Source organism: Cannabis sativa, chromosome 2 (genome assembly GCF_029168945.1).
Source record: "Cannabis sativa cultivar Pink pepper isolate KNU-18-1 chromosome 2, ASM2916894v1, whole genome shotgun sequence".
Lineage (NCBI taxonomy): Eukaryota > Viridiplantae > Streptophyta > Magnoliopsida > Rosales > Cannabaceae > Cannabis > Cannabis sativa.
The window spans coordinates 57,177,472-57,249,560 of NC_083602.1; the positions used below are offsets into that span (position 1 = coordinate 57,177,472).

Genomic DNA, 72,089 nt, shown 5'->3' on the forward strand with positions numbered 1-72,089 from the left:
ACGTAGTGTCTTGTTTATATAATATATCATCCTTGAAAAGATATTCATGTGCTTCAGGAGATAAGTTGTCCGTATTTTTGAAAAAAAAAAACTTTTAAATTTCTTATTTTTGTTTAATTTTTCTTACCAAGCTAAAAATGTAAAATTTGGGCCTAAAATGCCTATTATAGAAAAAACCTCTATTTTAATTTGTCATGTCATTTAATTTTTTCTTTTTTCGACACATAAATGATAAAATATTTAATATTTATTAAAAAATAATTAATTTTTAAAGATTTTTCTTTTTATTTTATTTTTTAATTTAGAAAATAAACCATGTTTAAATCAGTATATATCAAATAACTTCATAAGTTACTAAAAAATATTTTTTTATATATATTTATTAGTATATAAATAAACAATACTTAAATTTAAATAAAATTTAATGTATCAAACAACTTAATAAATTACTAAATATATATATATATTTTTCTTATTTTTATATTTAGACATTACAAAATTAAATAAAAAAACTTATTTTTATAAAACTATTTTAATAAGTTTATAAAATAAGTTGTAAATAAATTAAATGGTATATGTAACATGAGTTACATTAAAAAAAAAAAAAGTAACCTCAAGGTATCTTAAATAATAAAATAACATAATATAACCTAAAAATATAAGAAAGAAACAAAAAAAATTTTATTAGTTGTCTTTTATTGGAGACAGAGAAATATATGTTTCTCATATATTTTATTTTATTATTTATATATGTATAAAATTCTGAAATAAATTTTGATTATTTTATTATTTTTATATGTATAAAATTCTGAAATAAATTTTTAATGGAAAAGTAACCAATTGATATCTTATTAACATCAAAAGCAACTAAATAATTACTTTTTTCAAAACTCCCAAAAAGCGAAAATGTTTGAAAACGAGATTTTTCCAATTTTTTCCATTTTCGGTAATGTTTTGAATTTTGGTATGTATGCTGACGTGGCACAACGGTATTTGTGCAAATAATTGTTCTAATGGTATTTTTATAAATAAAATCAATTTTAGGTATAATATTGAAAAAACCCTTATATTTGTTTATTTGTTTGGATTTAACTATTTTAGTTGTTTAAATGTGATGAAGCTGGAATTACAAAAGCTAATTCCTTCCTACAGAGCTTAAATTCCTACATTATCCTACAATTTAAAAGTTATTATAAAATGTCATCTAATATTATTGATAATATTTAGAGTAATTTGCGGCAAAACCCCCTCAACTATCAATTTACTTGCAAAAAACCATCCAACCTCATATTTTGGTGGGAAAACCCTCCAAAGTACTGTTTCGTTTACATTTTTAAGGTGCCGTCTATTCAAATTTCGTTAAGTCTTAATTTTGTCCACGTGGCAATAACAGGTCACTAAAAAATTATCCTACGTTGTCATATTTTACAAAATAAAATTTAAAATAAAAATAAAAAATTTAAGAGTAATTTGCGGCAAAACTCCTCCAACTATAAATTTACTTGCAAAAAATTATCCAACTTTAAAATTTTTTAAATGGTTTTTTGCAAGTAAATTGATAGTTAAGGGGTTTTGCCGAAAATTACAAAGTTTTTATTTTTATTTTGTAAAATATGACCACATAGCATAATTTTTTAGTACCTGTCATTGCCACTCAAAATTAGGAGAGCTGACAGACGGCATCTTAAAATGTAAACAGAATAGTACTTTGGAGGGTTTTCCCACCAAAATATGAGGTTGGATGGTTTTTTGCAAGTAAATTGATAGTTAAGGGGGTTTTGCCGCAAATTACTCTAATATTTATCAACTATCTTGAATCGAAACAGTCTTTCGTTGGGTGTAGGTGAGTGGTCTAAACTCTAGAGTCAACTCTATGTATATGTATGTCTATATATAATATAGATATATCTAAAAGGATATGTATACACTATCAAATTTTTTTAATAAAAGCGTAATGATTTGTTTGTAAACAAATATTTTTATACGTACCTAACGAAAAATATATATATTTCTTATACGTATAATTTATAGTACTTAGAAGGGGTTTCTATATTTTTTAATGAATGGACTTAAACATGGTCACATTCTATAGCACATATTAGGGCCAGAATAATGAAACAGCGAGGACAGCATAACAGATAGTTGTACAAGAATCAATATAAAATTTCCAAATCTCCAATCAACTAGACTATTACTATTTACTACTAATACTATTAACCCCATTACTCCTATCTCTTTAATTTCCTCTCATTCGAGTCAACAAGTAATATCACCATTAATTTTCACGGGACATGATCAACTATACGTACGCTCCTCACCCAGACCACAACGGTTTTGTTAACTGCTGAATAATAACTCTCATCATCAGATAGAGCTAGCTTCACTCACATTCTCACCACCAACTTCCTCAATAGGTTTCCCAAAACTAGTTCTGCCATGCACGATATCTTTGTTTTCACCCAAATGAAGAAGAGAAATTTTCTAAACATTAGTCTAATTAAATGACACTTCCCCTGCTCATCATCATCATCATTAACACTGTCATAATCTTCACTACCACCTTTGTACTCGTCGATGGCCTTGGCTCAGCATCGACAGCTGCGGTCGTGTACGGCACCAGCACCGTTTGTGGCATTGTAGCTGACCAACCAAATCAGAGCATACAATGTTATAATCCCAAAAACCAACTCCTTTTTGTTTCAGTCCTTCCCAATGTTTCCTTTCAAGAAATCTCCGGCGGCCGGAGCTTCTTCTGCGGCCTCAGATACGGTGGCTTCAGCCTCCACTGCTGGGATACATCTAACTGCACAGTCACTAATACCCTTCAACCTAAGCGCGTTTATCATAGCCGCACCGTTGCGTTGACCAATATAGCAGTTGGTGACTCTCAAGTTTGCGCTCTCGAACTGGCCACAGGTATAGCCAGGTGCTGGAGAGGAACAGGAGGGTCCTCAAACGACAATGAAAAAGTGTGGAACGACAATGGTGTTTTCCCCTCACCTGGGAAATCATTAAGGTTCCAAGCGATTACGTGTGGGAGCGGATTCACATGTGGGATATTGAGAAACGACAGCAGAGTTGTTTGTTGGGGTTTGGCTATTGCAGATGTAATTCAAATGGGGTTCGAGAATTTCTCAATGTCAAGTTTAGTAGCGGGAGAGTCACACGCTTGTGGATTGACTACAACCGGATTTTTGGTCTGCACGGGAGAGAACGGTTCAGGCCAATTGGACGTGCCTTCTTCAGTTTCTAATAACAATTCAGCTTATGAGTTTTCTGATCTAGCATTAGGGTCAACCTTCACATGTGGTATTAAAAGACAGAACGGACATGTCGCATGTTGGGGGAAACTAAGCCAATCCCTAATTAACAGCATGATTAAAAATATCTCATTCGAGCTGATCGTTTCTGGTTCTGATTTCGTATGCGGGTTAACGACGAGTAATCTATCGCTGATGTGCTGGTCTGATTCAGGACATTACGGTATTCTTCCGATGAGAATGATTATTCCAGGTCCGTGCGTGAAACCCGAACAATGCAGCAAGTGCGGCACTTATCCAAACTCAGATTTCCTCTGCCATTATACAGGGGATGTTATATGCAGAGTATGCCAGGTCGAAAATCTTCCACTAGCCGTGCCACTCCCGCCGATTCTACCTCCTTCATCACTGTCTGATAATGACCCTGATAATAATTACCAGCTTCGTGATTCATCTCTCTCATCAAAGGCTGACAAGAAGCTTTTGTTGGCGTTTTTGATCGTTGGTTCAATCGGTTCTTCAGTTGGTTTCAGCAGCATTGTTTATTGTTTATGGCGTAATAAGATTGTTCGTTCTTATCATCGCACCACTAGTAATTATGACGAGCCAAGAAATAGTACTATTACTACTCCTTCTACTGATCATAATGAGCCTACTACAGCTAATAATATTGTTACCGTACTCAACAGGGTAGGATCTTTAAATCCAGAGATTTTTTCACTTTCAGAGCTTGCAACAGCTACTCACAGCTTTTCATTAGAGAACAAAATCGGCGGTGGGAGTTTCGGCGTTGTCTATAAGGGAAAGCTATCGGACGGTCGAGATGTGGCCATTAAAAGGGGTCATATTTCGTCATCTCAAACCATTACTAGGATGATGATAAAGCAATTTCAAGAGAAGGAAAGCGCTTTCGATTCAGAACTAGTTTCTTTATCAAGGCTTAACCACAAGCACTTGGTGTCGTTAGTTGGATTCTGTCAAGAAAACGAAGAGAGGATTTTAGTTTACGATTACATGGAAAATGGCTCCCTTCACAATATCCTCCACGACAAGAGAAACGACAGCGTTTCCGTTATCAATTCATGGAGAGCGAGGATCAAAATTGCTTTGGACGCAGCCAAAGGAATCGAGTATCTCCACAACTACGCTGTCCCACCCGTTATTCATAGAGACATAAAATCCTCCAACATACTCTTGGATTCTGACTGGACCGCCAGGGTTTCCGATTTCGGGCTCTCTAAGCTGATGAAACGTGGCCATCGCGACGCCGTTTCGGCCAAGGCTGTCGGAACGGTTGGGTATATTGATCCGGAATATTACGTTCTGAATGTGTTGACTGCTAAGAGCGATGTGTACGGACTTGGAGTGGTGATGTTGGAGCTTTTGACGGGGAAGAAAGCTGTGTTCAAAGATGGTGAGGAAGGACTGACGAGCGTTGTGGACTATGCAAGGGAACGGCGGAGGTTGCTTGGGGAAGGGGTGTTGGATAATAGGGTGGGGTCGCCGGAGTGGATCAATGAGGCCGAGGCTGTTGAGATTTTGGCTGATACTGCTGTTCGTTGTGTGAAATTGGAAGGAAGGGATAGGCCTGAAATTTCTGAGGTTGTTTCTTGCCTCGACAGAGCATTTTTTCTTTGTAATTTTTAGAATTTGTAACTTATTCTCTTAATTAATTTTAGTCATCATTTTTTTTAATGTTAATTATGTAGTAATTTGTTTTCATTTGTGGAATGAGATCTAATAATATGGCATTTGGAAAACATTCATATGTGATGATCTGAAGAAACAAAGTTAATAAAAAACATTGTTGCTTAAAATTGGGGAGCACATGAAATGAAGATTTATATCATGTCCCATGTTAAGTAGTATTACGTAACGTTATCGATCATAATATGATTAATATCATTCCCGTGTTTAATAATAATAAGCGTAATGATTAACCGCGTTAATACAGTACTAACCATGATAAGCTAGCATAACAGGTGGAAACAACCTGTTTTGTGCTTGTATATATATAATATATATTTATATAAACTATTCTAAAAGGATCTTAGGCTGTTGCTTGGTTAATCATTGTTATTATCAAAATTATATTTTTATCAGATATTATGGTCATATGTCTTTGTCATTTCCCAATTGATTGCCAAAGCTACATATTTATTTATTGGTGCAGGTAATTGTCCTAAAGTTTAGTTAAATGACTTTATATATTAATTGACTGAGGAGCTATCTAGATAAACTATCTATACGGTATTGAACATTTGACTATTTTGAATTATTAATTAATATATAACATTACTCGTGAGTCGTTAAATGAATGAATAGATTCATAAGCTTAAATGCTGCGGCCGTTCCTCCACCATCCGATTAATAATAGACTGTAAATTGGTATAAATGCCAACCAGGCAGTTATAAGGAAAAAAAACAGAAAAAAAGGTTGACCAACCTTTTCCTTTTTCATTTATAGTGGTTGACATGTGCAACTTGTTAATATTTTGGAAATAGAACTAATTCGGTTTGTGGTTTTCACAATGTGCGCGATTTTTAACAGTGTGAAAAATTTCTTTATATTGCTAAAATCTTTGTACCAAATTAATAATGTGTATTTCCATATGACATAATAACCTTATTTTCTAATAGTTACATATTCTAACGTAATGTTCATCTATTATGCTCTTTCAAGAGATCGTCATAAAACTTTTTGGAATCAAAATGTGACATTTAAAAATTCAGTTGTACCCAGCGACGGACACACTTTTATTAATGTGGGGCTATACTAATAAAAATATTGTTTTTTAAAAAATTAAATGCAATTTTTTTTAATTTAATAATTATAAATCAAAATGATTAAAAAAAATTCCCACAAAATTAAATAAATCTAGTTAGAATAATTATAATATAGGTATAAATATTATTTAATAATAAATGAGTCCCCACAAAGTAAAAATTCTAGATCCGTCACTAGTTGTACCTGTTTCAAAAAAAAAAAAAAATCAGTTGTACAAATTATTAAAAGATGAGTTAAATATAGAATTGATCAATTATACCTAAAAAAAATGAAAGAATAAGACCATCTCTAGGAGATGCAAAAATTCATCTATATTTAGTTTAAAAAATAGTTTTGTGATATTTTTGCATCAACTTTTATTATTATTCTCTAATACATAATTGTAAGTTTTGATACAAAATTTAATATGTTATTTAATGTTCATCTAATAATTGTTAAAAATATAAAATAATAATAATAATATAAAAATAAATATAAAATTTAATAATAAAATAATAATAATAATGAAAGTCATTTAATGTAAATGAGCATGCTAACTAAACTTTAATAATAAAATATTAAAAATTGCATAATGGTAAATATAAAATCATAACATTTATTGTAATATAAATTTTGCATTATGCTATATTGTGATCTAAGTTTGAATCACTTTATGTTATGTAAGATATAGTTGGGTTTTGTGTTCTAAAAAACCTATTTCAATATAATCAGATTTACTAATTAATAAAGATCAGAAATCGCATTTTATGTTGCATGGTTCACATGATTTATTTCATGATTGTTTAATGTATAAATTTGTTAAGTCCACAACATATGTATTTGTTCATGATTATAGTGTCGTCAGTACAGTGAAATATAATCATGATTATATGTTCAAAAGTTTAAGTCCCATGATTTGTCAGTTTACTGGATTTAGACTGGCATGATAATCTGCGATAGGTATACTTACACCTTGGATAAGTGTTATGTACTTTTTAAGGTATTGGCAAAGTTTATCAATATCGGATGTATGGAGTATACATTGAAAAGGACCGATATTGATCTTAGATAAGATATCATAAACTTACCGTTATATCTTTCTAAGTCAATATCAATGGTTGATCTTAGGTCTATAGATTTTAATCCTGACATGGTTAGGTTCGATCTCAAGAGTGTTATTTGTGTTCTTTGATTTGTTAGTTAAGTCTACCTTTTGGTCTGGGTGATACGTATATTTTGGGAACATGATAGTACAATTGAGTGGGAGCGCTAAACATAGATATGGAATCTATAGCTTTTATAAGTTTTTAGAAGTGAAATAATGATTTCCTTTGAGCTTGGCTGAATAGAAATAAATGATTGAGATCTCATTTCAATAATTATATTAGTTTACTGAAATATCATTTATAGGTAGCTAAGTTTTTTAAGGATAAAATTCATTGAAGGGTAGAATAGTAAATATGTCCATATTCAGTGTTAATCATCTATAAAGGATCCTTGACTATTAGGATTGTAACAATGAATAATCATAACGTATCTATATCATGGTACATATAGAGCGTTCTATATAACTGAGAGTGTATTCAATTCCAAGTTCTATAGTGGTTCAATGAGGAATTAATAAGTTGAGAATTTAGTTGGTTAATTCTATATCTACTTATTGAAAGCTTGGTTATATAGGCCCATGGTCCCCTCACTAGTTGAGATAATACTGCTTGCAGACTCAGTTAATTGATTTTAATTAATCAATTATAATTCTAAAATTAGTCTATGTCTTATTTAAGAATTTTCACTAAGTAAGGGCTTAATTGTGAAGAAAAGAGGTTTAGGGGTCAATTTGTTAATTAAGAGACTTTGTATGATCTAATTAATAAATTACATAAATAGAAATTTTATTTATTAATTAATTATAATTATTAAATAAATAGTTTTGGCATTTATAGGTTTGAATTAGAAAATATATTATTATTGAAAAGAAGAATAAGTGGCCGGAAAAAGTGGCAAAATTGTAACTAGAGATTGGCTTATTGTGTACGACCAAGTGTGTTTTATTGCCCAATATTTTATTCTTTTTTAATCCATATAATTCAACCCTAAGCCCTAGTTGAAACACTATAAAAGGAACATACTCTCACTCATCCAATTAATGTCAACTTGACTATTCAACCAAACCTAGATGAGAGAGTTCCTTCTATAGAGATTTCACCTCCTTCATTGTTCTTCCATATTCGAAACTCTTAGTGATGAGTGACGTGCCCACACATAGAAAGTCAAGTACTCAATCATAGTGAGTAAGACGGTGGTAACCAAACTCGAAGGAGAGAAAGAGATCTAGGTTCAGATCTTGATAATGCTCTCCTACAGAATGGAATCAAGGGCTAGAGATCTTGAACGGAAGGAGTCATTATATTCTGCTGCAACCAATGTAAGATTTTTTTTAAATCCTTATGTGTTTATTTTATTGTTTTAGAGAATTCATATTTAGGATGTTAATCAACATACTTGTTAGTAAATCTAGATCCTGGTAAAATATTCCCAACAGATATTTGCATCAAGATATGGCACACTATGTACCATTGGAGTAGACTTTCGACAAAATGAGTTATATTTTATATTTGCATCACTTACTTTCATATCTATTAAAGATGCTCTAAGATGATTAATTTGTCATGTTTTTTATTTTCATAAAAAGTGGTAGTTTGTAAAGTTGATTTTATGAGCAATACACATATCTCATTTATAAAAAAAATTGTTCATCTCTTATATTAATATGCATCATTCGTAGATATAATCAAGTCATTTGATATAAGTATATAACTAAACATAAAAGTTGAGATCTCGTCTTTAAAATTTACAATCGTATACAAAATGCATTTTATAAACTTGTCGCACCACGACTACAAAATAAAGGTCCAAGTCATCTCGAGATCGAACTCTCCACGTCTAATCATCTGGATATGTACAATCATCTCCAAGTCCTGAATTCACTCATGCTCAAATTTTATCTTTCCTTTACCTACACATGTAAATAATATATGTAAGTCAACAAACTAAGTAAGAAAAGCATATAACATATAACATAACATCGATTTGTATCTAGGCCCTCGTACACCCATTTACAAGGCCTAACAGATGATCAAGAACGTTCTTAACATAAGTACGATCTTTGTACTATATGCACCAAGTACTCGTCCTGTACTAGTGTTGGTACGGCTAAACCGTACCCCGAAGACCACTATCAAGTACTCGTCTTGTACTAGTGTTGGTACGGCTGAACCGTACCTCGAGTACCACTAAGTGTTGTACCACATGCACTATGTACTCGTCATGTACTAGTGTTGGTAACACTGGATCATACCCTTTGAACATCATATACTATACCAATACACTCCGTACCACTACCGTACTAGTGTTGATAGTATACGAATCACATAACTGAGCATGCAATTTACATACATACACATATACATATACATCTTTATACTAATCTTACATCGTTTCCAGATTCAAGTGTGTTGGTCAACTTGAATAGAAATTCACGTGCTGAACAAGAGCCTTATATCACAATCACGCAAATTGGGTAAACAACTTGCTAAAGCCTTTTTGGGGTTCTAAACTCAAAACTAGAAATTTTCCTATCGATAGATAGCATGACAATACCCTAAATATTGAGGAAACAAAAAACTAAGACTCTCAAAACTGCTAAAAATAGTAACCAAATTTCCAGTAAACCATTTTCTAGGGTCATGCTTGGAAAAATAATTAACTAATTTTCTGTAGAAAAACCCAAGAGCTTCGAAACTTGCTCAAAACTTCCCCAAACTTAGCCAAACTTTCCAAAATACCTAATTGAACATCCATATAATTTTTTCAAGCAATAGCAGCAGCAAAAACATACAGAAAAGAAATCGACTATTATTGGGCCAAGTTTGAGTTCTTGAACTCAAACTTGCTCAAAAACTCTACAAACTACCAAAACCAGCTCACTTAAACCTAAAACAACTTAAAACATCGCAAAACTTCTAGGGTTCAGACATAGCTAATTCACAACTATTACATTCTTAAAACTAAAGAAAAACCTTCAAAAGATTAGGGAGAAGAGGGGTCTAGGGTTGCCTTTGAACTACAACTTAAATTTCATTTGAATCTCCTTAAAATTTGATGAAGAAGCCCTTAGTTCTTCTGGTTTCTCTTGAGGCCGAATAAGGAGAAAGAAAAAAAAAAAGCAAAGATATAACTTTGTTTTTGATCTATTCTAACTTATCCTTATCCCATATATTAGTTTGACTCTAATTATTGAGCCAAATAACAAATAGCGCAGAATTAGGCACGCTACCCCAAAACTGTTTATGAACCCTAATCCCCTAGTCGGGATTACTAATTGAAATAGCGCAGAATTTAAACTTTTATATTAAACAGACTGAAAATAAAACTTGTAATATATTTAAACTTTTCAAAATAGTTGGGATCCCAAAAATATTTACAACTTATTACAAGTTCTTTCTTACTAGCCGACCTAAGCGGCAAAACAGAATACAAAAGTCAACACTGTTAGACCCATAACCCGCTTGGTCTGAAGTGGCGTGAACATGTACATTCTTCGTCTGCTCCTGAAACTCATGGCAGATCAGCTAATGCCTTACCCTTTCCTGCACAGTAGAGCACCCGTGAGCCAAGCCCAGCAAGACAGTATAAATCACAATAAATATAATATGCTCATTTACATATGTCTGTATAGCACAGACCTAATCACTATATCGACATGCCCATTTATGTCTACGTGGCGTAGACCTATGTGTTGCGCCCACACATCTAATTAAATCTACGTGACGTAGAACCACGTGTTGCTCTCACACGTCTAAATACATTAAGGCCTTAGAAGTGGTTCATCTCGGTTATGTGTACCGAGTCCAACCTGATTATGCCTTGAGTGCATAATCCTTAAATTTCATTTCAATTAACATGGCATGGCATTTATACACATATTTCACTAGGGTAATAACCCTAGGCTAACAAACCGTTCCTATTAGGGTAATAACCCTAATCTCGGTTACCATAACTCACATATATCATATTCAACATAAGCGCCACTGCGCATACTCTACGTGCAAACTACTGTCTTACCTGTTGTCCCGCAATAGTAGAGATTCCAAATCCCCGGGTGCTCCTGACCAGGTGCCGGTAATCCTAGTCACACACAATCCGGGATTTTCACAAATAGGGTTAACCCCTGATTTCACATTCATAAAATAAATTCATGGCATTTCAAATACAGATAATCACATAGAGCTCGAAAAGAGCTTTCCAACGGTATAAAGAACGTCCCAAACGGAGTCCCGAGTCAAAAGTTATGGCCAAAACAAATTCAGGAAAAAGATGGCTCTCTGCCAGGTTTTATGGCCGCGGCGACCATAGATCTGGCCGCGGCCACTGGGTTCGAAAAACCCAGAAAACCAGATTTTAAGATCTAAACATGCCCACTTTTCCATATAATCGAATCTCAACCAAAATAGAGGATAAAAACACAAAATTCATGCATTAATCCACAACCAAAATCAGATTTAACAATATACAACTCTCAAGCTCCAAACTTGACCTAAAAATTCCATACAACATTTATTCAAGCTCTTGAATCTCACAACCAAATTCTCAAGCTTGAAACTAACTTAAAACAGAACCAATAATCCAAAATCAAGCATACATACAACCTAAGAATCACATCCACAACATATTAAGAGAAATCTACACCATTTTACCACAAAATCAAGCATACACAATCACTAATCATCAACTCTTTACTAACATGCATCCAAAAGAAATTCCTCAACACATTATGCTTTTCCTTCAATTTCAAAATTAGTGAAATAACTTCAGCAAGAAAGTCTAGAAGCTTACCACAACTTCAAGCTTCTATCCACAAGAAATTCAACTTTACAAAACCTTCAATTCAAGAACAATCTACAAAAATCTAAACATTTAAGAAATAAGTGAAGAGGAGAGGAGGGGTACGGTTTTAGGGCTGAAGGAAAACTAGAAAAATAATTCTCTTTTCCTTAAAATCATTCTTTTATTAAACATAAATTAAGGGTCTAAAAAGACCATTTTGCCCCCTAGGGCCAAATAACATTCACTTAGGCATGCAAGGGCAAAATGACATTTACACACCAATTCAAACCCAATTAAATTTCAGATTTCTCATTATCAAATAAAATGCCAATTAATTCAATCTAATTTGCATTTCGGGCCCGAACCCGGTTCGGCCCAAAATACCCGGTTGTGACTATACCGCGCCAACCTGTCAGAACACACCTGAAAAGACAACACAGGCATACTATATACTCATATAGTTCTATTAAGCACATAATTAAATTAATTTCATCATTTTACTCTTCTCGGGTCATAATTACCAAAATGCCCCTGGCTCACCAACGGGGTCTTTAACATGTTAAATTCATATAATTTCACATATATTGAACTATATAATAATATAATTCCTCAATTAACTCATAATTATCTAGTTAAGGTTTTGCTAATCCTTTTCTTAATCCCCGGGTATTACAATTACCCCCTCCTTATAGAAATTTCGTCCCGAAATTTACCTGAACAACTCCGGATATTTCTGCTGCATATCCGTCTCGAGCTCCCAGGTTGCTTCTTCTACTTTACTGTTCCTCCATAGTACTTTCACCAGTGCCACTGTCTTGCTTCTCAAGACTTTTTCTCTTCTATCAAGTATTTGCACTGGTTGTTCCTCGTATGACAAGTCCGGCTGAAGTTCCAATGCTTCATAACTCAGAGCATGGGACGAGTCTGAGACATATTTCCGAAGCATTGAAACATGAAACACATTATGTACAGCTGCCAGCGCTGGGGGCATAGCCAACCTGTACGCTACTTGCCCTATCCTCTCAAGGATTTCAAAAGGTCCAATGAACCTCGGGCTAAGCTTTCCTTTCTTCCCAAAGCGTTTTATGCCTTTCATCGGAGATATTCGGAGAAATACCATGTCCCCTACTTGAAAATCAATATCTCGACGCTTTGGATCGGCATAACTCTTTTGCCTACTCTGAGCCGCGAGCATTCGCGCTCTAATCTTATCAACTGCCTCACTTGTTTTCTGAACAGCTTCGGGACCCAAGAAATTTCTTTCACCCACTTCATCCCAGTGAATGGGCGATCTACATTTTCTTCCATACAAAAGTTCATAAGGAGCCATCCCGATTGTTGCCTGATAGCTGTTATTATAAGAAAACTCGATCAGGGGAAGGTACTTTACCCATGATCCCTCAAAGTCAAGTACACATGCCCGTAGCATGTCCTCTAAAATCTGAATGGTCCTCTCGGATTGCCCATCCGTCTGAGGATGAAAAGCTGTGCTGAACTTTAACTGAGTTCCCATAGCTCGATGCAGACTTTCCCAGAATCTTGATGTAAACTTCGGATCTCTATCCGACACAATGGACTTTGGGACACCATGCAGACGAACAATTTCTCTAACATATAACTCAGCATACTGATCAATGGAGAAATTCGTCCGAGCAGGTAAAAAGTGAGCAGACTTTGTAAACCTGTCCACTATGACCCACACAGAGTCAAATTGTCCCGTGGTTCTAGGCATACCTACCACGAAGTCCATAGCTATATCTTCCCATTTCCATTCTGGTATTTTCAGTGGTTGCAGCAACCCTGCAGGTCGCTGGTGTTCAGCTTTCACTTGCTGACATGTAAGGCACTTTGCAACATACTCAGCGATGTCATTCTTCATGCCTGGCCACCAAAACATGGCTTTCACGTCTTGGTACATCTTTGTCGACCCTGGATGAACTGAATAAGGAGTCGTGTGAGACTCATCCATGATCTCTTTCTTGATGTTTTCATTCATAGGCACACAAACTCGACTTCCAAATCTCAACATTCCCGTTTCATCTACTGAGAAATCACTAGCCTTCCCAGCCAAAACCCTAGCTCGGGTTTTTATCAACTCTGAATCTTGCTTTTGTGCTTCATTAATTCTCTCTAAAAGAGTGGATTGTAGGGTAATATTAGCCAATTGCCCCACAACCAACTCAATCTGAGCTCGAGTCATTTCATTTGCTAACGGTCGGGAGATTTGCTTCATAGTACTCAACTGACTCTGACCTTTTCTACTCAAAGCGTCAGCAACCACATTGGCTTTACCAGGATGATAAAGGATCTCACAATCATAATCCTTCACCAATTCTAGCCAACGTCTTTGTCTCATATTCAAGTCCTTCTGGGTGAAGAAGTATTTCAGACTTTTATGATCAGTGTATATCTCACATTTCTCGCCATAAAGGTAATGCCGCCAAATCTTTAGCGCAAATACCACTGCTGCGAGTTCTAAATCGTGAGTAGGGTACCTCTGCTCGTACTCCTTTAACTGCCGAGAAGCATAAGCTATTACCCTCCCAGCCTGCATAAGCACACAGCCGAGACCCTGTCTCGAGGCATCACAATATACCACAAACTTTTCCTTATCTGAAGGAAGAGTTAGTACAGGAGCGGTAATCAAGCGTTGCTTTAACTCCAGGAAACTTTTCTCACACCGATCAGTCCAAAAAAATTTCTGATTCTTTCGGGTCAGCTCCGTTTAAGGGTACAGCAATTTTAGAAAAACCCTCAACGAACCGACGGTAATAACCAGCCAAACCCAGAAAACTTCTAACCTCTGTAGCTGATTTCGGTGTTGGCCAATCTCGAACAGCTTCAATCTTGGCCGGATCCACCATGATCCCATCTTTATCCACTATGTGCCCCAAGAATGAGACACGAGATAACCAGAACTCACACTTTTTAAATTTAGCATAAAGCTTGTGATCCCGTAACCTTTGTAAAACCGCTCTGAGATGCAATTCATGTTCTTCTTCCGTCTCAGAGTACACTAAAATGTCGTCAATAAACACAATCACGAACCTATCCAGATAATCCTTAAACACCCGATTCATCAAATCCATGAATGCCGCCGGGGCATTAGTGAGTCCAAAAGACATCACAAGAAATTCATAATGTCCATACCGAGTACGGAACGCAGTTTTTGGGATATCTTCCTCTCGAATTCTCAGCTGATGATAGCCTGAGCGAAGATCGATCTTGGAAAAGACCGTCTTCCCCTTCAGTTGATCAAACAGATCATCTATCCGAGGTAAAGGATACTTGTTCTTAATGGTAAGCTTGTTCAACTCCCGGTAGTCAATACACATTCGCAGGGTTCCGTCTTTCTTCTTTACAAACAAAACCGGAGCACCCCAAGGTGAGTAACTCGGTCTGATGAATCCCAGATTCAGTAACTCTTGCAATTGTATCTTCAATTCCTTCAACTCAGCTGGAGCCATTCGATACGGTGCCTTAGACACTGGATCCACTCCCGGAGCCAGTTCAATAACAAATTCAATCTCCCGAACAGGTGGCAATCCCGGCAAATCTTCTGGAAAGACATCAAGGAACTCACATACCAATTTCGTATTCTCAGGCCCTGATGTCACAGGTTGGCTAGTGTCCACTGTAGTAACTATGAACCCTAGACAACCTCTACCCATCAGGTCTTTAGCTTTCAACAGTGATATTCTCGGTATGCGTGCCCCTTGAATTTTACCCACGAACACCGCTGGGTTAGCACCGTCGGGCTCAAACACCACCATCTTCCGTTTGCAGTCAATCATCGCTCCATATTTAGACAGAAAATCCATTCCCAGGATTATGTCAAAATCAGATAATTGCAACTCAATTAGATTGGCGGTCAACTCACAACCGTCAATCCAAAAAGACAAGGACCGAATCCACCTTGTGGATATTATCAGGTCTCCCGAGGGTAACAAGGTTCCAAACCCCGAAGCATATATATCACATGGCTTATGTAAACTTTCTATCACCCTACTCGATACATATGAATGAGTAGCTCCCGAATCAAATAATATAGTATAAGCACAACCATTAATAGATAACTGACCTGTCACAACTGACGGACTAGCATCAGCATCTGCCTGAGTTATAGTGAAAAGTCGCCCCGGGTTCTGAGCAACATTCTTCTTAGGCTCTTCTTTCCTGGCTTGGGGACAATCTCTGATAAAGTGGCCCACCATGCCACACTGGAAACATGCCTTGGCTCGGCACTCACCAGGATGATGCTTCTTGCATTTAGAACATTCTGGATATGATCGGAATGAGGACCCGCGACCCTGACGGCCACCTCTGTTTCCCCGAAACTTTCTATTTCCCCCTGAAGCTCCGGAAGCCTCAGCCTTGCGTTTGTGCTCAGGGTTGCCACTGTCGGTCCCCTTACTGACATTACCACCAGCAGGATGGTTTGATGCCATGGCGGCATCCTTTGCAGCCTGCTCCTTCATTACTTGCTGCTCGGCCTCCTCAGCAATTAAGGCCAGGTCTACCACTCTCTTATACAGAGTGTCATGTGATGTGGTAATCTTCAAGTCCCGACTAATTGTAGCATTTAGTCCTCGAACATATTTCTGCTTTCTGGTAAAATCTGTAGGCACCAGATCACCAGCAAATTTAGATAACCGATCGAATTCCAGAGTATATTCGGCCACAGACATTTTCCCCTGAGTCAACTTCACAAAATCTTCTTGGTGTGAAGTCCTCACTGCAACGTTATAAAACTTTTCTTCAAAAAGTTTCTTGAACTCTTCCCATGTCATCACACTGACATCTCGAGTCTGATTCACTATATCCCACCATACGCGGGCATGATCTTGAAACATAAAGGCCGCACAATTCACCCTCTCAGTTCCCGTCACCCCCATGTTATCGAGGATACGGGTAACAGTGCTCATCCATTGATCGGCCTTAATAATATCAATGCCTCCCAGAAAAGCCGGAGGTTGCAGCTTCACAAACCGCTCGAACACAGAGTCCCGGTGCGGCATAATATACCCTTGGTTACCCACCACTGGCACAGGAGCTGGTGGTAACCCTTGATTCACTGGGGCAACCTGTTGCCTTAAACGTTGCAACTCTTCCTCTTGACGAAGTATGACACTTCGCATTTCATGAAACATCTGCTGCCAGTCAGCAGGAGGATTAGCATTAACGGCCCCCGCATTATCCCCCGGATTTTGCGGAGGTGGAGGCAGTGCTGGTGGATCGGTTCGGGTAGCCCCGGGCTCTACTTGCTCGCCCTGTGGTCTAGATGATTGCGGAGGGTCCATTACTAGTACCCCTGAAATCAACAACCCCAGCGAGTTAAGCACCGATACCACACTTACACACTTAATGCCTCAAACCCTAACTCATCTATTTACCTCATACATATTTACATAAACAAATAACATTTATAGCATGGCATCACATAACACATACATACTCTAGATGCTTGCATACTGCCTAAAATGGAAAGCGGTAAACATATGATCACACATACAGTCAAGTATTTACTCTCAATACTTACTGCACCATGAGTCGAGCTTATCTCTGACGACGAATGTACATGTTCGGCCGGTCTACAGGAAGTTTAAAAACCTTGGCGCTCTGATACCAAATTGAAACGCCCTAAATAATTAGGCACGCTACCCCAAAACTGTTTATGAACCCTAATCCCCTAGTCGGGATTACTAATTGAAATAGCGCAGAATTTAAACTTTTATATTAAACAGACTGAAAATAAAACTTGTAATATATTTAAACTTTTCAAAATAGTTGGGATCCCAAAAATATTTACAACTTATTACAAGTTCTTTCTTACTAGCCGACCTAAGCGGCAAAACAGAATACAAAAGTCAACACTGTTAGACCCATAACCCGCTTGGTCTGAAGTGGCGTGAACATGTACATTCTTCGTCTGCTCCTGAAACTCATGGCAGATCAGCTAATGCCTTACCCTTTCCTGCACAGTAGAGCACCCGTGAGCCAAGCCCAGCAAGACAGTATAAATCACAATAAATATAATATGCTCATTTACATATGTCTGTATAGCACAGACCTAATCACTATATCAACATGCCCATTTATGTCTACGTGGCGTAGACCTATGTGTTGCGCCCACACATCTAATTAAATCTACGTGACGTAGAACCACGTGTTGCTCTCACACGTCTAAATACATTAAGGCCTTAGAAGTGGTTCATCTCGGTTATGTGTACCGAGTCCAACCTGATTATGCCTTGAGTGCATAATCCTTAAATTTCATTTCAATTAACATGGCATGGCATTTATACACATATTTCACTAGGGTAATAACCCTAGGCTAACAAACCGTTCCTATTAGGGTAATAACCCTAATCTCGGTTACCATAACTCACATATATCATATTCAACATAAGCGCCACTGCGCATACTCTACGTGCAAACTACTGTCTTACCTGTTGTCCCGCAATAGTAGAGATTCCAAATCCCCGGGTGCTCCTGACCAGTGCCTAATCCTAGTCACACACAATCCGAGATTTTCACAAATAGGGTTAACCCCTGATTTCACATTCATAAAATAAATTCATGGCATTTCAAATACAGATAATCACATAGAGCTCGAAAAGAGCTTTCCAACGGTATAAAGAACGTCCCAAACGGAGTCCCGAGTCAAAAGTTATGGCCAAAACAAATTCAGGAAAAAGATGGCTCTCTGCCAGGTTTTATGGCCGCGGCGACCATAGATCTGGCCGCGGCCACTGGGTTCGAAAAACCCAGAAAACCAGATTTTAAGATCTAAACATGCCCACTTTTCCATATAATCGAATCTCAACCAAAATAGAGGATAAAAACACAAAATTCATGCATTAATCCACAACCAAAATCAGATTTAACAATATACAACTCTCAAGCTCCAAACTTGACCTAAAAATTCCATACAACATTTATTCAAGCTCTTGAATCTCACAACCAAATTCTCAAGCTTGAAACTAACTTAAAACAGAACCAATAATCCAAAATCAAGCATACATACAACCTAAGAATCACATCCACAACATATTAAGAGAAATCTACACCATTTTACCACAAAATCAAGCATACACAATCACTAATCATCAACTCTTTACTAACATGCATCCAAAAGAAATTCCTCAACACATTATGCTTTTCCTTCAATTTCAAAATTAGTGAAATAACTTCAGCAAGAAAGTCTAGAAGCTTACCACAACTTCAAGCTTCTATCCACAAGAAATTCAACTTTACAAAACCTTCAATTCAAGAACAATCTACAAAAATCTAAACATTTAAGAAATAAGTGAAGAGGAGAGGAGGGGTACGGTTTTAGGGCTGAAGGAAAACTAGAAAAATAATTCTCTTTTCCTTAAAATCATTCTTTTATTAAACATAAATTAAGGGTCTAAAAAGACCATTTTGCCCCTAGGGCCAAATAACATTCACTTAGGCATGTAAGGGCAAAAATGACAGTTACACACCAATTCAAACCCAATTAAATTTCAGATTTCTCATTATCAAATAAAATGCCAATTAATTCAATCTAATTTGCATTTCGGGCCCGAACCCGGTTCGGCCCAAAATACCCGGTTGTGACTATACCGCGCCAACCTGTCAGAACACACCTGAAAAGACAACACAGTCATACTATATAATAATATAGTTCTATTAAGCACATAATTAAATTAATTTCATCATTTTACTCTTCTCGGGTCATAATTACCAAAATGCCCCTGGCTCACCAACGGGGTCTTTAACATGTTAAATTCATATAATTTCACATATATTGAACTATATAATAATATAATTCCTCAATTAACTCATAATTATCTAGTTAAGGTTTTGCTAATCCTTTTCTTAATCCCCGGGTATTACAATTACCCCCTCCTTATAGAAATTTCGTCCCGAAATTTACCTGAACAACTCCGGATATTTCTGCTGCATATCCGTCTCGAGCTCCCAGGTTGCTTCTTCTACTTTACTGTTCCTCCATAGTACTTTCACCAGTGCCACTGTCTTGCTTCTCAAGACTTTTTCTCTTCTATCAAGTATTTGCACTGGTTGTTCCTCGTATGACAAGTCCGGCTGAAGTTCCAATGCTTCATAACTCAGAGCATGGGACGAGTCTGAGACATATTTCCGAAGCATTGAAACATGAAACACATTATGTACAAATGCCAGGGGCATAGCCAACCTGTACGCTACTTGCCCTATCCTCTCAAGGATTTCAAAAGGTCCAATGAACCTCGGGCTAAGCTTTCCTTTCTTCCCAAAGCGTTTTATGCCTTTCATCGGAGATATTCGGAGAAATACCATGTCCCCTACTTGAAAATCAATATCTCGACGCTTTGGATCGGCATAACTCTTTTGCCTACTCTGAGCCGCGAGCATTCGCGCTCTAATCTTATCAACTGCCTCACTTGTTTTCTGAACAGCTTCGGGACCCAAGAAATTTCTTTCACCCACTTCATCCCAGTGAATGGGCGATCTACATTTTCTTCCATACAAAAGTTCATAAGGAGCCATCCCGATTGTTGCCTGATAGCTGTTATTATAAGAAAACTCGATCAGGGGAAGGTACTTTACCCATGATCCCTCAAAGTCAAGTACACATGCCCGTAGCATGTCCTCTAAAATCTGAATGGTCCTCTCGGATTGCCCATCCGTCTGAGGATGAAAAGCCGTGCTGAACTTTAACTGAGTTCCCATAGCTCGATGCAGACTTTCCCAGAATCTTGATGTAAACTTCGGATCTCTATCCGACACAATGGACTTTGGGACACCATGCAGACGAACAATTTCTCTAACATATAACTCAGCATACTGATCAATGGAGAAATTCGTCCGAGCAGGTAAAAAGTGAGCAGACTTTGTAAACCTGTCCACTATGACCCACACAGAGTCAAATTGTCCCGTGGTTCTAGGCATACCTACCACGAAGTCCATAGCTATATCTTCCCATTTCCATTCTGGTATTTTCAGTGGTTGCAGCAACCCTGCAGGTCGCTGGTGTTCAGCTTTCACTTGCTGACATGTAAGGCACTTTGCAACATACTCAGCGATGTCATTCTTCATGCCTGGCCACCAAAACATGGCTTTCACGTCTTGGTACATCTTTGTCGACCCTGGATGAACTGAATAAGGAGTCGTGTGAGACTCATCCATGATCTCTTTCTTGATGTTTTCATTCATAGGCACACAAACTCGACTTCCAAATCTCAACATTCCCGTTTCATCTACTGAGAAATCACTAGCCTTCCCAGCCAAAACCCTAGCTCGGGTTTTTATCAACTCTGAATCTTGCTTTTGTGCTTCATTAATTCTCTCTAAAAGAGTGGATTGTAGGGTAATATTAGCCAATTGCCCCACAACCAACTCAATCTGAGCTCGAGTCATTTCATTTGCTAACGGTCGGGAGATTTGCTTCATAGTACTCAACTGACTCTGACCTTTTCTACTCAAAGCGTCAGCAACCACATTGGCTTTACCAGGATGATAAAGGATCTCACAATCATAATCCTTCACCAATTCTAGCCAACGTCTTTGTCTCATATTCAAGTCCTTCTGGGTGAAGAAGTATTTCAGACTTTTATGATCAGTATATATCTCACATTTCTCGCCATAAAGGTAATGCCGCCAAATCTTTAGCGCAAATACCACTGCTGCGAGTTCTAAATCGTGAGTAGGGTACCTCTGCTCGTACTCCTTTAACTGCCGAGAAGCATAAGCTATTACCCTCCCAGCCTGCATAAGCACACAGCCGAGACCCTGTCTCGAGGCATCACAATATACCACAAACTTTTCCTTATCTGAAGGAAGAGTTAGTACAGGAGCGGTAATCAAGCGTTGCTTTAACTCCAGAAACTTTTCTCACACCGATCAGTCCAAAAAAATTTCTGATTCTTTCGGGTCAGCTCCGTTAAGGGTACAGCAATTTTAGAAAAACCCTCAACGAACCGACGGTAATAACCAGCCAAACCCAGAAAACTTCTAACCTCTGTAGCTGATTTCGGTGTTGGCCAATCTCGAACAGCTTCAATCTTGGCCGGATCCACCATGATCCCATCTTTATCCACTATGTGCCCCAAGAATGAGACACGAGATAACCAGAACTCACACTTTTTAAATTTAGCATAAAGCTTGTGATCCCGTAACCTTTGTAAAACCGCTCTGAGATGCAATTCATGTTCTTCTTCCGTCTCAGAGTACACTAAAATGTCGTCAATAAACACAATCACGAACCTATCCAGATAATCCTTAAACACCCGATTCATCAAATCCATGAATGCCGCCGGGGCATTAGTGAGTCCAAAAGACATCACAAGAAATTCATAATGTCCATACCGAGTACGGAACGCAGTTTTTGGGATATCTTCCTCTCGAATTCTCAGCTGATGATAGCCTGAGCGAAGATCGATCTTGGAAAAGACCGTCTTCCCCTTCAGTTGATCAAACAGATCATCTATCCGAGGTAAAGGATACTTGTTCTTAATGGTAAGCTTGTTCAACTCCCGGTAGTCAATACACATTCGCAGGGTTCCGTCTTTCTTCTTTACAAACAAAACCGGAGCACCCCAAGGTGAGTAACTCGGTCTGATGAATCCCAGATTCAGTAACTCTTGCAATTGTATCTTCAATTCCTTCAACTCAGCTGGAGCCATTCGATACGGTGCCTTAGACACTGGATCCACTCCCGGAGCCAGTTCAATAACAAATTCAATCTCCCGAACAGGTGGCAATCCCGGCAAATCTTCTGGAAAGACATCAAGGAACTCACATACCAATTTCGTATTCTCAGGCCCTGATGTCACAGGTTGGCTAGTGTCCACTGTAGTAACTATGAACCCTAGACAACCTCTACCCATCATGTCTTTAGCTTTCAACAGTGATATTCTCGGTATGCGTGCCCCTTGAATTTTACCCACGAACACCGCTGGGTTAGCACCGTCGGGCTCAAACACCACCATCTTCCGTTTGCAGTCAATCATCGCTCCATATTTAGACAGAAAATCCATTCCCAGGATTATGTCAAAATCAGATAATTGCAACTCAATTAGATTGGCGGTCAACTCACAACCGTCAATCCAAAAAGACAAGGACCGAATCCACCTTGTGGATATTATCAGGTCTCCCGAGGGTAACAAGGTTCCAAACCCCGAAGCATATATATCACATGGCTTATGTAAACTTTCTATCACCCTACTCGATACATATGAATGAGTAGCTCCCGAATCAAATAATATAGTATAAGCACAACCATTAATAGATAACTGACCTGTCACAACTGACGGACTAGCATCAGCATCTGCCTGAGTTATAGTGAAAAGTCGCCCCGGGTTCTGAGCAACATTCTTCTTAGGCTCTTCTTTCCTGGCTTGGGGACAATCTCTGATAAAGTGGCCCACCATGCCACACTGGAAACATGCCTTGGCTCGGCACTCACCAGGATGATGCTTCTTGCATTTAGAACATTCTGGATATGATCGGAATGAGGACCCGCGACCCTGACGGCCACCTCTGTTTCCCCGAAACTTTCTATTTCCCCCTGAAGCTCCGGAAGCCTCAGCCTTCCGTTTGTGCTCAGGGTTGCCACTGTCGGTCCCCTTACTGACATTACCACCAGCAGGAGGGTTTGATGCCATGGCGGCATCCTTTGCAGCCTGCTCCTTCATTACTTGCTGCTCGGCCTCCTCAGCAATTAAGGCCAAGTCTACCACTCTCTTATACAGAGTGTCATGTGATGTGGTAATCTTCAAGTCCCGACTAATTGTAGCATTTAGTCCTCGAACATATTTCTGCTTTCTGGTAAAATCTGTAGGCACCAGATCACCAGCAAATTTAGATAACCGATCGAATTCCAGAGTATATTCGGCCACAGACATTTTCCCCTGAGTCAACTTCACAAAATCTTCTTGGTGTGAAGTCCTCACTGCAACGTTATAAAACTTTTCTTCAAAAAGTTTCTTGAACTCTTCCCATGTCATCACACTGACATCTCGAGTCTGATTCACTATATCCCACCATACGCGGGCATGATCTTGAAACATAAAGGCCGCACAATTCACCCTCTCAGTTCCCGTCACCCCCATGTTATCGAGGATACGGGTAACAGTGCTCATCCATTGATCGGCCTTAATAATATCAATGCCTCCCAGAAAAGCCGGAGGTTGCAGCTTCACAAACCGCTCGAACACAGAGTCCCGGTGCGGCATAATATACCCTTGGTTACCCACCACTGGCACAGGAGCTGGTGGTAACCCTTGATTCACTGGGGCAACCTGTTGCCTTAAACGTTGCAACTCTTCCTCTTGACGAAGTATGACACTTCGCATTTCATGAAACATCTGCTGCCAGTCAGCAGGAGGATTAGCATTAACGGCCCCCGCATTATCCCCCGGATTTTGCGGAGGTGGAGGCAGTGCTGGTGGATCGGTTCGGGTAGCCCCGGGCTCTACTTGCTCGCCCTGTGGTCTAGATGATTGCGGAGGGTCCATTACTAGTACCCCTGAAATCAACAACCCCAGCGAGTTAAGCACCGATACCACACTTACGCACTTAATGCCTCAAACCCTAACTCATCTATTTACCTCATACATATTTACATAAACAAATAACATTTATAGCATGGCATCACATAACACATACATACTCTAGATGCTTGCATACTGCCTAAAATGGAAAGCGGTAAACATATGATCACACATACAGTCAAGTATTTACTCTCAATACTTACTGCACCATGAGTCGAGCTTATCTCTGACGACGAATGTACATGTTCGGCCGGTCTACAGGAAGTTTAAAAACCTTGGCGCTCTGATACCAAATTGAAACGCCCTAAATAATTAGGCACGCTACCCCAAAACTGTTTATGAACCCTAATCCCCTAGTCGGGATTACTAATTGAAATAGCGCAGAATTTAAACTTTTATATTAAACAGACTGAAAATAAAACTTGTAATATATTTAAACTTTTCAAAATAGTTGGGATCCCAAAAATATTTACAACTTATTACAAGTTCTTTCTTACTAGCCGACCTAAGCGGCAAAACAGAATACAAAAGTCAACACTGTTAGACCCATAACCCGCTTGGTCTGAAGTGGCGTGAACATGTACATTCTTCGTCTGCTCCTGAAACTCATGGCAGATCAGCTAATGCCTTACCCTTTCCTGCACAGTAGAGCACCCGTGAGCCAAGCCCAGCAAGACAGTATAAATCACAATAAATATAATATGCTCATTTACATATGTCTGTATAGCACAGACCTAATCACTATATCAACATGCCCATTTATGTCTACGTGGCGTAGACCTATGTGTTGCGCCCACACATCTAATTAAATCTACGTGACGTAGAACCACGTGTTGCTCTCACACGTCTAAATACATTAAGGCCTTAGAAGTGGTTCATCTCGGTTATGTGTACCGAGTCCAACCTGATTATGCCTTGAGTGCATAATCCTTAAATTTCATTTCAATTAACATGGCATGGCATTTATACACATATTTCACTAGGGTAATAACCCTAGGCTAACAAACCGTTCCTATTAGGGTAATAACCCTAATCTCGGTTACCATAACTCACATATATCATATTCAACATAAGCGCCACTGCGCATACTCTACGTGCAAACTACTGTCTTACCTGTTGTCCCGCAATAGTAGAGATTCCAAATCCCCGGGTGCTCCTGACCAGGTGCCGGTAATCCTAGTCACACACAATCCGGGATTTTCACAAATAGGGTTAACCCCTGATTTCACATTCATAAAATAAATTCATGGCATTTCAAATACAGATAATCACATAGAGCTCGAAAAGAGCTTTCCAACGGTATAAAGAACGTCCCAAACGGAGTCCCGAGTCAAAAGTTATGGCCAAAACAAATTCAGGAAAAAGATGGCTCTCTGCCAGGTTTTATGGCCGCGGCGACCATAGATCTGGCCGCGGCCACTGGGTTCGAAAAACCCAGAAAACCAGATTTTAAGATCTAAACATGCCCACTTTTCCATATAATCGAATCTCAACCAAAATAGAGGATAAAAACACAAAATTCATGCATTAATCCACAACCAAAATCAGATTTAACAATATACAACTCTCAAGCTCCAAACTTGACCTAAAAATTCCATACAACATTTATTCAAGCTCTTGAATCTCACAACCAAATTCTCAAGCTTGAAACTAACTTAAAACAGAACCAATAATCCAAAATCAAGCATACATACAACCTAAGAATCACATCCACAACATATTAAGAGAAATCTACACCATTTTACCACAAAATCAAGCATACACAATCACTAATCATCAACTCTTTACTAACATGCATCCAAAAGAAATTCCTCAACACATTATGCTTTTCCTTCAATTTCAAAATTAGTGAAATAACTTCAGCAAGAAAGTTTAGAAGCTTACCACAACTTCAAGCTTCTATCCACAAGAAATTCAACTTTACAAAACCTTCAATTCAAGAACAATCTACAAAAATCTAAACATTTAAGAAATAAGTGAAGAGGAGAGGAGGGGTACGGTTTTAGGGCTGAAGGAAAACTAGAAAAATAATTCTCTTTTCCTTAAAATCATTCTTTTATTAAACATAAATTAAGGGTCTAAAAAGACCATTTTGCCCCCTAGGGCCAAATAACATTCACTTAGGCATGCAAGGGCAAAATGACATTTACACACCAATTCAAACCCAATTAAATTTCAGATTTCTCATTATCAAATAAAATGCCAATTAATTCAATCTAATTTGCATTTCGGGCCCGAACCCGGTTCGGCCCAAAATACCCGGTTGTGACTATACCGCGCCAACCTGTCAGAACACACCTGAAAAGACAACACAGGCATACTATATAATAATATAGTTCTATTAAGCACATAATTAAATTAATTTCATCATTTTACTCTTCTCGGGTCATAATTACCAAAATGCCCCTGGCTCACCAACGGGGTCTTTAACATGTTAAATTCATATAATTTCACATATATTGAACTATATAATAATATAATTCCTCAATTAACTCATAATTATCTAGTTAAGGTTTTGCTAATCCTTTTCTTAATCCCCGGGTATTACAGCCCACTTTTGAGGTTTCTCCATCCCCAGCAATACCCGTCCTGACGTATGTAGTAGGAGGCAGATCAACATCGTCCATGGTTGCGTCTCCACCACGAGCAGTAGGTTTAGTGACAGTGGTATTGGTGGCTACCATTGTTGTAATATACAATCGTATCAAATTTTCTTCAACTCTCAATAAAAGCACCAACATATTTACCGAGACTTTTAGAAACCGATATAAAATATAGTAATCCTAAGGAAAATAAATAAAATATAGAGATTTAGACGAGAATTTTTACGTGGTTCAAGTATTAACGAACTCTAGTACACGAGTCAATATTATTTGTCTAAAAAAGTCTTTGAATATTACCCAAGTGTTTGTAAACCCTATTTTCAACCTCTGCTTGTAAATAATGAATTACGAACCCTTTGCGTGAAGGATTATCATTATATTTATAGGCTAGGATTTTTATGTAAACATGATCATGATGGGGTAAATACAAATAATATATATATATTAATATTGGGCCAATTTGGTGAGACACAGTTCGTGAGGCTATTGTTATTAGCTTACATGGAATCTGCTTGATGATAGGTAGAATCTACGTGTAATAAATTTGATTCAATAACTATTTGACAAACACCATATTTCCTTAAATGGAATGCTTAATTTCTAAAGTTAATTTTGGAAAAAAAGTCTTAATGTGGTGGGATTCAGTATTGAATTAGCACTAAATAAATCTTGACATCTAGAGGCTAATTAATTACCTTTCCGGAAGCATCACTAATAGGTGTATCTGGATGATCTCTTCTCTGGATTCTTTTTATCTCCTGGGTAAGATGTCTTTCTGGAACCCTGATGAATCGAGTTAGTAAATTTGGTCCATTAACTTGATTGGACTTATAAACTGGGCCTTCATTAATTGAATTGAATCTTGGAAGTACATGTGTCCCTCTTTTTGGAAATACGGATAAAAAATACAATACTAAGTTTGTTTGAAGACATCAAAATGATGAGTTTCATTGTCAAAAGGGAGGTTAGCAAAAATTAAAGCATTTTGCTTCAGTGGAAACACTCACCAATTATTTACTGTCGGTTTCCAACTGAAGCAAAAGAAATTTAGCGACCATCCCAACCGAAGAAAAAAGTAAATAAATTTTCTAAAACTTTCACTTTTTTTTCCTCAGTTCTTCTTTTAGCATTGGAGATACAACTAGCAATAATTAGAACCTTTTTGCTTCAGTTACCCACTGATCAGTAAAAAACCTCTGCCTATTTATTGTGTCGGTCAACCATTTTACATAGACATGTTGAGCAGCGCTAATTAGGCTTTTTGTAGTAGTCATGGCTTGTATTAATAAGGTGCGTAAAACTATTCATACCATAAACCCAACCCAAACCCAACTCCCAAACCTCGACCCCAGACCCCAACCCAGCCCCAGACCCTAGTCCCCCGACCTATGACTATAGACCCCACCCTAGCTCCAGACCTAGACTCTAACCCAAGCCCTGGATTTAAGACCTTCCTAGACTTCGACTCAGAGCCTGGACCTCAGCCTTTATCTCAGACCTCACCCGGGCCTTGAACCCAAACCTCGTCCCTGGATCTCAGATTCGAACCGTGGCCCTGGATCCCAGTCTTGACCCTAGCCCCAATCCTAGCCACTTACCCCTATACCCAAACACCGGCCCCAATTCTAAACTCTGACCTCAGACCATATTTAAATATTAACTATAACATAAAATAATACGTATCATTTTTTGTCCATTAAATAATTTAATTGGTATTGTATTAAAATTTAGAGAAATTATCCTATATACTATTTTTATGATTTTTTTTTAAAATTTTACGGTTTGGGTTTCTAAAGTGGTTGCAGTGCTAGTTGCAATAGGGGTTTCTATATGATTTTTTGTTGCAAATTTAAGCTGCAGCACTAGTTGCAATAAGAATTTTTATGTAAAATTACGTAAAAATGCAAAAAAAAAAAAAAGTTTTAAAGTATAAATATGAAAAAACTCCTAAAATTTATGATGGTACCATTAAATACAATGCAAATTTTAATCAGAATATAGTGTTTCTTCTAATTTGTTAGGGTACGACGTCAAGCACTTATATGTTTAATTAATTAGAGGAGGTACAGTAGTGCATATTTATTATTTACACAATAAATATTATAGGTCACAGTCATACATCATGTACAAATAGTTATAAAAGGTATCTACATATATATAAGGTAGGTGGGCGCAGTACATTACTAGTTTAATAATATTGCTTCGAACTTGATAAGAAGTCTAACGTTTTTATACATGTCACCCTTTTTGTTGTACAAAGGAACAGCTCGAATCCCAGATTTGAGCTCTAGAACAGGAAAGGCTGCTTGACCTCCAAAGTCGTTGTTGCCTGAAGTGTCATATTCTTGGACTTCCACTCTAAGCACAGCTAATTCTGGAACACTCAGTGAGAATTCGAATTCGTGGTCCCAAACTGGAGCCCATTCATCCTCAACTGCTTTAGTTTGCATCATTTTTGACCGGTCAATTGGCACTCCAGCTATTCCCACCTGCCCATTTAATAAATTATATTTATATAATTCTTCCTTATACAAATAATGGAAAACAGAGAGAGAGAAGGCCATATATCATATGTATATATACCCTTGCAAAGAAGTCAGGTGGAGAATATTGATCGAAGTGAGTGTGTCGAAAATCTGAATGCCACCCTTCACCCATATAAACCTTTACCTGTTTATGTTAGGTAATATTAATGACAATGAAACTTTATTTGGTAAGATTGAGTAATAGTACTACTGTGAGATGTACGTACGGACATACCTTTAGAATCATCTTTACGGTTGGATTGTGAGGATCAATAATATGATGAGGAATAGTAGATGACAATAAGAAGTCTGGCTTTTTCACATAGCCACACCCTCCGTTGGAGTTGAACATTCCTTGCATCACCCATAAGTGCTTTCCGTACCCCTTTCATGGATTCAGTATTATGCACTCATCAAGTTATACATTAATGTCACAGTACCATCCATTAATTATGTATTAAAATTTAATAACCCACCGGAAATCACTTTGTAAGATTTTCCCAAAATTATAACTACACATGATATACTATTCTAAGTTAAATAAATCATTATAAGTGAATGATCATCATATAAGGTTCAAGCTGTACAATATGCTACACTACAGCACTTTATAGATTTCTAATATATTTCACTTTCTATAGCTATATAGTGCATTACACAAGTGCGTTGACTAAAATTGGTAAGGGGTGCTAATTAAATAAAGAGAAATGCTAGGTCCCATTGGTATTTAGCACTTTACTACATTTATTGGTTCAACTAAGTATCTGGTCTCATATAGTTTAATGTAATAATTGTTAGAGAATATCGCTAACCAATCACAATACGACTACGTCTAGAAAGTGCTAGGCACCAATAAAGGAATAATGTTCTTAAATAGAGTATATTTATTAATGAATTTTTACCTGCATGTTAAATGCAACCATTTGAGCTCCGTGCATCCATGCTAGCATAGGATTATAATTAGAAGAATCGAAACGCGTACCCTTTGGGTACACTCTCAAAAAATTCCTCTGAGTAAACCTAATTAATTAACCCATAATTAATTATACTCAATAAATATATACAAATATATTAAGTCAAATTTTTTTATAATTTTAATTACCTGACAATATCAGCTCCGTGATGCTTTATTGCATTCTCAAGCTCTTGCTCGCTCAAGCTAAGCCGTTTGATCTTAACAGAAGAGTTAAGATCAGCCAACCAAGTGTTTAGTTCACCTTTGGGTTTCCCTGCATGGATAGCAATTAGCTGCTTGTACTCAGGAACAACATTTTCTTCTTCATCGTAGTCTTGATCATCATCATATGTATCATCGTCCTCATCGTTCTGATTATGATCACCATTATTATTATTATTATAGTAACTGGTGTCATCTTCATCTTTTTCATTATCATCATCATCATATGATGGTTTGTAGTTTTTCTTTGATTTAGTACTACTACCACCACTATCCACTTGATGTTGATGATGATGAGATTCATGATACTCTGGTGGCTTAGTGGAAATCATAACCCTTTTCTTCAACGCTGCAGGCGACGGGAATTCCTCTATATAATCTGATGCTGGGCAATACAGCATGGCTCCGAACGTCGATGTCACCATCTAAAAAACATGATTGAATAATATTATAAGATATCATGCTAAAAACACAAATGATCATGTTATAAGATGAGGATATATTAAATGTATATAACAATGTCTCAATGTGTTTCATAAAAACATAGTCAAAACTTTTTTCTTTAACTAAACAAGTCGACTATCATTAATATATCATTTTTATACATTAATTATAATACTTAAGCCATGAATATATAAAGACCGCAGTTCATATTTCTATTCACACATATATAGGAACAAATTATTGTTATATGACCTTATTACATAATTTTGCATACGACTTGTTTATATAAATTATTGTTACGATCTTAATTTATTGACGTACATATAAATTAAAATATATAATTGACCACATCATAAAAAATATCACTAGCTAGCTCAGCACCATAGTATTAGTATATGTATATATGTATGTATATATATTTATACAATCACCTCTGCCACTTTGGCTTGAAGATGTGGAGGGAGGTGATCCTCAAACGTTATAATAACAGGAAACTCAGATACTTTGAAGGCATTGTCCTTAATAGCACGCAGACAATCCCTCAATGCCACTGGACTAGTCAGAGTCCTAATTCATTTTTAACCAAAAACAAATTAATTAATATCCCAATTAATTAAGTAAATTGTAATTATATATAATAAATGATGTAAATATGTATATACCCTCCATGACGAACTTCGACATCGTTTTTTGCAGAGTTAGGCCAGAGATCCAATTCGATAACTCTAACTCCTCGATGCAGTGCGTTGATGATGGGTTGAGTACTACTGTCGCTGCTTAGTTGATTTCCAGTTAAGTAGGAGTTGTGGCCAGTAAATAAGTAATAATGAGATAATGGAGCTGTCATGTCATGATGCACCTGAAATTATTTCAAACACAACAAATTAAATTGATATATTCATATATCATACATGCAATTCAGTAATATATAGTATGGTTAACTTTCAATGGGAAAAAATAATCATTGTATTTATTGGGTGATTACCCGTTTAGTTTTCTATATTTGATTATTTTACATATTCATCTCATATTTTATTTTGTTCGAAATACAATCAATAATTATAAAGGTATGACAAGGATTTATCAAAATAAATAAATAAAAGAAGAAGAAGAAGACAAAAACAATGCAAGCAAAGAATAGTGCTGCCTACTTGGCCCACAATAAAATTTTGTAAATTTTAACTCAAATTAGCCGATCAAAAATAAATAAATAAAACTGAGTTATGCAAGTTGCCCACTATTGTCTCTTTGGTATAAAATACTATTTTGTGACCCCGCCTAGCTATTTCTAAAGTGACCTATTTCAATAGCTATATTAAGAGTTACCTAAGATTAATTGTTTTGGGTTTTGGTGATACCAAGCTTTAAACAGAATTTGTTCATGACTTTCTTCAAAAAAAAAAAAAAAGAATTTGTTCATGACTCGTATAGACTTTTATTCTTTTAAACTTTTTTTTTTTTGCTGTGGCCAAAATAAAGAAAAAAAAAAGTCCATAATTCCAATTTTACTTTATTTTTCCAAACATGTTTTAGTGGGTAAAAAATATAGAAAAGTCGTGATAATTTTATATAAAAAGGATGAGTGTACACACATTTGGTACCCTGTACTTTATTTAAATACAAGTTATAAGATATACAAGTTGTAAGTATCTTGTATTTTCAATAATATTTATTTAGTATACTGCATTCTAATTAAATCATACATATTTGATAATGTCGAAAATTTTATGAATTTTCAATTCAAATTTAATTATTTGATTCTATATAACTAAGATCTGTTTGATTAAATTGATAAAATTGTATTCATTAAATTTACTTTAGAGTACTAAATTATGCATAATTTGAAAATATGAAATACCAATAAAGTATTATTGAAAACTCAAGGTATTAAATATGTTTTTCATGAAGAAAAAAACAAATTACTAAACGATGATATTCGTTCAAGGGACAGCAAATTGGACCCCAAAATACGACAGACAATAACTCTAGAAGGTCAATTCAATTTATTCAATACATATGAAGAAGGCTGCTAAAGGAGCAAAGACAGTATATATATATATATTTGAAATTATTTTGATAAAAATTAAATTCAATTCAAGGACTATATTTTGATTGTTATTTGCAAAATTCAGAACTTTATAATTTTACAAAATATATAGTCCAAATGGTTTTTTTGAGTCTTGTATAATGTAAATATGTAATTTCTATGCACTACACGCGAGAAGTCCATTAGTTCTACATATATTACCGAGACATGAAAAAAAGAAAAATTGAGACAAACAATTTCATTCTACTATTTAAGTGCTATCTTTAGTAATTTTTGTTCTTTCTTATTTTTGATGTATTATTTTATTTATTTCTATCATCATAAGGACATCGATTGGTTTGAGTAATAATACAGAAAAAAAAATATCATCATGCTTTTCAAAGGATAGTATCATGCATGGTGTGATTTTGTAATACCAAATTAACACACACAAAAAAAAAAACACTAGACGGTTATATATATATCCTAATTATTTGTTATATTATTAAGAAGGCATTAAAGTTTTTACTATAAAAGCAAGATATATACCGTAGACTTATGAGCATGATTGAGATCACCAAGGAGATATCTGAAAAAAGCATGCAAATGGAGGCCATTTCTGTGAAAGATTTTTAGATGTTTAACACTATTGAAAATGGCCTCAGCATCTTCTTTGGTAGGATTTTCTTCTTTTTGGACATGTTTGAGAAATTGAAGCAGGTGATCGACGGTCATATTCCCGTTCTCCGAGTACTCGTTAAAAATTCTTTTGATGTCTTCTGGTGGATCTAGTGCTCGAAGCTTAAATCTCCGTTTGAAACAGAAGCACACCTTGAATGACTGTTTGGTTTTTTGGTAAGGATTAGAAGTAGTGTTCATGATGAAGATGATAATTAATAATAATAATAATTACACAAAGCAATACTATTATAGTTGGTACTTTTAGTTTCTTAGATTTCTGATCTAAAACTTTTTATATATATATACATATATATACATAAATAATATATTGACATACATTGTTGTTAATTAATAATATAATCTTGGTTGGGTTGTTTTCTGATTCTTAGACATGGCGTTGGAGCAAAGTGAGAATCTATGCTCATGCGAAACCTATAAGGAACCTTTATGAAATATATATAATTAATTACTTAAGTAAAATTATGGTAGCACCTAGCAAAAGTTCTTTATTGGTAGAGAACTTTTTTGACCATTGATTATAGATCATGTGGTTATTATAATATAAACGTGTACTCTTACGATAAGACGGTTTATATACAATTAGAACTTTATACATATTATAATAATATTTAATGATATTTTATTTTTAAAAAAATTATATTAATAATTAAAAAATTTATTAATTTTTATTTTAAATTATTTTTATTTTTTTATAAAGTTAATTTGAATTTTTTTTATATAAGTATTTATTATTAAAAAATAATTTTACTTACAAACTTTTTATTAAATTTTTTTATACTAATAATTAATTATAACAAAATTAATTATTTAAATATTAATTTTCGCCACTGAATAATTTATTTGTACATATAGTTTTGCTATAATTATTTTTTAAATTTATTTAATTTAATAATTTTAAGCATATCAATGTAAAGCATATTTTATACATTGATTACAGTGAAATTTTATACTTGGTGGCGCATTGAAGTTCTACAAATAGTTTTATCAATTTCACAATAATAAGGTACTTAGTCTACTGGCTACTAAATGGACAAAAATGAAAGTAGAAATAGAGAGAAAACAAGAGAATTATAGTGGTTCAGTCAGTCAGGGACGTCTCTCTCTTTGAGTGTTTTGTCTGTTCTCTCTTTTTGAGAGTCTGTTAGTTTGGTTGTTTCTTTTGTCCTGTACTGTTTGATTGTTTTGCTTTTGTTGTCCCTCTTGGTACGTGTTTATTATGGCATCAACTAGTATCCCAGTGGAAGATCTTGAAGAGCGTTGGAAAGAGATTCAACTTGAAGAAGAGGAGGCAGAGGAGACATTCTATGAGGATAATGAAGCAGATGATGATTCGAACATTGACACCAGATGGTGTTTGGTTGGCCGACTACTCACAGGGAAGATATCTGACTTTCGTATCTTCCAAAATATCATGGCTGATCTCTGGAAACCCGGCAGAGGAATGTACGCAAAGCAGCTCGACCAAAACAGATTCTTGTTCCAGTTTTACCATGAGTACGACATCGAACGTGTTATCTCGGGCAGCCCATGGACCTATGACCGTAAACCATTAATCATTAACCGGCTGTATGAAGGTGACAACCCCCGAACTATTAGTCTCAATTCTCTTGATTTGTGGGTTCAAATCCATGATTTGCACAATGGTTTCATGACTAAGAAAGTGGCTACGGATGCGGGAAATTATGTGGGGTCTTTTATTGAATCGGATCCGAACAACTTCACTGGAGTTTGGCGGGAATATCTTCGAGTGCGTGTAAAGCTTTCTCTTGATTCTCCTTTAAAACGTAAAATGAAGTTCCGGAAACGTGACGGTGCCTCTTTCTATGCCACATTTCGTTATGAAAATGTTCCAACTTTCTGCTTCATATGTGGTCTGATGGGACACGCAGAGAGACTTTGTCACAGGAATTTCGACACACCAGCCCATCTTCTTGTAAAACCTTACGGTATGGGTATGAAAGCTCTCCCTCGGCGTCATCAAAACTTTGCTGTTTCCCCATACCTTCGGTCAGGCAAGGCGCCTGCAAATTCACAACCTGGTGTGAACACGGATGCTGCTGGAGCTAATCATGGGCAATCAACAGATCCTATTTTCATGGGAATATCTTCTCCTGATATTTCTCACTCTAAAACCAAGAATAAAGGGATTATGCTTTATGATAGTCAACAAGCTGATGTGGAATTGACCCAAGCTGAACTTAAAAGGAAACGATTTGCTGCAGAAAAAAACAATGGGCCTTCGGATGCTTCGGCTAATACTGAATCGGGCTCAAAAAACTTGAATATGGTGGGTGCTGGTATCCAGGCCCACCAATCGTTATGAGTACGTTAAGTTGGAATTGCCGTGGGCTTGGGAACCCACGGGCCCGACAATTCCTTGAGAACATTGTTGTTCAAAAGAAACCCAATTATGTCTTCCTATGTGAAACTTTGTGTAAAAGTGATATTATTGAAAGACTTAGAGTACGGTTGGGCTTTGAAGGAGCCCATTGTGTTGATGTCCAAGGTCATAAGGGTGGGCTTGCTCTGTTGTGGAAATGCAGTAGTGATGTGCGACTTCTTGGTTTTTCAAATAACCATATCGACATTGAGATAAACTCTCCCAATCTCCCTGTATGGCGTTTAACTGGTCTCTATGGAGAACCAAATCGCAGCCTTCGTTTCAAGACTTGGCAGCTTATTACCACTCTTTCCTCTGAATCCCAGCTTCCATGGTGCATAATCGGCGACATTAATAACATAGGCAATCAAAATGAGAAAAGAGGAGGCCGGTTGTACCCGAATTCGCTGATCGAAGGCTTCCAAAATGTCCTGAGTAATTGTAGTTTGATCGATATGGACCTTCGTGGCCATCCTTACACCTGGGAACGTGGCAAAGGAACAAGTAACTGGGTTGAGATACGCCTCGATAAAGCTCTTGTCTCTTCTCTCTGGCTTCAATCTTTCCCGTCGGCAACCCTCTCAAATGGAGAAGTTTCTTCGTCCGATCACCTGCCCATCTTTCTTGAGCCTTCCCCTGCGATTGTCACTGGTCCAGTGCATCAATTCAGGTTCGAAAATGCATGGACCAGGGAGCCTCTTTGTGCAGAAATTATCAAATCCTGCTGGGAAAATAATTCTCAATTGAGTTTTCAAGGTAAAATAACAATCTGCAGCAAAGCTTTATCTGAATGGGGAAAGAACATAACCTGCAATTTCAAAAAAAGAATTCGTGACAGTAAAGCAAAACTTGCTTCTCTTCAAGGTAACTCTGATCCTTCCTCTATTGTCAATTTCGGCCATGAACAAAATAACTATTTTGAAATTCTAGCACAACAAGAATTATACTGGAAGCAGTGGTCGAAGCAGTTTTGGTTACACAGTGGGGACAAAAATTCTAAATTTTTTCATGCTATGGCTAGCACCCGAAAACGCAGCAACAACATACAATACCTTCAAAATAATTCTGGTGTGTGGACAGCCTGGAATAGTGGTCTTGAAGAGGTAATTGTCAATTATTTTACCAACATTTACACCGCTGGGAATGTCAATTATAACCAGGTTGTAAGTGGCATTAATAGTTCAATCTCCACTGCCCAAAATCTTTGAGTTACTCAATGAGTTACTAGTGATGAAGTGCGCTTGGCTCTTTTTCAAATGCACCACGATAAGGCACCGGGGCCTGACGGTATGGGTCCTGGTTTTTTTCAGAAACATTGGAATATTGTTGGTTCAGACTTGATCTCTACTGCTTGTGATTTCTTTGAATCATGTACTTTTCCCTGTAATTTCAATGACACCAATTTGGTGTTGGTTCCCAAGAAGAAGTCTCCAACTACTATGAGTGATCTCCGCCCTATTGCTCTGTGTAATGTCTCTTATAAAGTGATCGCGAAGGTCCTTGCTAACCGCATGAAGCTTATTATTGAGCAAATTATCTCTCCCACTCAGAGTGCATTCATCCCGGGGCGCTTAATTTCAGACAACATCATGATTGCTTTTGAGGTAATGCACTATCTGAAAAGGAAGGTTCATGGTAAGAAAGGTTATATGGCGTTAAAGCTTGATATGAGCAAAGCCTATGATCGAGTTGAATGGGGATACTTAAGAGCTGTTATGCTTCAAATGGGTTTTGACCAACGGTGGGTCGACTTGATTATGACCTGTGTTTCTAGTGTGTGGTACTCTATCTTTCATAACGGTCATGTTATGGGGCCAATCACTCCAACCCGGGGAATCCGCCAAGGGGATCCGCTTTCCACCTACTTGTTCATAATCTGCGCGAAAGGTTTCTCGGCTCTTATCTCTCGGTTTGAAAGAGAGCGGTTGTTACAAGGGTGTCGTGTTGCTCAAGGTGCGCCCGTTATTTCTCATATGCTGTTTGCTGATGATAGCTATGTTTTTTGTCAAGCTAATAATGGTGCTGCTGGTAGCATCCTATCCCTTCTTCGGCAATTTGAATCTGCGTCTGGTCAGCAAATAAATTTGGGTAAGTCATCTGTTTTCTTCAGTCCAAATGTTCATGGTCATCTTCGCAATAGCATCTGCTCTATGCTCCATATGCCTGAAGCTTCTGAAAACAGCCTTTATCTGGGTCTCCCCAACATAATTGGGAGAAACAAAAATGCTATTCTTGGTTTTCTGAAGAATAAGGTTCTGAACAGAATTAATAGGCATTTGGTAAGTTTGCTATCTAGTGCGGGGAAGGAGATTCTCTTAAAAACAGTGGTTCAATCTCTTCCCACTTATGCTATGAGCGTCTTCCTTATTCCCCTTGGTACTTGTGCTGAGATTGAGAAACTAATGGCTCGTTTTTGGTGGAAAACTACAAGCAGTAAAGGCAATGGTATTATTTGGATGAATTGGGATCGTCTTTCTCGTCCAAAAGAAGCTGGCGGTTTAGGCTTCCGTCTTCTCCATGATTTTAATCTGGCTATGCTAGCTAGCGAGTGGCGGTTCTGTGTCACACGAGCTCCCTTGCCTCCAAGATCTTCAAAGCATGGCTATTTTCCTATGATGATTTTCTTTCAGTGACTTGGGCCGAAATCCTAGTTATGTTTGGCGCGGCATTTGGAGTTCCAAAGACTTGGTCAGACAGGGGTGTTAGACGCCTTATAGGTGCGGTTCCTCAACGAGTATTTTGCACCATCCTTGGCTCCCTGATGCTAGTAATCCTTACATCACCTCTTCCCATGTTGGCCTTATTGGACATAAGGTCAGTTCTCTTTTTTCGATGGATGACAGAAGTTGGGACGTAGAGTTAGTCCGTGACATGTTCAATGATAGGGATGCTAATTTAATTCTAAGTATTCCTCTAAGCTTCTCGGCTTCTTCTGACTTCTGGTCTTGGTCGATGAAACGCGGGTCAATTCTCGGTAAAAATGCTTATGGTATTCTTCGGGCTTCAAAAGATCCAAGAACTGGTAATAACAACTCAGGATTTTGGCAAAAATTATAGCAATTAAAGATCCCATGAGAAGGTCGGGAATTTCTTATGGCGTCTTGTTAGCTGGGACTTTGCCGACTTGTGTCAATCTCAGAACTAAACATGTTGATGTTCCCTCACTTTGCCCGAGTCACGTCGTCTTTGTACCTGAAACTATCTCTCATATTCTCCTCTCTTGCTCCTTTGCTACTTCCTGTTGGAATCATATGGGTCTTCCTGTTGGGCTCTCTCTTGACCTCTCCTTTGTTAGTTGGTTGGATGGGCTCTTCCACTCTCTTGATGCTGATCGGGTCTGCTCACTTGTTATGGTTGGGTGGTCCTTATGGAAAGCACGAAATTCAATAGTTTGGAAGGACAAGGTTCTCACTGTTGCGAATGTTCTTACTTCGGCTCGCATTGCTCTTGATCATTGGCGTAAAGCTCAGGATAACACCTCTCTATCTTCAATCTACTCTAGTAGCTTTGATGATGGAGCTGAGCTCTGGTCTAAACCTGTAACAAATACAATCAAGGTTAATGTTGATGCTGCGATCTTTGCAAGTGATAACCAATATGGCTATGGTATGGTTGCCAGGGATGATTCGGGTTCTCTCATTGAAGCAAAAGCTCACTGTTTTCATGGTGCTTTCGGACCTGCAGTGGTAGAAATAATGGGGATCAAAGAGGCGTTGAGCTGGATCAAGCGTCAAGGTTGGCAACATGTTGAGCTCGAATCTGGCAGTTTAGTCTCTATCCAGGCGATTCGCAATCATTCATCCCTCTGTTCCATCTTTGGGAATTTGGCTCAAGACTGTCATTCTCTTTTACTTTCTATGCCTTTAATAAAAATTCGTTTTGTGAAACGATCAGCAAACCGTCTAGCACATGTTGTTGCTAGGATGTCTCGGTCCTTATCTGGTCGTATTATTTCTGTGTCTAATGCTCCAGCTGCTGTTATGAATGTATTGTATTCAGAATGTTAATTTAATGAAGTTGAAATTTCATCAAAAAAAAAAAAAAAGGTACAAAGTATGCTTTAAAATGATAAGTTTAAAATTATTAAAGTAAATTAATTTAAAAGATAATTATGGTAGAATTATATATGTATAAATAAATTTGTAGTGAAAGTACTTAATAATCAATTTTGTTATAGTTAACTATTTGTATAAAAAAAAATTAATATAGCAAAGTTCGTAAGTAAAATTATTTTTTGAAAATAAATACTTATATAAAAACAATTCAAATTAACTTTATAAAATTAATAATAATTTTAAATAAAAATTAATAAATTTTCAATTATTATTATATTTTTTAAAAAGATAAATATTCATTAAATATTTTTATAATATGTATAAAGTTTTAATTGTATACAAGCAGTTTTATTGTAAGAGTATACACCTTACATCATAATAACCACATGATCTAAAATCAATAGTGAAAAAAGTTCCCTAGTAGTAGGAAACTTTTGCTAGGTCCTACCATAATCTTGCCCCCATATATATAAATATATATAAAAATTCCCTACCTCCATACTATTATAATACTTTATATGAATTTACATAATAGTGTTTTATGTGGATAACTATATGCCGATTATGCAATTAGGATTATAATGAGATAGTTGATTTTATTAATTGCATTTGAGGCACATGATACCACCTTAATGACTATAAATAGACTCATTAAATTATAGTCCATCACTACTAGCAAACTATGTCCACTTTACCTCTTATGCAATGTTTGGTAGAAAGGAGGGAGAGTATGATGGATGGAAAGTTTTGAAAGGATAGGGAGTAAGTGGAATAGAGAGGATATTTATTTATATTGTTTGGTATTCGAAGTAAAATTGAAAGAATAGAGAGTGAAATAAATATTAAAATTACTATTTTAACATTTTCTTTTTTTGATCAAGAAGAATACTTCATTAATCACCAACTAAGCAAAACTGTACAAAAACAAAGGGCAGCCCCTCAATCAAAATAATCTCTCTACAAAGCTTCTCTCATGCCCTCTCATACTTCTATTTTTAACCACCTGTAATCTATAGTATATGATTCTTTTTACATCATTAACAATGGAGTTGACAGAAAAAGAATGTCTATTGAAAATACAATTGTTCCTATTGTTCCAAATACTATACACTGTTGCAGCCAACACAGCAACAAGAAATATGTGTCTGAAGTTGGTGATTCTAACCTGAAGCCAGCTTTTCCAACCTGCAGCAGCAATCGGCCACGCCTGATATCCCAGCCAAGCGAAAACTCCCTGCAGCACTCTATTCGACAGCACACAGTCAAAAAATAAATGGTCATGATTCTCGGCTTCCATCTCACAAACAGGGCACTCCAAAGATTCAGAGATAATTCGAAACTGAGCCAGCTTATCTCGAGTTAGCAGATTATTATTGACCACTTGCCATATATGAATCTGTGTTTAGGAAGGTTTAGAGAACTCCAAACAGCTGTGTTGTAGGGGAAAGGATGTTGGACTAATTTGCTATTGCAAAGCCAATTAGTTTTAAATTTCTTACCTCTCCCAGCCGCTTGCACATCTTCTCTTGAGAACTTGTCTCTCACATGGCAAAGTTTACGCCAATACCAACTCGAATCTTGTTTAAGTTCATAGTCCCAAAAGTTTTTATTCTTCAAATAGATACTATTGACCCATTTGACCCAAAGCAAGTCTCTCTTAGAAGTGATAGCCCAAACATACTTAGCCAAAATAGCATGATTCCATCTAATCCCATCTTTGAGCCCAAGACCTCCATAATTCTTAGGAAGGCAAACTTTCTCCCAGGAAGCCAAGTGGATCTTACTTCTATTGCCATTCCATCCCCAAAGGAAACCTCTACAAATCTTCTCCACTTCCTTAGTGACACTGTGAGGTAACACAAAAATGCTCATCCAGTAGTTTCGAAGCCCAAGAAGCACTGAGTGAATCAACTGCACCCTTCCTGCATAAGACAGATGTCTACTAGCCCAAGTATGTAATCTTTGCCTCATTTTCTTAATAATGATACCACAGTCCTCTGCTTTCCATTTAGTTGGCCTTAAAGGAACTCCTAAGTATCGAAGCGGATAGCTCCCTTCCATCAGCCCAAAATCTCTCATTATACTCTGCTTTACATCTGAATCCACCCCTCCAAAGTAAATTTGAGATTTTGAAGTATTAATGGAGAGACCACTCACTGCACTAAACTCCTCAAGAGTATCCTTGAGAGCTTTAACAGATTGTTGAGTACCTTTGCTAAATAACATTAAGTCATCAGCAAAGCATAGACTCACAATTCTAAGCTCCTTGCACATGGGATGATACCTGTAATTTGCACAACTAGCAACTTTTTGAAGACAACGGGTTAGATATTCCATAACAAGCACAAATAAGAGAGGGGATAATGGGTCACCTTGCCTGAGCCCTTTTTTCCCTTTGAAGCTTCCTTGGATTCTCCCATTCATGATGATAGAGTAGCTAGTTGCTCTAACACAAGTCATGATCCACTATTTTAACATTTTTAATGTAATTATATATTATATTTTGAATGGTAGAAAGGTCATTTTAGATAGCTTTTTTGTCGTTTTCTTCAATTTTCCCATTTTTTGAGAGATTAGAAATTGTGTATTTGGAGGAAAAGTTCCTCCCTCCATCAATCATTTCCCTTCCCTTCTCCCTCTTGTCAAATAAGGGAATTCATAAATCCCTTTATTCCTCTCTTCTCTACGAAACATAGTGTTAGGGTAAATTAGCATATATATATATATATGGTTTTAGTGGAATATGATATATATATATATATATATATATTTGTATATATGGGTGACTATTCAATGGTTACATTTTTATTGTAACCATATGGTTATATTTTTCTTTAACCTATAATAGCACATTACTAATAGGTATACTTTCCTTTTTTAGATTTAATTAATTATAATTAACTATTTTTTTAAAATAATTAATTAAATAGACATTCCTTTTTTAGAATTATTTAATTATAATTAACTATTTTCTTAAATAATTAATTAAATATTTAACAAGACCTATTTTAGCAATTAATATTTATATTTAAATCCTTACTTGAATTATTTTAATAATTAAGCCATTTAATTATAATATTTACAATAAAATTTATTTTTTTACAAAAATTAAACTTCTTTTGACACAAATTAAAATTCTCTTCTTATAATAAATTTCCAAATAATTAATTATTTTTAAATGATATTTAATTATTTTGTTAGAATTATATGAACTAAGTATGAGGCCTCAAGCTAATCAATCGATAACAAGTGCAGCCATTTTTTTTTCTAAAAAATCCTTCAACTTATTTCATTTTTTACTTTTTAAATATTTAAATAAAAAAAATTAAATAATTAAGTGTAATAATTTAAAATTAAGATTACAAGAATAATAAAATTTAAATTATGAAATTATATGTGTATAATTTTAAATTATAAAAATTTTTGCTATAAAATTTTAAATAATTTAAGTATAAAAAAAATAAATTGCTAAAAGATCCTTATATAGTAATAAATTACAAAAAATTAATTAATAATTATAATTAATTTAATTTTAAAATATAATTAATCTTAATTAAAGTTTTATAAGGAAATAAATGATTAGGTTACTTTCAGGTTACAAGTTATTTATTATTTATTTTTATTTAATTTCTAAATTAATCACAACCATTTAATAGTAATCCAATGGCTTAAAAAAATGTAACCATGATGGTTACAATAAAAATGTAACCATTGAAACCTCTACCATATATATATATATATATAAGGGTGATAAGGTGATAAAGGGTTTTTGCTAGGGCATGCTTTTCATAAGTTCTCTACTTAGATGTATTTATGGTGAATCAAGGAGACTCACAAATAGAGAATGTCAATATTAAGGTATGTTTATTATTATTCAATGTCTTAAATAAAATGATTTGATTTTTAGTTGTTTGATGAGTATTATAATTGTTATTGTTGGGATGCATTATGATTATATAATACTCATTGGGTTTGAAAATTAACAAGTGGTATCAGAGCCTATTCATTTAATTTTAGGGCTTCCATTTCACAAAAATATTTGTTAAAAATCTTATTTTTTTTTTTTTGAATAATAATTTTCTACTGGTGGAAATCATATTTGATAGTGGGGATGAAGTATAATGATTATTGGGGCTATATTCACTATAAGAAAAAAATGCTTTTGCTGGCATAAATTTGCGCCGACAAAACTAGGCACAACGCGCCGGTAAACTTTTGTCGGCACCTAAATGCGTCACGAAAACTTGCCCGCAATACTCGGTCGGTAAAACAATCTTTACCGGCGCAATATCCAAATGCATCGGCAAAACTAGGTTTACTGGCGAGTTTATGTGCCAACAAAAATTCTAACGTCGGTGTTAATATCTGGTTAAATCGAGCCATTGGTCGGTAAGATGACTTTAACTGGTGTAGAAATTTGCGAGTTTTTTTATTTGGCAGGTAAAATCCTTACGCGCCAATTGGAATATGGTAGGAAATAGTTATACCCGTGCATTTATGCACCAAAAAGAAACTTACCTGACATATTTTATTGATGGTTTGGGTAAGTTTTGCTGAGGCAAAAGCTTGCTTTGTTATTTTTTTAAATTTGATAATTTATTATATTTTAATAATTTATAATAGTATTATAATTAATTTTGAATACTAAATTATATTTGAAAGAAATATAATCAAATAAAAAAAAATAGTATTCACATATATCATTAAATAGAATCCCGATCGAATTACTATAAAAATATGTTCGAGATGTAAAGTTAGTAACTAAATAAAAATGGTAAAGTAAAATATTAAAATAAGTTTGAGAAACAAGAGTCAAGTTCAAAAATTAATTATAAAATATCTATGGTCCTAAAGACAGGTAATTCTATTGTCGTCGTTATTCTGAGTCTAGGGACAACGTGATGAAGATCTAGCACCCACTACTACAAAGAGAGTTTTTTGCTTCGGTTATTAAGTGACATATAAAGTATTGCTTCGATTTGTGTAACCAACGCTATAACATAGACGCAAATACTAATTTTTTTACTTTGGCTATGAACCGACGCTAATTCGTTGTTTGCTTCAATTATGAACTGAAGCAAAAGAAAAAAGATTTTTGCTTCAGGTCATAACTGAAACAAAAAATTAGTGCATTGACGCTAATTGTTTTTAGCTTCAGTTCAAAAACATTAAAAAAAAACATTAAAACCAAACAATTCCAATCAAAAATAAATTCAATATCACATTATTAATTTAACATATCAACAACAACTTCTCTTTTAAATCCCATCATTTTTTTTTTGACAAAAAAAAGTCATAAATTTAACAATGAATATATTTGTACATATTATCAAATTTCTCTTATTTTTCACATAGCCAACTCTACAAATTTTCTCTAATGCAACAATAAAATTGAGGTCAACTCCAGGTAAACTTCTTCACTCACCCTGAAAAGATTATTTAATAAAAAGGATAAACTTTCATATGAGAAAAGGGATATTGGCGGCTAAACCACTTGAATTTTACGGTTTGTAACACTTAACCACAAACACCGAATTTTTGGCGGCTAAACAACCTAAACCCTGGTTCCGTTTTACTCTGCACACCTCCGTCTAAAAATTACAGTTAAGTGCCACGGTGGACTGTCCAGTTGTACACACTTGTATACGTGGCAAATTTTTAGTGGTCCACGTAATATTAGTATTAAAAAATAATTATAAATATTTAAAAAAAATTAAAAAATCGGATTTTTTTTTTAATTTTTTTTCCTTTTCCTTTTTCTTTTTCTATTTTCTTTTTCTTTTTTGTTTTTCTCTTTTTCTTTTTCTTTCTCTTTCTTCTCGACGGAACCCCCCCTAACCCTTCTTCTTCTTCTTCTTCTCGACAAACCCCCCCCCCCCCAAAAAAAAAAAACTTAGACAGATCATATCAAATCTTTCATGATGATGTGAGTAAAGAAGAAGCCAACCCACTTCGGATATTTGTGATTATGAGAGACTTTCTTGGCATGTTGGACAATGTATGTAAGTAGCTTCGTAGTTTAAATTCAAAAGCTCACCGTAGTCCGAACCCTCTGTCTCCGTTCAAATAGATGGCTTTACTTTTTATTTTCTTTTTTTCTTCTTTATTGTGCATTTTATGAATATGTAATTCTTATCATTAATCAACCAGAATGTATTCTGATTTTGTTTTTTGTGTAAAGATTTGGATTTGTTTTAGGTTGAATTGTTTGTCAACTTTTAGTAGTCTGGTATTTTATTTTTGAGCTTTCTTAAGTCGAGAAACAAATCTTATGTTGTTGTAAGTTGTAACCAATGTAAAAAGTGATCTTTAATGTTTCTTCTTTTTTTTTTCTAAACAAAAGAACAAAATTTATTAAAACACAACCACCGAACTACAAAGCAAGCTCCCAAGAACACAAACACTGAAGTGTTAATCAAAGACAAAACATAGACAGATCACTAACCCTTCTTCTTCTTCTTCTTCTTCTTCTGCCATTCTTCTTCTTCTTCCTATCGACAGAACACCCCCCCCCCCCAAAACTTAGACAGATCATTCCAAATGGTTCATGGTGATGTGAGTAAAGAACCCCCCTCCACGAATGTCTATGGAGTCTTCGTCGAGGCAGTCGAGGAAGAGGAGTTGACGGAGTCCGTACCGATTGAAGAACCGTGAGAGAGTGAGGAATGCGATGATTGTGAGGCCTAATTCGGGTATCTGGGTGAGTGTGTTGAAGGAGATGACCATGGAATCGTCTTCGCTGCCTTCCTCCGTCGATTGCCTTTTGCCGGACGGAGACGGTTGTGCGGGCGGGGACAATGAAGGTGAAGAGCACGAAAAAAATGTAGGGGAGTTCTGTCGATAGGAAGAAGAAGAAGAATGGCAGCAGAAGAAGAAGAAGAAGAAGAAGAAGGGTTAGGGGAGGGGGGTTCTGTCGAGAAGAAAGAGAAAGAGAAAGAAAAAGAAAAAGAGAAAAGAAAAAAAGAAAAAGAAAAAGGAAAAAAATAAAATAAAAAAAAAAATTAATATGATTTTTAATTTTTTTTTAAAATATTTATAATTATTTTTTAAAAACTAATATTACGTGGACCACTAAAAATTTGCCACGTGTACACACAGTACACCGCGACACTTAACTGTAATTTTTGGACGGAGACGTGCAAAGTAAAACGGAACCAGAGTTTAGATAGTTTAGCCGCCAAAAATTCAGTTTTTGTGGTTAAGTGTTACAAACGGAAAAGTTCAGGTGGTTTAACCACCAATATCCATATGAGAAAATCTCTCTTTAGTTGAAACTTGACTCTATAGAACACTAATGAGTAAAAATTAATGGCACCTTGGGACATTCTTGTTTTGGTACTTTCTTCAAAGTTCTTGAGTCTTCCCGTAAACAAAAAAATTAAAACTAAACTATCATCAACAAAACATACCTATGCAATACTATCATCAACAAAACATACCTATGCAATTATAAAAGATCAAAGTTTGAACCAACCATGAACAATATTTTATATTATCCCTCCATTCAAATTCTAATAACAAAAAAGAAAATCACTACTAACCAACCAAATTACTACAATTTGATCTATACATATATAGGACATAATCAATGATTAAAACTCACAAAGAAGAAGCTAGACTTATTTACAGAACATTTAGAATTTGAATGGTAGAAAATTAAAGAAATAACTTGGTAATGCAAGCATCCTATTAATGGAGCTTGTTGCTCCAAATACAATGTAATCAAACAAAAACTCTTCTCTAATAAGTTACAACAGTAGCTAAAGATAACATTTTATGATTGACAAAATAACACAAACATACAAATTTGATTTGTATTGCCAATTCTAATTTGTAAACTTAGAAAACAAAAAAATAATGGTAAAATAAACTTGTGTTCAATCTGATTTGTAAACTTAGAGTACTCATTGTGTTAATATCAATAATTGAAAAGATGTTTTGAGAGAGAGAGAGAGAGAGAGAGAGAGAGAGAGAGAGAGAGAGAGAGAGAGAGAGAGAGAGAGAGAGAGAGAGAGAAGGGGAGCAGTACCTCTTTCTTCCCTATTTGTGTGTAGACGAAATTTAGCAAGGACTGTTTGGCTTTCCTATATAACTTGACAATACACCACAACCTTAGGAATCGTCCTCCTTGGAGAGTAGGAAAGCGCCTTAACTCATGTTAGTGACAAACATAAAAGTGTGAATATTCTCTACTAAAACAAAACAATAAAAAAGCTTTCCTTTCACTTTTTATTTTTCGCTAAAGGAATAAAACTGAAATTAACCATTCATTGAACAGAATAGCAACTAATTACTTTCCCTAAATTTACCTGAGTTTCCCCCACTTATTTCCCCACGAGTTATTTCAACACAAAGTATAGCTGGTTATCAAAAACGCCATAAATTCAGCCACCACCAGGCCATCTAAATATTGAATAAAGGTAAGAAAAAATTGTTAGACAAAATTGAAATCACATTCTCTTGAAATTTTGACTTCCAAAAAAGCACTCTCAAAGACTAGTGATAACATAAGGTGGGAAAATGCAGAACAAAGTTTCAAAATAGTGTACAATGAACCTAAAACATAATGCTTTTAATTAAGGACAGCTACACCTGTGAAATATTCTTATTCTACGAATAATATGAATGAAAAATGAACAACTCACCCCTGCATCAACAACAATAGGCCTACCAAGATGATCCATCTCATATTCAAGTTCTTCAATGCTTTTGTTAATAAAAAATGTGATGCTAAGTATCCTAGTTCTCATTACAGACTCCAAATACTAAAAACAAACATTACATAGTCAGCAAGAAAACTTGTATAATGGAACAAAAATTCAGAACGACAACAAAAATAATCATTAAAAGAAAAAAAATAATAAAAAAAATCTAAACCTTTGAGAGAAGCTTTGTAAGATATTTTGAACTTATTTTACTAGCCCAATGCTCATAGTGAGGACTAGTTGCAAAGTACTCTCGCTCCTTACGCCTTGCGATATATAATCATGTCTACATTTTTATTAAGGTCAGCTTGTGAATGATTAACAATTCAAACCGAAAGATGTTGCAACCTATAAGATCTTCCTTCAAAAACCTTACTTGCAGAATAAAAATAAAGTGAGACGAACACAGATAATGTTTTAATTAGAATTACTACTTCAACCGTTAGCACTTCCTGAATGGACGTGGGAAGACATTACAATGGACTTTGTGGTCGGATTGCCCAGAACAACAGGAATGTACGACTCAGTATGGGTCATAGTGGATCCTTTTACAAATTCAGCACATTTCCTGCTTGTGAAAATAATGTATACAGTGGATCAGTATGTTGAGTTATATGTGAAGTAAATAGTTCATCTTCATGGGGTCCTAAGTCTATCGTTTTAGATAGAGACCCTAAATTTTACATCGAAGTTTTGGATGAGTCTATAGAAAGCCATGAGTACTAACCTAAAGTTTAGTACGGCATATCATCCTCAAACGGACGGGCAGTCTGTACAACCCATTTAAATACTGGAAGATTTCTTACGAGCTCATGTCATGGACTTTGGAGGTTCGAGGAATAAAGTATTTGCTCTAATTGAGTTCTTCTACAACAATAGTTAACAAAGTACCATAGGAATGGCTCCCTATGAGATGCTTTATGGCAGAAAATGTCGTTTCCCAATCTATTGGGACGAAACTGGAGAACAGAAATATTTGGGCCGTGAATTAATCCAGAGGAAAAATGAGGCAATAGACAGGATCAAAGCTCGAATGCTTGCTTCACAAAGTAGGCAGAAAAGTTATGCAGATCCCAAGCGTCGAGACATTGCATTTCAGGAAAGAGGACATATTTTCTTACGGATGTCACCAATGAAGGATATTAGATGTTTTGGAAAGAAAGGCAAACTAGGTCCTAGGTTCATAGGACCTTTCGAAGTACTTAAGAAAATCGGACAGGTGGAATAACGGTTAGCTTTGCCTCCAACATTATTAGTTGTGCATAAAGTATTCCATGTCTCGATATTAAGAAAGTATGTGTCTGATCCAGTACATATCCTAAGCTATGAAGCCCTAGCATTATAACCGGATCTGTCTTATGATGAGAAGCCAGTGTCAATCTTGGATAAAAAGGAAAAAGTTCTTCGAAACAAAACCATAGTGTTGGTTAAAGCGCTCTAGAGAAATAGTAAAGTGGAAGAGGCCACTTGGGAATTGGAGTCGGTCATGAGGACTCAATGTTTAGAGTTATTCAAGTTAGATTTCAAGGACAAAATCCTTTTAACGGGGGGATAATTGTAAAGACCGCTAAATTTCATTACCATAAATAATTAAATAATTAGGGTTTAATTATGAAATTAATTCATTAGTCATTATTTATGCATTTGTGGAGATTCATTTGAATCTAAAATATGCTAATTATATTATGCATGAAATTTCTTGTTTTCAGTATTTGTGTTCGGTAGCAGTGGAACACGAAGATGGACCATTAGAGAGTCACGTCTTCATATGGTTTAGAATTTTATTAGTAGCGGGGCAACACGGTTAAATATTGGAAGTGTTGGGAAATTATCGAGGTTGGGTAATGACTAAACTACCCTTGGTTATCATTTAACCTTTGAAGTTTGACTAGGGGCAAAATGGTCATTTTACTAGGAAATCCTTTTCATCACTTTGTGGATTTATACTTATTTAGGTTCTGATCATTTAAGTATGTATTATTAATTTAGTTATATTGGTTTTTAAAAGAAAGAGTTAGAAAAGCCTAGAACACTCTCTTTCCAACTCTCTCTCTCTCTTTCGAATTATCAAGAACCAACAAGAAGGGAAGGGTTTCTGCTGCAATTCAAATGATTCCAACAAGGTTTAGGTGTTCTAATCTAAGGTATAACTCTCTAGCCTTCTTCCCTTTGATTTTCCTTAGCTCAAGATACATTTTGGTTCATGATTTTGTGAATTGAAGTTCTGTGGTTGTGTAATCAGTTTAATTTTGTGTTTTGGAGTTAGGATAGGATTATTGGAGTGGTTTTAAGTTATGTTAGTAGAGTAAGGTGTTGTTTGAGAAAAATTGAGGTTAGAGAACTCAACTTCGTTCTTTAATGGTGTTTTGAATTTCTGGGTGAATTGTTGAGGGTTATTGCTTGTTTTGGGTTTATTATGGTACGTATTCTGAAAGTTATTGTGAAGTTTGGGGTTCATTTGTGATGTTGGGAGCATTTTTTGGGTTTTCCTGCACTAAACCGGTCGACCGGTTGGTCCCTAGGAAACCCCACCGAACCGAAATTTCGGTTGGGGAATCGGTCTACCGGTTGGGGCAGTTTTGCAAATCCTAGTTTTTCCTATTTTTGCAATATTTAGGGTATGGTCATGTTATCCATCTATAGGAAAATTTCTAATTTTGATTCTAAGTCCCCGAAAGGTATTTTAGCGTGTCTCTCATCAGAATTATGAATATTATGATATAGGGCGCTGTAAAGCGTCGAGATGTCATTTCACTCAGGCTGACCGACACGTTTGAACTGAGAAACAAGGTAAGATTAGCATAGAACATATTATATGTGCATGCTATGTTCATGATTGTATATGTTTTGGGTGGTATCATAGCGACACAACCGTTGTGTCGGTTCGACAGTACATGCATCGTACTGGTTAAGAGTGATATTCACCCCAGGGAGTATTAATTGGCGCTATCATAGCGACACAACTATTGTGTCGGTTCGGCAGTACAGGCATAGTACTAGTTAAGAGTGATATCATGGCCGATTGTACTCTTAGGTGCTATTGATGCTATCATAGCGGTACGAACATAGTGCCGGTCCCCTAGTGAGATCATAGTGCTGGTAGTGGGTGATATCATGGTCCATAGCACCAACCATTGAAAACGTTCTTAATCATTCGGTTAGTCTTGTGAATAGGTGTATGGGCACCTAGACACAAGTTCGTTATATATGATTTGCTATATGCATATCTTACTGAGTGTGTCGACTCATCAGTTTGCTACCTTGTGTAGGTAAGGGTAAGCTAAGTTGGAGGAACAGTGAGATGGAGCTCGGCAAGGATTGTACATATCGTGGCAGTGCAACCTGGAGGGTTTTGATCTTATCACATTTTGAGTTTTATTTTGGTGTTGCCCTGTAGTTTGTAAAAAAAATATATAATATATTATGTAACTATATATGTAGTATATGTATTTTCGACAACAATTTTAAACTTCGGATCCTGACTTACGAGGTTTTATAAATATAATAAAATAAGTTTATATCCGAATTAGTCAATTTTTAAATATGGGCATTACAGATTTGGTAGTGAAAAAGTATATATAAATGATTTTGTTAAACTGCCACATACTATTAATAATCATTAATTTAAAATATTAGAAAAAATAGTAAATTAAAAATTTTGTGGTATAAGTATATGAATATTTTTTATTAAAAAAATATAAAAAATGAGAGAATGAAGAGAGAATACATAGACCTATTTGAACCAATTTTAATTTGCCATGTCAGCATCTCATTAAATATGTAACCATAATGGCTACATTTTTCTAGCCATTAAATTATCATTGAATGATTGTGATTAATTTAGAAATTAAATAAAAATAAATAATAATTAACTTATAACCTAATAGTCACCTAATAATTTATTTTCTTATAAAACTTTAATGAAAATTAATTATATTTTAAAATTAAATTAATTATAATTATTAATGAGTTTTTCATAAAGGATCTTTTGGCAATTTTTTTGCCCTTAAATTATTAAAAATTTTTATAGCAAAATTCTTTATAATTTAAAATTATAAACACATAATTTCATAATTAAAATTTTATTATACTTATAACTTTAATTTAAAATTATTACACTTAATTATTTAGTTTTCTTTTATTTAAATATTTAAAAAGTAAAAAGTGAAATAGGTTAAATGTATTTTCTAAAAAAAATAAATGGCTAAACTCCAACATTTTTTTTTATAAGGAGTCATTTACTCAAAAAATCAATCCATATTTAAAAACAAAGTCAAGCTCCCTCAGAAAACGAAGCAACCTCAAATTCGAATAGAAAACCTCATACTTAGTTCTTCTAGTTATAAAAAATAATTTAATATCATTTAAAAATAATTAATTATTTAAAAATTTATTATACAAGAAGAGAATTCTAATTTGTATAAAAAGAAATCTAATTTTCGTAAAAAAAAAAGATAAAATTTCATAGTAAATATTATAATTAAATAGTTTAACGGTTAAAATAATTATAGTAGGAATTTATATTAAAAATTATTTATAATTATTAATGGTTAAAAGAGGTCTTGTTAAATATTTAATTAATTATTTTAATAAAATAATCAATTATAATTAATTGATTCTAAAAAAAAGAAATTTTGGTAATATGCTATATTGATTAGAAAAATGTAAAAATGTAATCATGATAGTTACAATAAAGAAGTTTTATTTGAATTCCAATTTCAATTAATATCATCTTGAAAGATCTCCTATATATATTTGTAAAGGTTGATATGTATGATCTTTTTAAATTATGTGGAAATTAATCCGAAAATAATGCCCACATAATTAGAGGCAATATAACGTACTGGTTGCTTTGTACGTACGCAACTATAAGTGGATATAAAAGATATCTACTTGTATGAAAGTTTTCTGCTTTAAATGTACGCTGGGAGCAGAGATGAAGTTTCAAGATTCAGCTCTCAATAGGTAAGTATATTGCTGCTGCTAATTCTTCTTCTTTTCTTCTTGAAATTAATAGTAATTTTCTGCATATTAAAATATTGATAAAGATAACATTCCTTCACGATTCTTTAACCTGAAATTAAGTTCATTATTAATTTTTTCCACAGTAAAAATGTAATTAATGAAGAAACAAGATTAGTCTTGGAGATTATGGAGTAATTAAGATGGTGTGGAAATTGGATTCGAAGACACTTATTGCGACACAGAAGACACTTAATTTGCTCTGTTTTGTGACGCAATAAGTGTCTCCCAATCCAATTTTGCATAGCCTTCTTAAGTAACCCTGACTATGAGACAGAGGATCAACATCAACAATTCACAGGGTGATGATGTCTATGCTGAAGTCCCAAAGGTACATTCTATTTATTTAGTTAACTAGTAAATAAAACTATAGCCCCCACTAATAAAAAATTAAACATAAATTTTTTAGTTTGATAACTATGGACTAAAATAGTAAAAAAGCCCCATAAAATTAAATAAATAATTATAATATAGGTATAAATATTTTTTATGATAAATAAGCCCCCCTAAAAATTTTAGTTTTGCTCATAATAATAATAATTGAACTTATGTATTAATTTATTTTATAAATATATAATTAATTTATTTTATAATTATATTTAATATTATTTATAATGTTAACTTCTAATTAATTAATATTATTATAGTAACTACCAAATAAAAAATAATAACAAAAAATCATATATAATATATAGAGATTTGTAAGTGTATATATTTAAACACACATTATGGGCCCGTTTGGCACAGCTTTTGGAAAAGCTAAAAGCTGCTTTTCAAAAAAGCTGTGACAAAAAAGTGTTTGGTAAGCAGTTAAAAAACAGCTTATTGAAGAAATTATGGAAAAGCTACGGTAAAAGTTTAAAGATGACAACCCAACTTTTAGAAAAAGCTGTTTTGATTAAAAGACTTTATAATAAATTATTTTTACTAAAAATTTATTTAATTATTTATTATATATTATAAAAAATAAAAATATTTTTTAAATGAAAAAATATTTAAAAATAAATAATATTTAAATTTTTAATTTTTTATTTTATTTTAAAAAATATTTTATATTGATATTTTTATTATTAACAAATAATATCAATTTATGTTTCTTATAAACTACAATTTTATCTTTTGCAAGTGATAAAAATATAATTTAAAAATATTAAAATTATTTTTATCAAATGCATATAAATTTATACTATAGATAAAAATAATTAAAAATATATAAAAAAAATAAAAAATTTATATAACATATTTTTTTATATATATTTGTAATTATAATGAACTAGATTAAAATATTATCATTATTGTAATAGAATCTTAACAACTCACAGCACTTTAAAAATTATAATTTACCAAACACTCAGCTCAGCTTTTTTCCACAGCTTACATACCGTTGCTTTTCCCTATAAAGACATACTGCTTCCCCACAAAGACAACAAGCAACCCTATATATGGTAAAATATATGGTTACTTAATAGTACTCAAATAATACCTATTTTTTTTTTTAATTTATATTGTAGTAAACATTACATATTACATATTTATTAAATATGGAAATATTAAAAGAAATATTGTAATATATAATAAGAATTCACACATAATAATGTGTATGGTCTTAATGGGTATTACTCATGTATGGGTATTTTATTCTTAACCATTAGATCAAATATCTAATGGTTGATATTTATAATCATTAATTAAATATTAAAAAATTAATATTTCCTATTTTGTTATTCTCTATATTCTTAAAATAGATAAAACTATTAATAGAAATAAAAAAAAAATTATAAATGGAATTGTTATTTAGAAAATAAAACACACTAAAAAAATTAACAAACTATTTTTTTTAATAAAAATCATTTTAAAGATTAAAAAGAAAAAAAGTGTATAATTATCTTTTTATAAAATTTCTTCAAACTAGAATTCTAAATTACATTACTGAAAACAAAAAAATAATAATTTTAAGCTTTAAACTATAATACATATAAAATGTATAAGATTTTTTCTAAACCTAAAATCTTTAATTTTATAATAATTAACAATTATTTATATGTTTTTATTTTTTTTAAAATACTTGAGCTTACAAAATCTATAAGAACAAAACCAATGAAAAAAATTTTAACAAAAAAAAAAATGAAGGAAGAAAAAAGTGTCATAAACATTATTGAATAATGACAATTGCCAACACAAGAATTTCAGCACAAAAAATTATATTTGACCCCTAGATAAGATTATCATTTTCCAATCCTAAAAATATAAATAATGAACAACACCTCATTAGTTATTCTAGGAGAATGATGCATGGTAATATCAAAAAAATCATTGGATGATAATAATATTTCTCTAACAATGATAGCCTAAGTAAGAACTAAGAAGTATTGTAACGGTTTATTTTTAAGAGTATGAATAATATTAAGACAATTGGATTTCACAATCAAGCTCTCATTCTCCTAATAAATAAAAAAAATACATTAATATACTTGTAAATGATTTTTAGTTTCACAATAATAAATTATTAATAAACTCACAATTTCATAAAATAATAAAGTAGTAATTTTAATTAATTTTTAAAAATAATTTATATATTTTTTTTTCAAATTATTAGTTGTAATTATTATTTCCAATTTTATAAAATAAATATAATTTTTTTTTTAAATAATTGTTAGAAACTTGCCATAAAAGGTTATTAGATTGTTATCTTATTAATTTTTTTTTAGTTTCCATCAATGGGTATTACCCATTAAGAAGTGTTCCTAATACATATATATATATATATATATATATATATTATAAATACAGGTTATACCTTTTCAAAAAAAAAAAAAGTTATAAAATGGAAAAACAACATAAATTTTTTCACACATAATATTAATAAATATATAAATATTATAAATAAGTATTATAAAATAGAAAAACATCATATATTTTTTTCTTTTATTATCAAGCTAAATTTATTATTTATTGTATTTGATTACAAATCAAATAAAAAAGTATTCGTATGAAAGTATTTCACGGAAACAAGGACACTAAAAAAAATTAATAAGGTAACAATCTGAGAACCTTTTATAGCAAGTTTGCAACAATTATTTTTTAAAAAAAAATTATATTTATTTTTTATAAAATTGGAAATAAAAATTACAACCAATAGTTTGAAAAAATTATAAATTATTTTTAAAAATTAATTGAAATTACTACTTTATTATTTTATGAAATTGTGAGTTTATTAATAATTTATTATTGTAAAACTAAGAATCATTTACATGTATATTAATGTGTTTTTTTATTAGGAGAATAAGAGCTTCATTGTGGAATCTAATTGTCTTAATATTATTCATGCTCTTAAAAATAAAACGCTACAATACTTCTTAGTTCTTACTTAGAGTATCATTGTTAGAGAAATATTATTATCATCTAATGATTTTTTTGACATTACCATACATCATTCTCCTAGAATAACTAATGAGGTGTTGTTCATTATTTATATTCTTAGAATTGGAAGATGATAATCTTGTCTAGGGGTCAAGTATAATTTTTCTGCTGAAATTCTTGTGTTGGCAATTGCTATTATTTAATAATGTTTATGACACTTTTTTTCTTCGTTCATTCTTTTTATTAAAATTTTCTTCATTGGTTTTGTTCTTATAGGTTTTGGTAAGCTCAAGTATTTTTAAAAATAAAACATATAAATGATTGTCAATTATTATGAAATTAAAGATTTTAGATTTAGAAAAAATCTTATGCATTTTATATGTATTACAACTTAGATATTAAATTTTTTTTTTGTTCTCAGTAATGCAATTTAGAATTCTATTTTGAAGAAATTTTATAAAAAGATAAATATACATTTTTTTTTCTTTTTAATCTTTAAAATGATTTTTATTAAAAAAAAAATAGTTTGTTAGTTTTTTGAGTGTGTTTTATTTTTTAAATAATAATTCTATGTATAAAATTTTTATTTCTATTAATAGTTTTATCTATTTTAAGAATATAGAGAATAACCAAATTAAAGAAAGAAGTAGCAAAATAGGAAATATTAATTTTTTAATATTTAATTAATGGTTATAAATATCAACCATTAGATATTTGATCTAATGGTCAAAAATAAAATATACATACATGGATAATACCCATTAAGAACATGCCCTTACAAATATATATAGGACATCTTTCAAGATGATATTAATTAAAATTGGAATTCAAATAAAATAATAATTTATACCTAACTTAAGAAATTAAGTGAAAATCAAACAAAAGAAATTAATTTAGCATTATATTTTTCTGAAGTTTAGGAAAAAAAAAACTAACTTTAATAAAACATTATTTTGCGTAGCTAATTATGGGGCAGTTTCCACATATATATATATACTAGATGAGAGTTACGTGGCGAGCCACGTAAATATTAGTTTTATATAAGTTTTAGTTGTTTTTGTTTAAGAATCCAGTAACTGAGCAACGGCAACAATAATGGTAGATAGATCTATTTAAGTTTTTCATATTTGTAAAGATTATAAATCTAAACTTTTAATTTTCTTGATTTGAGATTTTGAATTGTTCTGATTTATTTATTTATGAATTTATTAAAATACTTGAATATTTATTGGTTTTGATTTTGAATTGTTCTGATGTATTCATACTTGAATATTTATATTAATGAAATTAGTCTGTAGCTTTATGGATTTAGAAAAAAAAAAAAGATATTTTTTAATATAGAATTTAAATTTTATATTGATGATTGTTAATGAAATTAGACTGTAACTTTATGTTTCTAGAAAAAAAAATGTATTATTTTATATGGTTTGTTAGAGAGATATGTGGCTAAGATGATTTTTTTTTAATTTAAAAAAAGATTGTTTAATTTTTTGATTTTTTTTTAATTTAAAAAAAGATTGTTTAATTTTTTGGGTTTAATTATTGGGTTTATTTGTTAACGGAGATGAAACCTATTAACATCGTTAAATTTAACAGAATATTCTTTTATTTTTAAGGTATATTCTGTTAAACCAAGAAATGCCGTTAGATAGGCACTTTTAATATATAAAGATATATATATATATTTTTTTAATAAAACATATCAATCTTTAGAAATATGTATAAAAAAAATACAAGATTATAAGAATATAAATTAGGTCTTTAACAACTTTTGTAAATATCTAGGTACAGTTTGAGGAAAAGTAGTATTGCTATGAGAAAAAATAGTTGTAGAACTTTAAAAAAAAAAGCTGAGTTAAGTGTTTGTTAAATTATAAATTTTAAAGTGCTACGAGTTGTTAAGATTCTATTATAATAATGATAATGTTATAATTAATCAATATATATAGGGACAAGATTTTGTCCTGTTACTGTACGGTGACAGATTGCAATCCGTGATGTAAGGTAACTATTGGATGGGTAGTTAATTTGATCCAAAGACTGGGGTTCATCTAAGGGTTTATGTAGGGGTATTTAGGGTTAAATAAATAGCTACCGGTTACTTTTTTTGAAATTTAAATTTATTAAAAATAAAAAAGTGAAAAGTGACATCCATCAATCAAATCATATCAACCGTCGTCCTCCTCCACTCCACTCTCAGGTGTCGACGGTGAGGTGTTGAAGGGAGTTTGCATTTCTGTGTTGAGGTATTTCTTTCTTTCTCTCTCTATCTCTCTCTCTCTCTCTCTCTCTCTCTCTCTCTCTCTCTCTCTCTCTCTGTCTCTCTCTCAATCTGTCTCTCCCCCCGTGCATGTGCTGGGTTGTTAGTGTGGAATGTACTGTAATTTGTTTTGAGTTTTTCGTTTTAGTTTTTTATGAATATATGATTCGGTATTTTGATTTAGTGTGGAATGTACTGTAATTTAGGGGTTTTAATTAAGGTATTTTTTTGAATGTGTTAGTTGATTTGGCTAGATTTTGAATATTTGGGGATTGGATAAATGGAGATTTTTTGAGTAATATGACAAAAATATAATTCGTGAGTTCTATAATATTAGGTTGGATGGTCTTTTAGTGATCTTATCATTATGGAAATGATTTGGCTTTCTTTCTTGTTTTTGGGATAAAATATGAAATCATCAAGTATTGGTAAGTATGGTACCAATTTTAGAGGCACTATACTCATTGCCGGTGATAACTGAAAAACCGTGTTTTTGCAAATGTCAGTTGTATATAAGAAAATATAAAAACTGGAAGCGTTTGCAGAAGCAGAAAGTAATTCTGCTACAGTAAAACGGAACAGGCAGAATATAAAATATTTGCAGAAAAATAAATAACTTGACACAAGAGATTTATACGTGGTATCACTGTTCTCACGAACACTCCTAGTCCACGGGGCCACGCCCAGAGAATGAAATATTTTGACAACTAAATTGCCAAAAAAGGACCTAACAATCTCCCCCTTTGGCACTTTAGAGAATCAAAATATTATTAATTAGCAAACACCTACAAAACAAAGTTAGCGAAACCAACATAAAAACTCCCCCTGAGAAGCACAACATTAAACCAAAATAAAAAGCTAACTTTGACCAAAGACGAACACAAACACAAACACAAACCTCAACCCCCCCTAGACAGTTGAGTATACAATTAAATACCCATTACTCCCCCTTTTTGTTTATCTATAAGAGCCAAAGACAAAAAGAAATGAAAATATAGAAATATGTCCAACAAAAACAAAAAGAAAGAAAACTTATGCCCCATAAAGCTTGATCAATGAGGACAGCTGCTTGGACATCTCTTGCTGAACCTCCTCCATGGCAGCAAGACGATTGGAGCAGCAAGAGGAGCATTTGAGGGGGCTTGTTCGGATTCCACCATTTTTCTTGGATGCCCTAGGTTCTTTGTTCTCACCATTTTGATCTGAAAGAGACAATGAACAGTAACAACAAGAGAGACAAAGAAATGGATTCAGGTAGGTGGTGAGTATAAATGACAAAAATTGGTTTAAATAAACATGGAAGCAAGAAGAGAAAAGGAAACCAATTTTGAAATTTTAAAAGGTAACCGCCATCCCATGAACAAAAAGGAAACCACCCACTCTCTTGCAACTCCTTTCTTTTTTTTTAAAAAAAAATAAATAAATAAAAGGAAAATAGAATTACCAATAATATTTCCAAAAATAAGTCAATCTTTCAAGATTAAAGACACATTACCATATAAATGATCAATCTTTAAATGGAAACATATCAAAATAAATCAAAGAAGAATAAATGTTGATACTTACCATTTAAGCACAAAATTTTCTTAGCCCATGAATCAATAGAATACATGTTATGCTTTTTAAAGAAAATAACTAATTAGTATCTCAGGAACTAATCATACTTAATTGATGTTGAGGAAAAAGATATGCATGTTACTAAAAATTGTGAATCAGGATTATCAATTTAATTCAGTAGAGGAGACTTACAAATTTGAACACACTTGTCAGACATAAGTGTGTGCAGTGAAAAATAGGATCATTGTCCTTGGCAAGATTTTTTAATTTCGCCTTTTTCAATTTGATGCCGCAACTGGATGCTATCACACCATACTGAAGGTAGCCCTTTTCTATGGTAGTGCATCCTCATCATAGTTGCTAATTACAATGTTCCAGCTTACTCAAAAGATGGCTTTCACACCTCAGTATGGGTAGCTCTATTCCAGCAAGGGGCCTGACAAGACTGAAACAAAAATTGCTCAACTCTGTAAGAACTTTATTTAATCCTAGACACAAATAAAGAGTAACAAGAATCTTTTAACTCAACATCACAAAGTATGATAAAAATGAGATCCTAACTAATTATAATCCAAAAGCATAAACATGATTTGTCAAAATACAATGAAAGAAGATTAAACGCTAGAAAAGAATTACATAACAATATTGTACAAAAATATGAACAAGAGAGATTTAAACAATACAAACTCCCAAAGACTTTCTGAGGGAGTCAAAGCGACTTGAATCTAGGGCCTTTGTGAAAATATCAGCTAATTGTTTTTCAGTATCAACATATTCTAATTGCAAAGATTTATTTTCAACAAGTTCCCTGATAAAGTGATGCCTTATATCAATGTGCTTTGTTCTAGAATGTTGAACAGGATTTTTGGAAATTTTTATGGCACTAGTGTTATCACAAAAGATAGTCAAAACACCCAATTCAAATCCATAATCAATCAACATTTATTTCAACCATAACAGTTGAGTACAACAACTGCCAGCAGCTATGTACTCAGCTTCGGCAGTGGACAAATAAATGGAATTTTGTTTCTTGCTATGCCAAGATACTAGATTATTCCCAAGAAAGAAACACCCTCCACTTGTGCTCTTTCGATCATCAGCATTGCCTGCCCAATCTGCATCACTAAAATAAGCAAGATTAGAATTAGTATCTTTCGAGTACCAAATTCCATAATCAAGAGAGCTATTAATATATCGAATAATCCTTTTTACAGCTGATACATGAGATTCCATAGGATTACTTTGATATCTAGCACAAACTCCCACACTGTAGCAAATATCAGGACGACTAGCAGTTAAATACAAGAGACTACCAATCATGCTACGATAAAGTGTGGTGTCTACCTTTACTCCATTCTCATCTTTTGTCAATTTCAATGTGGTGCTCATTGGAGTACTTACCTGGTTAGCCGATTCAAGACCAAATTTCTTGACAAGGTTCTTAGCATACTTACTTTGAGATACAAATGTACCTCCTTCCATTTGTCTCACTTGAAGACCCAAAAAGAAAGTAAGCTCACCAACCATGCTCATTTCAAATTCATTCTTCATTTGATCAACAAAAACCTGCACTTCATGGTTAGATGTAGAACCAAAAACTATATCATCAACATAAATTTGAGCAGAGATAAAATCCGATTTTTGCTTGATGAAAAGAGTTTTATCAACACTAACAAATATATATCGTTTACCATTCAAACTTTCAACTTGGATTGGACCCATAAGATCCATGTGAAGCAATTCCAATACTTTTGAGGTATTGATATCAGACACAGGCTTGTGAGTGATTTTTAATTGCTTCCCAAGTTGACACGGTTCACACTTACCAACACTTTCTTTACCAAGCTTGGGAAGTCCTCAAACATTACCTGCATTTGACAATTTTTTCAGGTTTTTATAATTAATATGCACAAGCTTGGCATGCCACAAATCTGTGGTGTTGTTGATAGCTAAATGACAAGTAAACACAGGGGTTAGAGTATAACAATTATCATTGGATCGAAATCCTTGCAAGATACATTCATTAGCATCATTAAGAACATAACAATGATCACTATCAAATGAAACAGTATACCCTTGGTCACAAATTTGATTAATGCTAAGTAAATTAGCCCTTAGTCCTTCAACTAACACCACATTTTTCAGTCTAGGTAACCCTTCAAAATTTAGAGTTCCCATACCAACAACTTTTCCAGATAAGCCATTACCAAAAGTGACTTCTCCACATTGCATAGGCCGAATGTTAGTCAAAAAGTCCTTGTCACCTGTCATATGTCTAGAACAACCACTGTCAAAATACCACATTTGAGATGCAGCAGTTTTATCAGAAAAACCAGCTAGACAATTTTTTTTCACCCATATTTGTTTCAAACCTTTATGTTTCTTTTGAGATTTTTCCAAATTACCAAAATAATTTGTTTTAAACAGATTTTTCAACGTGAAACATTTAGGTCTGATATGTCCTTTTCTACCACAAAAATGACAAGTGAGAACAAAACTTTTTACCTGATATCTTACTCTTTTCGAAAATCCTGGAGATTTTGCGACATCAGAAACAGTTCTTGCTACAACAGGCTGTGAAACTGTTGCAGCAGACTTTGTAGCCTCAGAATGGTTCGTTGGAACACTAGATTTTACAAACTTCGTGACTCCAGAACTTTCCATCCCATTTGATCCAATGCCTGCGAAACCTCTTTGACCTGCATTCTGAGCTTTTTCAAAAATAGAAGATCCAGGGTTAAGCATTTGAACATTTTTCTTAAAATTTTCAAGTTCCTTTTTTAAGAGAGTGATTTTTTCATCTTTATCACAAACACATGTCTCATACTCTTTTATTTTCAATTCAAGAGATTCAGTTTGATTAGACAATTGTTTATTTATTTTTGACAGTGATCTATTTTCAGAAGTAACCTATATCCACTTTTCATACATAATCTTGTAAGACTCAGCCAGAGACTCCTCACAGATGTCAGATTCATCAGAATCAGAATCAGAATTTTCTTTTTCAATGGTATTATTCAAACATACCAATCTTTCTTTCACCTGCGAATCACAAACAAACTTGGAAGAAACTAAGGTTAGTGCAACATTTTTAGAAATATCTTCATCACTATCAGTTTCATCATCACTCCGTGTGACATTGAAACTTTTCTTATTCTTTTTCAGTGTATTTGCACATTCAGATTGAATATGTCCAAAACCATGACATTCCCTGCACTGAATTCCCTTTTTGTTAGTCATTGAAGGTTTTGAAAAAATATTACCTTTGGAGAATTTTGGAAAATTCTTTTTGTCACTTATCTTTTTCATGTATTTTTGAAATTTTTTAGTTAAAACATCCATCTCATCATCTTCTTCATCATCTGAAGTTTCTTTTTCAGCAATATTAAAAGCAATACCTTTACCTCTATCAGCAATGGACTTGGGTTTGTCCTTTTGCTTGATTTGCTGATTCAATTCAAAAGTGCGCAAAGAACCCATTAATTCTTCCACCTTCATTGTGCTAAAGTCTTTAGCCTCCTCCATTGCTAAAAGTTTAGTATCGAACCTCTTTAGAAGAACTCGAACAATTTTTCTCACAAGAACAGAATCATCAAGTTTTTCATCAAGAGCAAAATATTCATTAGCAATATCAAATAGTTTTTCATAGAATTCAGTTAGGGTTTCATTATCTGACATCCTAAGATCATCAAATTTGGTCTGAAGCATAATATATCTAGAACGTTTAACATCATATGTTCCTTCAAACTGAGTTTGAAGGATCTGCCAAGCATCCTTAGCAGATTCACAAGAAGATATAAGCTTAATATAACCTTCACCTACTCCATTAAATATGGCATGTAAAGCTTTGCTATTATAAGCAGACAAATTATCATCTTCAGTAAACCATTCAAGTTCAGATTTTTATTTAGAATTACCTTCAGAATCTACCACAACAGGAGGAGACCATCCTGAAAGAACCATCCTCCATGCTTTCTCATTTTGAGACTTGATAAAGGCTCTCATTCTAACCTTCCAATAAGGATAGTTGGAATCACTGAGGAGTGGTGGGCGAACTATAGAAGTTCCTTCTGCAAAGGGAAACATATTGCAAAAACACAAGAAAACGTTAAAAGGACCACACTAAGAGTTTAGTGTCCCGCTCTGATACCAATTGAAAAACTGTGTTTTTGCAAATGTCAGCTGTATATAAGAAAATATAAAAAATGGAAGCGTTTGCAGAAGCAAAAAGTAATTCTGCTACAGCAAAACGGAGCAGGCAGAATATAAAATATTTGTAGAAAAATAAATAACTTAACATAAGAGATTTATACGTAGTATCAGTGTTCTCACAAACACTCCTAGTCCACGGGGCCACGCCCAGAGAATGAAATCAATTAATAAAGTATCAAAATTACAAAGACAATTGACTTAAACAAGTTTAGACTCCCTCTAAAGTATTGCCGCAATCCTTTGTAATCCACTTTATGAATCTGACTTCTTGAAACACCTTCAAGCCCGAACTCCCTTCGTCTTTGAAGTGTGAGTGCTTACCTTCTCCCGAAGTAAGGCTTCAACAAGTTTTCTCCCGAAGACCAAGTGCTTACTTCCTCCAGAAGTAAGGCTTTATCAAGTCTTCTCCCGAAGACTAATCTCTTGTTCAGTCAAGTAGTTCTTCACAACCTCTAGGATAGAGTAAGAACAGAAATAAACAACTAGAACCTAGATGAACAACTAGGCTCTCACAAAACAAAGAAACACTCTTCTCTCTAAAAGATAAATGCAAAAAATGAATAATGGAAGAGCTAATTCGAATGGTTGCTCTCTAGGCTCTATTTATAGAACATAGAAACCAAAGAGGCAACCACAAGTTTGAATCTACAGCTGTACAAAAACTTTCCTAAGAAAACACGATCTGCTACATCAGAATCGGATGCTGACGCAGCAGATCACACCAGAATCGGGAAACTTGCTAAAATCGGGTCCGATCGTCTATCAATGCTTGATTCCTGCTCAAAACAGATTAGATATTCTGATTGTATCAAGATACAAACGAAATCAATAAGGAAAAGGCAATAAACAAAGTTTCCCTAAAAAAGACAACTTTCCAAAAGAGAATTTCTTCTCTTTTAAGAAGTTTTCAACAAAGGAAAGTTCAGCTGAAAGTGCAACTTTCCTAACAAGGAAAAGGGCAACTACAATCCGAATTTATAAGGCAAGAAATCGAATATGAATGCACAACAATCTTACCATAAAAGGAAAAATTATTTTGTCAACTAACTTGCCAAAAAAGGACTTTACAATAACTTTATTGATAATGAGCATAATGTCATACAATTTAAATATCCTAATAAAATAAGAGATATTATCAAACCAAACAAGTTGTATCAAACCAAACAAGTTGTCTATTAAACTAAAAACTTACCACAGATAAATTCTGATTTTTCTTAGTCAATTTGGTTAGGGGCATAGAAAGTTTAGAAAATCCTTCGACGAAACGTCGATAATACCCTGCTAACCCGAGAAAACTTCGAATTTCCGTCACAGACCTAGGCCTCGGCCAATTCTTCACTGATTCCACCTTGTTTGGATCGACCATAATTCCATTCTTCCCCACAATATGACCCAGAAAGGATACCTCGGACAACCAGAATTCACACTTTTTGAACTTGGCATACAGCTTGTGATCCCTAAGTCGCTGTAACACCATTCGAAGATGATGCTCATGCTCCTCATCTGACCGAGAGTATACAAGAATGTCATCGATAAACACTATAACGCAGTTATCGAGGAAATCCTTGAATACTCTATTCATAAGATCCATAAAGGCCGCAGGAGCATTAGTCAATCCGAATGACATTACCAGAAACTCATAGTGCCCATATCTGGTTCTAAAAGCAGTCTTCGGTATGTCCTCCTCCCGAATTCTGAGTTGGTGATAACCCGACCGTAAATCAATCTTTGAAAACACAGTCTTTCCCTGAAGCTGATCGAACAGATCATCGATCCTAGGCAACGGGTACTTGTTCTTAATCGTCAGCTTGTTTAGTTCCCGATAATCAATACACATTCTGAGGGAACCATCTTTCTTTTTTACAAAGAGAACCGGAGCTCCCCAGGGCGATACACTGGGTCGAACAAACCCAATATCCAGCATCCCCTGAAGTTGCAACTTAAGCTCCTTGAGTTCTGCTGGAGCCATCCTATATGGAGCTTTAGAAACAGGTTCGACTCCAGGTGCCAAATCAATAACAAAATCAATCTCTCGTTGTGGCGGCAATCCCGGCAACTCCTCGGGAAACACATCAAGAAAATCTTTCACTACCCGAACTACCTCAGGCCCAAATGTTTCGAATGTCTGCTGGAGTCAAATACTACCGCTAGAAATCCTACACAACCATTGCATAGTAAATCCCTAGCTCTCAACACGAAATAACCGAATCCGAGACCACGAACCGATCCAACATAAACAAATGGATCTTCACCTTCCTGAAAAGTCACCATTTTACGCCTACAATCTATACGGCCGAATACTTGGATAAGAAATCCATTCCCAGTATAATATCAAACTCGGTTAGTTTCAATTCTATGAGATCAGTACTCAATTCCCTATCTTCGATCCTAATCGGCATAGACCTAATGCGCCTATTAGAGATAACCAATTCCCCGCTAGGCATTAGGGTTCCGAACCCTCTTTCTAAAATTTCACAAGGCCTACCCAAAAGATCAATCACTCTTGTAGCCACATATGAACGTGTAGCTCCCGAGTCAAATAATACAGTAAATAACAAGTTGTTGACGGGAAGCTGACCTGTCACAACAGAAGGACTGGCTGCAGCGTCAGCTTGGGTAATGGCAAACACACGAGCAGGAACCGGTTTCACCTCAGCTTTCGGCTCCTCTTTCTTTGCCTGGGGGCAATCTTTCTTGAAATGCCCCACCATGCCACACAAGAAGCATGTCTTCCGGTTACACTCTCCCGGATGGTGTTTCTTGCATCTTGGACACTCAGGATAAGAGTAACCCTGGCGTCCCCCTCTGCCTTGGTTCCCACGGAACCGCTTACTTTGCCCCGAGCCACGGGAAAATTTGGAACAACTTTTCTTTTCTGCTCGGTGGTGGAGTCACCACCATCCCTACCATAAACAGGAGTAGGAATAGTGGGGGTTCCACCAACACTCGGAGTCACCCGGGCCTCCTGAAGGAACTTTACCGCACCCTCGGCTCTCAAAGCCTTTTCAACCATCTCCGCATAAGTGGTTGCCTCGGTAGTAGTAATAACCAAATCATGTCTAATTTTTGCACTCAAACCCGCCAAGTATTTTTCCTTTTTACTGAAGTCGGTTGGCACAATTCCCGCTGCCAACTTGGCCAACCGGTCAAACTTCGTCGTATATTCAGTAACCGACATTCCCTCAGTTTGAACCAGATCAGTGAACTCTTTCCGCTTTGCACTGCGGACTGCTTCATTGTAATACTTGGAGTTAAACAACTCCTTGAACTCTTCCCAGGTCATTAGCGTGACGTCTCGAGTGAGGGTTATCAACTCCCACCACACGAGAGCGTCTTCCTGAAACTGGAAGGTGGCACAGGTTACCCGGTCATTTCCAACCACTCCCATAAAGTTGAGGATGCGCTCTATTACCGAAAGCCACTGCTCGGCCTTCATCACATCAGGGCCTCCCAGAAACACTGGAGGTGCCTGTTTTCGAAATCTTTCATACAACGGTTCCATACGGTTGCCAACAGCAGGTTGTTCTGCCGGCACCGCGGGAACTGCAACAGCCTGCACCAACGAGGAGGCACGGCAGGAGGACCCTGCTGCCTCAGCCTTTGGATCTCTTCGTCTTGCTGGCGGATTCTATCTTGCATCTCCGCAAATCTTTGCTCCCAATCAGGAGGAGCTTGAGGTGGATTTACAGGGCGACCACCCTGAGCTCTGCCACGGCCACGGCCGCGACCACGAGGATTTTGGGGATTCCTCTGACCGCCTCCGGTCTCAACCATGCCACCCTGACTTCTTGTATTTCGCGGGGCGTCCATTTAATAGGACTTAGCCTGCGAATCCATAAGCCAGGCAGGTTAGACAGCGATCAAAATTAACACCGCTCTTAATAATTTAAAGGCAACACACTTTCTTTTCTTTTAAGAAAATATATTCAATTTAAATCTAATATGCTTCCTAACATGCTTTCACATTCACATTTAATTAAGATATTAAACAAGTACAGGCTTACTGAACCGTGAACCGAGCTTTCTCTGATGAAGATTGTACATGTCATAGCAAGCTTCGGTAGACAAACCTGGCGGCTCTGATACCAAAATTGTAACGCCCTAATGCTAAGGCACGCTACAGTGCTTTTTCAATTATTGTGCAAACTTTGCTAATCAAAGTAATTTCTTGAAAAAATGTGTCAAATTAAAATTTATGCTTTAAACATTAAACTTTTATAAATAAAATAATATTTACAAATCCCGGGATCCCGATTTCAAACTTTTTTAAAAAATTACTATTTAAACTTTACATTCAAAATATACAAGTTCTGGGTCGCACAGCGACTTTCAAAATACAACACCCAGATGTCCCGAGACCGAACACTCCAGGTCGCGCTGCTTGACATGTACAATCTCACCCGAGCTCAGGTTCACTCCTGTTCAGCCTTCGCCTTTCCTTTACCTACACATGAAAGCAGAAACTGTGAGTCAACAGACTCAGTAAGAAATGCATATAACATACCATATAATTTCCGACTTGTAAATAGGCGCCCATACACCTATTTACAGAGCTTAACAGATGAGCATGAACGTTCAATACCAGGGTACAACCACTATACCACATACACAACGTACCTCGCTGTACGAGTGTTGGTAGGGTTTATCCCGATCACTGAGTATCACTGAGTGATGTACCACACACCTTAGCATTTTCTATGCTTGTGTTGGTATCACTGTATCGTACTCTAATTAACAACAATCACTGTACCAATACACTCACACAAGTGTTGGTAGTGTTTAACATAATTCAAGCATGCATATATAAACACATATACACACATTCAGATAATCACATCATACATTATACACAGTTCTTACCTGTTTTCCGAATTCAAGTGTGCTAGCCGACCTGAACGGAATTTCTGTGCTAGATGGATGCCCTAATCACATTTTGAAACCGGGTAAGTCACATGATTAAAACCCTAATCCCGGGAATCCCAAAACCAAAACCCTAGGTTCTGCTATACTCTAAAGGGGTTATTCTAACTCTGGAAATGGGGAAACACCCAACCGAGGTACCGAAATGGACAAAAATTGAGAAAACGATGTGTTCGGGAATCCTGCCAAAACCGGCAAACCGGTTTTTGGGGCATGGCAAACCGGTTTGCCGGTTTGCACCAGTAATCCCAAATCACTTCTTTTTTTTGCTCAATTTTCCACCAAATGATACCAAACTTTCCAGAGCTCCTAAACAATGCATACACAATAAATCCCAGCCAGTATTTCACAGAAAAACACAATAAATATCAACTTGCCATTAAAGCTTAAAGCTTGAACTCAAAGCTTAGAATTGCACAAAACTTACAACCAATCCCAAAACCAGCTGCTAGGATTGCAAAACAACTCAAACTACTCATAAAATTCGAACTCCAAATAACTCTAACCCTAACAGCTCCTACTACCCAAAATCACCTCAAAAACCAACTTACAACCTCATGAACTTGAAAGAGAAGGGAGCTAGGGTTACCTTAAATATTATCCCTTGAATCCTTGGATGGAAATCCAGAAATTATGATGGAAACTTTGGGTTTTCCTTCTGGTTTGAGAGAGCCGAACCCCAAGAGAGAGAAAAGAGGATTGGTTTTGATTTTCTTTAATTTTTAATCTCTTTTTTTCAAAATAAACCCCTTTCATTAAATTAAAATTCAAAAGTAAATAGGTGTCAACACTAAGGGCAGCCACCTACCCCTCACCAATTAGGAAAAGACTAAAAAGCCCTTAAGGTTATAACTTAGTTAATTCTAAAGCTAGGGGTAAAATGGTCAATTCCATAACCCCGCTCAATCCCGATAAAATATTTTCTCTAAAATATTTCCCACTATGAAATAAGGTTCTAAACTTACCCATGTGATCAATCTAGCCATCCATCGCATTTTCCGTTGTCGCCAACAAAAATTACAAAAAATAACATATTGCACATATAAGCTAGATAATACCCCTAGAGTTTAATAAAATCTCCGAAATTGAGAAATTATAACTCTAATATTTATTTCTAAATATTGGGGTCCACATTTAAATTTAATTCACAAATAATAATAGAATAATAAAAATTAGTGCTAATTGCCTTTACTAATCCATAAACTAGAGCGGTCATTACACTAAAAATGTCTCCGGTTGCACCATATTTTTACAGGTAAGTTTTCGAATTATTGTGATGGTAGTAATTTTATTCTCTCGTGTACTGCGGTGCTAATAGATGTATGTATTTTTGTTTGGTGGCAGCTGGTATATTTGACTCATGTTGACTGGACTGCTAGTCACGTGGACCGCTCTGTGGCTCCAATTGGCTTTTGGACCACAAAACAGTATAAATCAGTGTACAAGTGGATTCGAGACCACGGTGGTCACACAAGTGGAAAGGTACATTTAGTACTTCAATTTTCTGATGCATTAGAATTTTATTTGGGAGATATGCTAACTAAATTTTTTGGTGTACTGAGCAGGTGAAATTGACTAACACATATGTGTTAGTACCAAGTTTTGAATCTGGTGCAGTTGGGCAACCAACAAATGACGCAATATACAAAGCTGTGTGTGAGTTGAAAGATGAGGTCTTCCGCCTTGATTTGA

General features: G+C 34.8%; 3 protein-coding genes and 3 long non-coding RNA genes across 6 annotated transcripts; 2 read left to right on the forward strand and 4 right to left on the reverse strand.

Annotated features, from left to right (window-relative positions):
• Positions 1 to 1,935: 1,935 nt before the first annotated feature.
• On the forward strand, positions 1,936 to 5,022 carry LOC115718610 (putative serine/threonine-protein kinase-like protein CCR3). The gene has a single exon (XM_030647426.2). The coding sequence runs from the start codon at positions 2,502 to 2,504 to the stop codon at positions 4,905 to 4,907; it is 2,406 nt and encodes an 801-aa protein (XP_030503286.2). The 5' UTR covers positions 1,936 to 2,501; the 3' UTR covers positions 4,908 to 5,022.
• Positions 5,023 to 10,448: 5,426 nt separating this feature from the next.
• On the reverse strand, positions 10,449 to 12,488 carry LOC133035025 (uncharacterized). The gene is made up of 3 exons (XR_009686311.1): positions 11,923 to 12,488; positions 11,152 to 11,214; positions 10,449 to 10,676 (listed from the first exon to the last, which is right to left on the reverse strand). It is a non-coding gene; the product is annotated as an uncharacterized LOC133035025 (long non-coding RNA).
• Positions 12,489 to 17,659: 5,171 nt separating this feature from the next.
• LOC133035026 (uncharacterized) lies at positions 17,660 to 19,686 on the reverse strand. Its single transcript, XR_009686312.1, has 2 exons — positions 19,131 to 19,686; positions 17,660 to 17,887 (listed from the first exon to the last, which is right to left on the reverse strand). It is a non-coding gene; the product is annotated as an uncharacterized LOC133035026 (long non-coding RNA).
• A 5,173-nt stretch (positions 19,687 to 24,859) lies between these two features.
• Positions 24,860 to 26,996, reverse strand: LOC133035027 (uncharacterized). Its single transcript, XR_009686313.1, has 3 exons — positions 26,334 to 26,996; positions 25,563 to 25,625; positions 24,860 to 25,087 (listed from the first exon to the last, which is right to left on the reverse strand). It is a non-coding gene; the product is annotated as an uncharacterized LOC133035027 (long non-coding RNA).
• A 2,079-nt stretch (positions 26,997 to 29,075) lies between these two features.
• Positions 29,076 to 34,213, reverse strand: LOC115718479 (phosphoinositide phospholipase C 2). The gene is made up of 8 exons (XM_030647268.2): positions 33,774 to 34,213; positions 31,861 to 32,057; positions 31,630 to 31,765; positions 30,680 to 31,179; positions 30,480 to 30,597; positions 29,813 to 29,962; positions 29,636 to 29,722; positions 29,076 to 29,541 (listed from the first exon to the last, which is right to left on the reverse strand). The coding sequence occupies exons 1-8, from the start codon at positions 34,101 to 34,103 to the stop codon at positions 29,236 to 29,238; spliced, it is 1,824 nt and encodes a 607-aa protein (XP_030503128.2). The 5' UTR covers positions 34,104 to 34,213; the 3' UTR covers positions 29,076 to 29,235.
• Positions 34,214 to 39,377: 5,164 nt separating this feature from the next.
• LOC133034390 (uncharacterized) lies at positions 39,378 to 40,313 on the forward strand. Its single transcript, XM_061109470.1, has one exon. It carries the CDS (start codon positions 39,378 to 39,380, stop codon positions 40,311 to 40,313), a length of 936 nt encoding a protein of 311 aa, XP_060965453.1.
• Positions 40,314 to 72,089: the final 31,776 nt, after the last annotated feature.

Excerpts from the sequence above, each read along its gene's own strand:
- LOC115718610 (XM_030647426.2), top strand. The coding sequence starts at position 2,502 with ATGACACTTCCCCTGCTCATCATCATCATCATTAACACTGTCATAATC.
- LOC115718479 (XM_030647268.2), bottom strand. The coding sequence starts at position 34,103 with ATGAACACTACTTCTAATCCTTACCAAAAAACCAAACAGTCATTCAAG. Across the intron at positions 31,180-31,629 it reads TTCAAGCCAAAGTGGCAGAG|ATGGTGACATCGACGTTCGG; the intron begins GTGATTGTATAA and ends CATGTTTTTTAG. Across the intron at positions 29,963-30,479 it reads TGGTTGCATTTAACATGCAG|GGGTACGGAAAGCACTTATG; the intron begins GTAAAAATTCAT and ends AATCCATGAAAG.
- LOC133034390 (XM_061109470.1), top strand. The coding sequence starts at position 39,378 with ATGAGAAGGTCGGGAATTTCTTATGGCGTCTTGTTAGCTGGGACTTTG.